General features: G+C 36.8%; 1 pseudogene; it reads right to left on the reverse strand.

Annotated features, from left to right (window-relative positions):
• Positions 1 to 42335: 42335 nt before the first annotated feature.
• On the reverse strand, positions 42336 to 43645 carry LOC140498326 (mitochondrial fission regulator 2 pseudogene; annotated as a pseudogene).
• Between the last annotated feature and the right edge of the window lie 28444 nt (positions 43646 to 72089).

The following is a 72089-nucleotide window of genomic DNA, read 5'->3' on the forward strand; positions in this document are numbered from 1 at the left end:
TATTCTCTTTTGATCCTATCCCTCCTCATGAGTGTTGACCTCAAATTGCACCCTCCTCCCCATGCCCTCCCTTCTATCATCCCCCCACCCTGCTTATCCCCTTATCCTCCACTTTCCTGTATTGTAAGATAGGTTTTCATACCAAAATGAGTGTGCATTTTATTCTTTCCTTTAGTGGAATGTGATGAGAGTAGACTTCATGTTTTTCTCTCACCTCCCCTCTTTATCCCTGCACTAATGAGTCTTTTGCTTGCATCTTTTATGAGAGATAATTTGCCCCATTCCATTTCTCCCTTTCTGCTCTCAATATATTTCTCTCTCACTGCTTGATTTCATTTTTTTTAAGATATGATCCCATCCTCTTCAATTCACTCTGTGCACTCTGTCTCTATGTGTGTGTGCATGTGCATGTGCATGTGTGTGTGTGTATGTAATCCCACGCAGTACCCAGATACTGAAAAGTTTCAAGAGTTACAAATATTGTCTTTCCATGTAGGAATATAAACAGTTCAACTTTAGTAAGTCCCTTATGACTTCTCTTTGCTGTTCACCTTTTCATGGTTCTCTTCATTCTTGTGTTTGAAAGTCAAATTTTCTTTTCAGCTCTGGTCTTTTCATCAAGAATGCTTGAAAATCCTCTATTTCATTGAAAGACCAATTTTTCCCCTGAAGTATTATATTCAGTTTTGCTGGGTAGGTGATTCTTGGTTTTAGTCCTAGTTCCTTTGGCTTCTGGAATATCCTATTCCATGCCCTTCAATCCCTTAATGTAGAGGCTGCTAGATCTTGTGTTATCCTGATTGTATTTCCACAATACTTGAATTGTTTCTTTCTAGCTGCTTTCAATATTTTCTCCTTGACCAGGGACCTCTGGAATTTGGCCACAATGTTCCTAGGAGTTTCTCTTTTTGGATCTCTTTCAGGCGGTGTTCTGCAGATTCCTTGAATATTTATTTTGCCCTCTGGTTCTAGAATCTCAGGGCAGTTTTCCTTGATAATTTCATGAAAGATTATGTCTAGGCTCTTTTTTTGATCATGGCTTTCAGGTAGTCCCATAATTTTTAAATTGTCTCTCCTGATTCTATTTTCCAGGTCAGTTGTTTTTCCAATGAGATATTTCACATGATCTTCCATTTTTTCATTCTTTTGGTTTTGTTTTGTGATTTCTTGCTTTCTCATAATGTCATTAGCCTCCATCTGTGCCATTCTAATTTTGAAAGAACTATTTTCTTCAGTGAGCTTTTGAAACTTCTCTTCCATTTGGCTAATTCTGCTTTTTAATGCCTCCTTCTCCTCATTGACTTTTTGGACCTCTTTTTCCAGTTGAGTTAACCTCTTTTTAAAGGTGTTATTTCCTCAGCATTTTTTTGATTCTCCTTTAGCAAGCTGCTAACTCGCTTTTCAAACTCTTCTATTGCCTGAGTCCAGTTTAAGTTTACTTTGAAGGCCCTGAAGGCAAGGCCTTAATTTCCTATGACAGTAAACCTTTTTTATCCTCATCCTGAAAGTATGGGCAGAGACACCTGTTCACCAAGAAATTAAATTTCTGTGGTCTTATATTTTTTCCCCTTTCTTGGGTATTTTCCCAGTCAGTTACTGGACTTCTGAATCCTTTGTCAAGAGATTAGTCTCAGATGCAAGGCTTCCCTGCGCTTTGGGTGGGGGCAGGACCATCACTCAGGGCTGAGGTTTAGATGAGCTGCTCCCTACCACCAGAGGCTTTAGGCTGAGCTGCCTGAACAATGGATCCAGGTTGCTTCCTGGCCTCTGTAGCTGCCTACAATCTGCTGCTGAGGCCTCTGACATTGCATGAGGCTATTTCTGGAAAAACCTCCATTCCCTCTTGCCCAGTGGGAAAGCCCTACCCCACTGACCTTTGGAGCTTTCTTTGTTGCTTGTGGGTTGAGGTATCTGTGATGTTACCTGCTAGGAACTCTGCCTGGAGGTCTGTTCAGGTCCTGTTACTCCCAGTGCCACATGGCCAGGGCTGTGCTCTGCTCTGTTCAGGGTCCTGTGAGATAGACCTTTCCTGTCAGCCTTCTGGGTTACCTTTGATTGGAAACCTCTTTTACTCTGTTCTTCTGTGGCTTCTGCTGCTCTAGATTTTGTTGAGAGTCATTTTTACAGGTATTTTGTGGATTGTGGAGGAAGCACTAGAGTATATGCATCTTTCTACTCCACCATCTTGTCTCCGCCCCCTGTAGACTATTTAAAAAGAAAAAAACATTTTTGTTTAGGATAGCAAAGTGCTACTTAACTCTTCCAACAAAGTGTTTCCTCTTGTCAATCTCTAAAATATTTTGAGGCTTCATGTAGCCAATACAAAGTTATCTGCATTTAGTTAAATCCAGTGGACCACATGATCTATAAACAATTTTTAAATGATTTCCTGACGACACAAGGTCATAAAATATGATTCTCTTCATTAAATCTTCCAATGAGTCATCTAATTTTCATGTATAGATGAGAAACTCCTTTTTGGAAAAATATCTAAGTCTTTGCCAGAAAAGGAAAATTAATATTTCTGTAATAAATGATAATAATTCCAGTAGGATCCTACATTCTTTACATACTTCAGTCAATTGTGTGAGGATTAACATGTTTTCTATTGAGGAATGTCATCTGTGAAAGTCTCCCTGATCTCTACTAAAAGACTCTTCAAGGACGCTATAAATGCATAAATATATGTGTATGTTTTTCTTATAAAGATATGATCTTTGATCTTATAATAATGGCTAACATTATATACCACTTTAAGGCTTACAGTGAGGCAGGTGCTATTATCACCTCCATTTTACAAATGAGGAAACTGGGCAGACTTTAAAGGTCCTATCCACGATAAGTTTTTGAGACAGAATTTGAACTTAGATGATCCTGACTCCTAGTTCCACACTCTATATACTGAGCCACCTAAGTACCCTACAACATTGCTTATAGCATAGTGTAGAGTTAATATATAAATAAAGTTTATACAATGTACAGTATTCAATGATAAGTAAATTAGGTAAATACAAAGCACAGTTGTATGTGAGAAAGAGCTTGATTTCAAGTAGGATACTTCACTGAAGAATTGTCATACTGCCTTTAAACCATAATTCAGTTTATGCAACTCCATATATATTTTAGCTTTTCAAGAACACATTCATTTGTATGCCACACATGAGGAAGGTATATGAATTCATCAATATATGCTTGGTACAATAATTTTCTGTTATATAGTGCCATAAATGGTTTTCAACACAAGCATTTTAATTGAACTTCCTTTTCTGACTAATTAGTCTCTTTATAACAAAGTGGGAAAGACAACCACCCATCAAAATGAAGAACCATTGTTCATTTTCTCATTATTTACAATGTGTATACTTTTTTATGACAAAATGATGAGTACTAATTGGATAGCAGGAGAATTAAAAAGCAATTTCTTATTAGAATGAGAGTGATGTCTCAGTTTCATAATCGAAAAAGTAAAATCCTGTTGTGAGAATCAGGGTAAAGCAAGACACAAATAAAGGTTGGTTTGTATTTCAATTCAGTGGACAAGAGACGTTATTTTATTCCTAGCATTCTTGAATTTCTACTTAAATTTGTAAACATCCCTTTGGGCTGCCTAATTCAAATTTCAAATGCATCTAAGGAACTATTAGTGTATCCTAGGGCTCATTGAGTTAATGAGTGTTTTTGAAGATTCCTTTAGGGGTTTATGAAGCTATTTATACTTAACCTCCCCACAAAAGCCCAGGTATAAGAACAAGAAGAGAGAAGTACCTTTGACTTCACTCCAGCTCTATTTCTGTTCACAATCTTATTAAGCATATGAATAAGAAATGCTTGCTTTTGTATGATTATACATTTGTTTCATTTATCAGCCTGTATGCCCAAAATATGCCTGCAGATTCTTTTAAACTCGATAGAATTTTGTCTATTGCTGTGAATAATGCTTTACATATAGGCACAGGAATGCCTGCACTGATATTTTCTTCATTTCACAAGTGGAAAGTGTATTAGTTATCACTTGTTATGGTTCAGGAGAAATAATTAACATAAAAGATATAATTTACTCTGTGGTGTCTTGAGTAATTGAATACTCTCCCATCCTGGTTCTCCTCTGTCTGTCTCCATTGCTATCTCTTGATTTTTGTCTTTGTCTCTGTCTTTCCATCTGTCTCTGTCTCTTGTCTCTGTCTCTCTCTGACTTTCTCTTAGATATATAAGCAGAGACACACACAATAAATAAACAAAGTCAAACTTACAACAAAGATTCCCAGTCCTCTAAATATATATTAAAAGGATTCCAGACAGTGTGATAGTCACACCCTTGTGGTTTGGTTAGTTAAAGATAGAAATGGTATAGATTGAGATGTTGATTGACTTCAGTATATTATGTACTATCTAAGTAGTTTGCATCTAAGAAATGCAAGTGAGATGTTGAGGCTTTCAAAGCTCTGGTATCTCACACAAATACCCCAAGGTTCTCTCATTTCACCTACAATGTGAAATATTGCTGTGAGAACAAACATTACGATTCAGGTAATAAACCTTAGGAATACATAGGTAGATTAAGGAATTTGTATAGCATCAATCAATGAATGTTAGAAGGAGAATTTTATTCTGGTTTTCTCCTGACACCATATTCAGAATTCTGCAACCTTGAAATTTTTGCCTTATGGAGGAATAAAGCCAATTATACTTGGGGTTTAGAAGACATAGGCAATAATAATCAGTCTCACAGTTGGAAGGGCCATCCCTAGCCATCGAGTCCAATATGTACCTGACCAAGAATATTCTCTTGAAAATACTGTCAAGTCATGAAATAAATCAGTCATGAGTTGAAGAACTAAAGCATCTTTAAGTGAGGTAACAGAGTAGAAGACCTGCAACCCCAGGAGATGTCTAGTGGATTTCCAAACACCAAGACTCATGCAAAAGCTTCTAACACAATTAGGAGGATATAGGGAGGAGGTAGTAAATGATAAAGGCCTGGTCATGAGACCCCAGGGGCTCTTGGCAATCCAAGTAAGGCATACCACGTCATTCTGGCTGTTTTACCCTTCATGCTATGAATTCTAACATAAGGGGGCAAGGGCACTAGAAACTGAGGTCCAACTAGAGCTGGGGGACCCCACAAGGCAAAATTCCAGGATGAGAGGACTTAGGGTGTAGTTCAACTCAACTTATTTGAGAGTAGATACCTCAAGAGTAGGAATGTAAGGACGTTACTGAAATTCTAACATTACAATGACCATCTAAGGGAGTGGCAAGTAATATTAAATTTGGTATTGACAGTTTCTGTCTTAATTTAACAATTTCCTGTCAACACCTTATAGACTGCTATGCAATAGTTGCTTGAAAACCTTGGGGCATGGGGAACCTATTACCTCCTAAGGCAGCCCATTTCTTTGGGATCCTTCTAAGTCTGACTTAGTTCTTCCTTGTGTTAAGTTGAGATATGCTTCTCTGCAACTTGTTCTACCTTCTGGGACCAATATTATATTAGATTAGATAAAGCATTTATTAAGCCCTATTTATCAAGCCTTAATCTATTAGGCACTTGGCTAAATGTTAGAAATATTTACTAGAAAATGGCCAACTAGGTGAAGATTTTATTTATTTTTTGTTCTGCCAACTCATAAGGGACAGGGAGGAATTTCTATCTGCACTAGTAGATGATGAACCCATAACAATGAAATTACAGATTCAATATAGGCTATGTATGTGTGGTTTTCCAAAAGACTTCCATAATAGTCATGTTTTGAAAGACCAACTATATTTCCCTTCACCCTAACCTGCCCCCATTTATTCTGTTCTCTCTTTTGACCTTGTCCCTCCCCAAAACTGTTTACTCCTAATTACTCCCCCCTCTCATTTGCCTTCCCCTCTATCATCCCCACTCCCCACTTATCCCCTTCTCCCCTACTTTCCTTCAGTGTGAGATACACTTTCATACCAAACTGAGAGTGTATGTTATTCCTTCCTCAAGCCAAATGTGAAGAGAATAAGCTTCACTTTTTCCCTCTCACTTCTACCCTTTTCCCCTTCTTTAAGAAAACTTTTTCTTGCCTCTTTTATGAGAGATAGTTTTCACCATTCCATTTCTCCTTTTCTCCTCCCAATATATTCCTTTCTCAGCCCTTAATTTTTTTCAGATATCATCCCTTCCTATTCCACTCACCCTGTGCCCTCCAAACCGTTCAATCCCTTAATGTAGAAGTTGCTAGATCTTCTGTTATCCTGATTGCATTTTCGCAGTACTCTAATTGTTTCTTTCTAGATGCTTGCAATATTTTCTCCTTAATCTGGGAACTCTGAAATTTGGCTACAATATTCCTAGGAGTTTTTCTTTTGGGACCTCTTTCAGGAGGTGATCTGTGCATTCTTTCCATATTTATTTTACAGTCTTTTTCTAGAATATCCAGGTAATTTTCCTTGATAATTTCATGAAACATGATCTCTAGGCTCTTTCTTTTATCATGGCTTTCAGGCAGTCCCATAATTTTTAAATTCCTTCTCCTGCATCTATTTTATAGATCAGTTGTTGTTCCAATGAGGAATTTCACATTTTCTTCTATTTTTTCATTCTTTTTGGTTTTGTTTTGTAATTTCTTGGTTTCTCATAAAGTCATTAGCTTCCATCTGCTCCATTCTAATTTTTAAAGAACTGTTTTCTTCAGTGAGCTTTTAAACCTCCTTTTACATTTGGCTAATTCTGCTTTTGAAAGCATTCTTCTCCTCATTGGCTTTTTGTACTTCTTTTGTCAAATGAGTTAACCTATTTTTAAAGGTGTTATTTTCTTCAGCATTGTTTTGGGTCTCCTTTAGTAAGCTGCTGACTCACTTTTCATGATTTTCTTGCATCACTCTCATTTCTCTTCCCAATTTGTCCTCTACTTCTCTTACTTGATTTTCAAAATTCTTTTCAAGCTCTACCAAGGCCTGAGACCACTGCAAATTTATTTGGAGTTTCTGGAGGCAGAAGTTTGACTTTTATGTATTCCTCTGGTGGTATGCATTTTTCTTCCTCAACCACAAGGATGGAAGAAAATACCTGTTCAACAAGAAAATAACCTTCCATAGTCATTTTTTTCCCTTTTGTAGGCATTTTTCCAGCCACTTCTCTGATTTTTAAGTCCTTTGTCAAGAGGAGAGTATACTCTAGGGACCTGTAAATTCTCAGTTCTTCCAACATGGCACAATCAAGGGCCTGTGCACTGGTCTGGGAGCAAACAAAAACTACTCTGCCCAGGATCTGTGAGTTGGGTTCTCTCTCCACAACCCCTTCCAACTCCACCATATCAACTCTCCTTCTCACCCCAGGGCCACCACTCAGGGCTTAGAACCAGATCAGCTGCTCAATTCCCATTGGGTCTTTAGGTGGATGACTCCAAAATTAGATGCTGCCCGTGCAGTCACTGCTGCTGGTGGGGCCAAACTGCGTTCCTTTCTCACCCAGGTGAGAGAGCTTTCTCACTGACATTTAAAGCTGTCTTTGGCTTTTTTGGGTTGCTTCCTCTGGGAACCAATTTCTGGCTCTGGGAGATGGCAGGGTGATTGATAATTGCTATCTCTCTCCCATTGTTTACCTTGGTGAGCCCAGAGAATATCTCCCTGGGAAAAACCATGGAAAAGTGGGAGTAGCAGAAGGGGTAAACAGATTCTTAGCCTGTGAGGCTATAAAGATCACTAAGGAGGGTTCCTCTTGCTGTAGCAGAAGGGGACAGTGCAGGATCAAAGTTGTCCCAGACAACTCCATCTCAACACACCAGGAGAAGTTCCTGAGCCTCGTAGGAGGGAAGCCAGCAACTGCCAAGACCAGGACCCCACACAGGCCTCAGCACCAGTGAAATCAGAAACACAGTAGAGCAGACAAGATCACAAACCTCTGAACTTGGCTATGCTCTAGCTCAGCAGAGGAGACCTCCCGCATCCATACCACCCCTGCCCCAAACCTAATGAGCTAGCTCCATGGTAACTGTGGGGGAACTCCAAAAGACCTCCCCTGGCATCTGCTTTCCAACACCAACCAGCTCAGCACCAGGTAAGCCAGAGCATTTTAGCTTCTAGCTGAAAGCATCAGAGGCTACAACACATGAAGCCTGAAGTTTTAGGCATAAGAACTATGGTACAGAGCTCCCTGTGCCACAGACTCAGAGATCTACTTAAAAGCCAGGAAAAATGTTATTATCATGAGTAAGGAGCAAAGTAGAAAAGAGAAGACCATAGACTCTTTCTGTGGGGACAAGGACCAAAACACAAATACCAAAGAAGTCAGCTTTCAGATTATACTCCCACCCGAAAGTTCAGAAGGGAATGTAAGTTGGTCTGAAACACCAAGAGCCTTCTTGGAAGGGCTCAGGAAGGATTTTAACCCCAAATTAGAGAAATAGAAGAAAAACTGATGAATGACTTTAAAACTATGAAAAGAGAAATTACAGAATAATTTAAAAGAAAAATTGAACCAATGGAAAAGGAAGTAAAAACCTAATTGGAGAAAATAACTCCTTAAAGGAACAATTGGACAGATGGAAAAGGAGATGCAAAAGTTAGCTGAAGAAAACAATTTGATAAAAAATATAATTGGACAAGTAGAAGTTAATGAATCTACGAGACATAAAGAATCACTCACACAGAATGTAATGCATGAAAAGATAGAAGAAAATGTAAAATATCTAATTGGAAAAACCAGTGACCTAGAAAATAGATCCAGGACAGAAAATCTAGGGATTATTGGTCTACTAGAAAGCCATGATGAAAAAAAAGAGCCTGGACAATATCATCCAAGAAATCATCAAGAAAAACTGCATAGAAGTCCTACACCCAGAGGGCAAAATAGTCATCAGAAGAATCCCTCATTCACCTCCTTAAAGGGATCTCAAACTAAAAACACCAAGGAATATCGTTGCCAAATTCTAGAACTATCATGTGAAGGAGAAAATACTGCTGGCAGCCAGAAAGAAACAATTCAAATATCAAGGAGCTACACTCAGGATCACACAGGACCTTGCAGCTTCTGCATTAAAAGATCAAAGGAAATGGAATACAATATTCCGTAAGGCAAAGGAACTGGGAATACAACCAAGGATTAATTACCCAGCAAAGTTGAGTATAATATTTCAGGCAAGAAGATGGATATTCAATGAAATAAAAGATTTTCATGATTTCCTGATGAAAAGGCCACAACCTAATGTAAAATTTGATCTTCAAAGACAGGTCTCAAGAGAAACATAAAATGGTAAATGGGAAAAAACACACTTGTTACACAATACGGGCAAACTTTTTACATCCCTATAAGGGAAGATGATACTTGTTAATCTTGAGAACAGTACATTTATTATGAAATGAAAAAGGGATATACATTGATAGAGGGAGTGGATATAAATTAATGTTATGATCACAAATGTGATTTAAGAGTGCAATGAGACTGTAATGGGAGATGTGGAAAAAAAGAAGCAAAAAAAGTGAATTCCATCACAGGAAGAGGCACAAAATTATTTTACAGTAGAGGGAAAGAGGGGAGGTAGATGAGAATTGTCTGAGAGGAACTCTTATCTGATTGGATTCAAGAAGGGTACAACAAACTCAGGTAAGTATAGAAATACAATTAGCTCTATAGGCATTAGGAGGAAAAAGAGGAAAGAAAAAGGAGAGGAGGTTAAAAGGGAGGGAAGAAGTAGAAAGGGAGAAGAGGATGAAAAGGGAGGGGGGCTGAAAGAAGGGAGGGAACACTGAGGGAGGTGATGGACAAAAATTAAAACTCTATTGTGGAGGGAAAGGGCAAAGGGAGAGCTAAAAACAAAAATAAGGGGAAAGGGGATGGAGGGAAAGACAGACAGTAATCATAATTGTGGATGTGAATGGGATGGATTAAAAACTATAATTCAGCAATATGTTGTTTATAAGAAACATTTGAAACAGGGTCATACACAAAAGGTAAAGGTAAAAGGTTGGTACTAGCTAAGAAACAGAAGGGTAGACCAGTGGAATGGGATAGGTACTCAAGACACAGTAGTCAATGAATATAGCAATCTACTGTTTTATAAAATCAAGGACCCTATCTTCTGAGATAAGAACTCACAGTTTGACAAAAATTACTAGGAAAACTGGATAACAGTATGGTGGAAATTAGGCATAGATCAATGTATGACACCAAACAAAAGAATAAAGTACATGGGTACATGTTCTAGGTATAAAGATTGATACTAAAAACAAATTAGTGGAGCAGGGAATAGTATATTTATTACATTTATGGAGAATGGAAGAATTTTTAGCTAAACAAGAGATAGAAAACATTGTGAAGTGAAAATGGATAATTTTGATTACATTACATTGAAAAGTTTTTGCACAAACAAACCAAATGCAATCAAGATTAGGAGGGAAGTAAAAAACTGAGAAATTTTTGCAACTAGTGTCTGTGATAAAGCCCTCTGTTCTAAAATATATAGAGAACTGAATGAAATGTACAAGAATGCAAGTCATTGTCCAAGTGGTAAATGGTTAAAAGATATGAACAGGCAGTTTTCAGACGAAGAAATTAAAACTATCTATAGTCTTATTAAAAAATGCTCTAAATCACCATTGATTAGGGAGATGCAAATCAAAACAATTCTGAGATACCACATCACACCTATCAGATTGACTAACATGACAAAATAGGGTGATGATAAATGTTGCAGAAGATGTGGGAGATTTGGAACACTAATTCATTGTTGGTAGAGCTGTGAGCTGATCGAACCATTCTGGAGAGCAATTTGGAACTATGCCCAAAGGGTTACAAAGATGTGCATACCATTTGACCCAGCAATATCGCTTCTAGGATTATATCCCCAAGACATCATAAAAATGGGAAAGGGTCCTGCATGTACCAAATTATACATAGCAGCTCTCTTTGAGGTGACCAAAAACTGGAAATCAAAGGTGATACCCATCAACTGGGGATTGGCTAAAAAAATTGTGTTATATGAATGTAATGGAATACTATTGTGCTATAAGAAATGATGAACAGGAAGACTTCAGAGAGGCCTGGAAAGACTTATATGAACTGATTCTGATTGAAAGGAGCAGAACCAGGGGAATTTTGTACAAAGCAATAACCACAGTGTGGGAAGATTTTTTTCTGCTAGACTTAGTGCTTCACAGCAATGCAAGAACTTAAAAAATTCCCAGTGGTCTCTTAAGGAAAAATGCCTTGCACATCCAGAGAAAGAACTATGGAATTCTCTTACACAATGTGGCAGATCTTGTTCTTTTTTATTATGTTTTGGTTTGTTTTATGATTTCTCCCATTCATTTTAATTCTTTTATGCAACATGACTAAAGTGAAAATGTATTTAATGGGGATGTATGTGTAGAACCTATATAAAATTGTATGCCATCTCAGGGGGGGGAAAGGGAGCTAGGGTGGAAGTTGGGGGAATGAGGGGAAACAGTTTAAGTTATATGGAAGTGATTGTAGAACACTGAAAACAAATTTTGAATAAAAGACTAAAAAACAAAAAGGAATCTGGGAACTGCAGCAGCTGCTGGTGGTGCTCTGGTTCTGTCCTTACTGGCTGCCTGACCAAGTCTGGGCTGCACTCTGCTCCAAACCTGGTGCAGTAGGCCTTTTCTTTCATCTTCCCAGGCTGTCTTGGGTTGAAAATGTCTTTCACTCTGTCGTTTTATGGTTTCTGCTGCTCTAGAATTTGTTTAGAGCCATTTTTTACAGGTATTTTGTGGGGTATGTGTGAGAGTTTTTACTGGTCTGTCTTTCTTCTCCACTATCTTGGCTCTGCCCCCCTGGAAATATTTACAAACAAAAAGACAGTCCCTGCTCTCAGGGAGCTTACAGTTTAAAAAAAGCAAGACAACATCATGTGAAATGGAGCAAAAAGAGAAAAGGAGAAAGGCACATGAGTGCCTTTAAGTGCCATAAGTCGAACATGTCCAGAAAGTCAGGTCAAAGTTAGAAGTGCATACAGATGGCATGGATTCTTCCTCACATGGAGGTTCATGGAGGGACTCATTAGTTGGAGCAGAGGGCTCAGGGTGATAGTGTTTGCAGTTTGAGAAGGCATCTGTCCTGGCAGTAGAAAATAAACAGATGCAGATGCAGAATATGTCTATTTTGTCTTCAACACCATGGCTTTCATAAGGATGGAATGTGGTGGGAACATCTCATATTGGATAGATTTGTTTTAAGTGTTTGAAATTGCCTCCAGGGTTTAATTAACTCAAAGGAATAAGTCAACCTATTGATGCAGCTTCTTGGTTGGATACGAAAAGTCATCAGTAGCTTTAGCTGAACTTGAAGGCCACCAAGACTGTCTCAAAGGCATGGGAATTGCCTCCGAATTCAGCTGAATTAACAACACAGTTTCCCTCTGAATATCATTGTTGTTCTATTATATCTTGGCAAATTTCTTTTTGTTATCTATCACACGTCTTAAAAATATTATCTCTCATTTCAAGGTTGAACCTAAGATACCAGATCAGCCTGGTGAGCCCTAGCTTGATACATGTTCTAATTTCCATTCCAATATGGGATGGGCAAACCAATCACTGTGATGTGTATTTTAACTTTTCAAACTAGGAGAACCCTAGTAACAGGAAATTTATGAAGCAGCCACATCTCCTCCTATACTTAGCTAGAAAGAGTATAACTCTGAGATAAGTCCACAATGACTCATTCACATATTGCCCGAGTATACCATCAAGCTATTGCCTGAAGTGGTGGGGAGGAGAGATGGTATCTCAGTCTACAATTATAAGATTTTGAACCATCTAAGGAACCAGTGCTAACTAGCTCAGAACTAGTATAAAAATGTAGCACTTTGTTGTGATCACTTGTTGAGTGAGGCAAACCGGTAGAAGCACACTTTTCAAAGATGGAATGAGGGCATTTAATCCAACCCATAACCAAAAAAAAATATTTCTTCTACAATATTTGTGATAATTCCTCTTAAAGCTTTGCTTAATGAACATAAGTAAGGTTGTCTCCATTAATACTCAAAGTAGCCCATTTCAGTTCAGAATTTAATGGTTAGGAAATCTTCCTTTCATCACACCTACATCTATATTTTTACAGCTTCAGAACATTTGACTTCTGGACTCTAAAACAGTAGTTCTTCCCTGTCCTTCATCTTTTGCTGTTCTGAGATTACCCTTTTTTTGGATTTACTGTTTCTGGGTTCGGAATATCTTTTCCTACCTATCCTCAAGAATTGTTTTCTTGGTAGCCACTCTATCTTGGTCAGATATAGTAGATTTGATCCACCAGTAGGAAGTATATTCTACCTAAATCTAAGGTTTCCTGAATATTTTTATTTCTTTTTAAATTCAGCACAATTTGCTGGTTACTCTTTTGTATTCTAGAGAAGAGAAATGTTTTTAAACCAAATTGCTCTGATCCCAGACTGACTCACTTCCTGCCTGATAATTAACTGATCATATCATAGAGTGGAAGTCCTTAATATTATGTCTATGAACTTTTTTTAAAAAGGTTAATTGTATCTAGTTATATTTGGTTTCCTTTGTAATTCTGTGTAATTTTTTCTGATGTGTTTAAATTATTATTCTGAGAGTAGGTCCATAAGCCTCAACAGAAAGTGGTACAATGAAAGTTCATAGGAAGTGAATGTCACTTCTGGCTGGTAAGATAAGGAAAATGCAGTACTGGAGAGAGGTTAGTACTATATATGTAGATTTGGAAGTGCATCTCTTGGGAAACTTCTTTTCTCATATGTGTGATACAAACCACAAGAGAAGCTAAGATTGGTTCTTAATATTATGTGGGTCCATACTAAACTAGCCTCCTCAAAAATAATCTAAATAAAGAAATCATTGGTCATAAACCCCAACTGCTTAATTAATTTTAATAGTTAGATAATATAGCTTATCCAGAGCAAAGACATTTAATGCCATGACAAAGTACCAAAAAGTAACAATAGAACAATTTGCCCATAACCTAAGGTCATACTTTCCAACGAATATGCAGAATTTAAAGAATGGAAATACAAAGGGAATACTTGTGAAAAGACATATATTTAGGAAATGTATGTGGTCAAGGCACACAAAAAGAGGACCAAAGCATATTTATAATACTTCAGGGCCACCAATATCTTCTGATGACAGAATGATACTGCTGGAGTATCCCAGGAGAATAATTTCCTGCCTTTCTTCCATGTAATGTGCTCGCTCTCTCTCTCTCTCTCTCTCTCTCTCTCTCTCTCTCTCTCTCTCTCTCTCTCTCTCTCTCTGTGTATATGTATATGTATGTGTAAGGGAGGGGTAGAGATATCAGAGGCTTAGGCTTTAGCTCTCTTGAGTAAAAACTTTGGACTATCTCCAGTATCAGACTAAGCAAAAAGAGAAATCCTTAGATACTTTTTCCTCAGTTGAAGAGTTTATAATTTCTTAGGATCTTAGCTGTAATTGATGTTGACTTTCCAAAAGGAGAAGTTAGTCTTTAGGGATCAAACTTTCTGAAACATAGGACAATCAATCAGCTCTACTAAAGTAACAATTATTTTGTTATTGTTTTTGGTATTTTTCTGAATGTTTTTAATGAACTTTTCTGATTATCACAGACAGTTCTCTGCCTCAAACCCTATTTGATTTGCCATTTAGGAAGTCTTATAATGACTACTTAGTTTATGACTGATAAAATTCATTTCTTTCCATTTATTTTATTTACTTCCTTTAATAACAGACTATGATAGAAGGTAATATTGACTTAGGGTCAAGTAGGTGGTACAGTGGATAGAATGCTAGGCCTAGTGTCAGGAATATTCATCATTGTGAATTCAGATCCAGCCTCAAATGTTTACTAGCCGTGTGACTCTGGGCAAGTCACGTAATCTTATTTACCTCAGTTCTTCATCTGTAAAATAAGCTGGAGAAGTAAATAGGAAATCAAGCTAGTATCAATGCAGGAAAACCCAAATGGAATTATGAAGAGCTGGACATGACTAAAATGCTAAATGAACAAACATATAAATGCCTCTATAATATATTAAGGTTTATAGAGCATATACATATGCATATGTACACATTGGAATCTAATATGCTTATAAGTACTTTATCATCTTCATGCTTCAGGAAATAAGTAGTTTACAATGATCTATCATGTACCAGGCATTAGGCTAAAAACATTATAAAAAGTGCTGATCTTCACAACTGTGAAAGGATTGGTGATTCTTTTTTTATCACATTTTAACAAAACCATAAAGAAAAGACTATGGAGAGAATATTGCAAATAACTCAATTGTAAGAACACATATTATTCTTCCTTCATAAAAAGCTTACTCTGAGACTTCTTTGTGGCAGTGAGGTAAATCTAGGTTCCCGAAGACTGGCTTACTAGGCCATAAGCTACAGAAGCTCCTATCCAAACCAGAAAATGTTCAAATGTGAACCTGGTGACAGATTGTTTTCTTATTTCAGGTCAAGTGTGGGGAGGTTTGCCAACAGAAGGTTGATGACTAAGGGCTAACTTTTTAGTTATAAAAAATCTGAGGCTATTGTGATTTGTGTTATGTGATACACTATGTACATGTTGACAGACATCATGATCTAGGGCAGAGGTAGGGAACCTGTGACCTTCTAGGTCCTCAGATCTGGCCCTTTGACTGACTCCAAATTTCATAGAACTAACTTTTTTTTTTTTATCAAGGTAATATGTGGCCTTGAGGTTGCTGATTCCCCACCCTGGGTCTAGGGAAAAGCATATCAAACTGGTTTCAAGAAGACATGAGCTGAATTTTTACCAAAGACACTTATTAGCCATTTAATCCTGGAAAGTCATTTAATATCTATATTGAAAATGTGTAGGTTGTATTTTTATGTACCTTTCAGCTCTAAATAAATGATACTATGAAACTGAAGCCATGAATACTAAAAATATATCAAGCCACAGGGCACAGTATCCATACCTCAATAAAACTGTCTCTGTAGATAGGCTTGTTGGATAGCCATTAGGTCTCAAACCTATCAGTGAGTTAGGGTAATATCAGTGGATGAACAGTCCTGAAAAGGCTCAGCAAAAGGTAACATGGTCACACCTGTGTTTAAGGAAAAATGATCTGAGCAGCTAAATAGAGTATAGGCTGGGGAGGAGAGAGATTAGCAGCAAGCAGACTTACTGTTACACTAGGCCAGGTGTGAAGTGATATGGAGCTGTACCAGGGTGGTGACAATATCAAAAGAGAAAAGGGAGCATACTTATGAGTTTCTACAAAGGTTAAATCCACCTAACTGCTCCTTCTCAATCTCCTTTGATGGATGTTGTAATAGTAATCACCCCAACACAGAAAAGGGGCCTGTTGTCACAGGTTCTTAGATCTGCATTCATAAAAGGAAAGCAACTTTCGAGAGTTTGACAATCACTTTAATCAAGCACATGTATCATTTCTTTAACCAAGTCCATATATCATTCACCTACTTCAAAGGAATCAGCACCCTGAACTTCAAGGAAAATACAGAGAAATCAAAGACCAACAGACATGATTCCTCTGCCTGAATTCAACAGACAGATCCAACTGTCTGACCATAGTTACCAGACAAGGAAGCACCAACATCTGGATTTCCCAAGCAGGGGGGCTCCTTTAGTGATTTCCCAGAGTCCTCCTCTGACCAAACAAACATTTCCAGTCAGTAAGCCCCAAGGCAAAACCTCAACTCAGAGGGCATCACAACCTTTGAGAACCAGTATCTCATTAACCAAAGGCTTGGGCCTTCCCACTAATCTTCCCTAAACAAGCTCCCCTTAATGGGCAAGCCCATTAATGGGTAGGGAAGATCTTTAATCACATTAAAATAATTAACAATACAAATACATATACTGTTTCTAGTTAAAGAAATTCTTGTTTCCATACTTCACTCCTTGTAAAGACTCTTGATTAATAAAGGCAAGATTCAATCAGAGGCCCTTGATTATACTAAAACAAAAGCAGCAAAATTTCCTATTTTGCTTGCCATTACACTCCACCCTTTCAGGATCCTTGGCCTTACAATCTAAATGGCCATGGATCCTGGAATAAAGAGAGGCATTGTACTTCTTGATTATACTAAAACAAAAACAGCAAAAGATCCTACTTTGCTTTTTCTTACAGATGTTCCTCAATGTCATACCTCACTTTGCCTAAGGTTCTATCCTGGGTCCTCTTAAAGAGAAGGGGCTCTGTACTATTTCATTTGGGAGCTCCATCAGTTTTCATGAATTAAATTATCTTTTTAATGAAGATAATTCTTTGTTCTATTTATATTCAGCCCTGACCTCCCTTTCAACCCCTAGTCTCATATTTCTAATTGCTTATTGGATTATCTCAAACTGGATATCCCATTGTTACCTTAAATTCAATATATCCAAAACTGAACTAATCTTTTTGATAATGGAGATAACATCTGTATATCTCTTAGCACATTCTTATATCCCTTTCCATCCCTTCCTGCCACTCTTTTCACCTTATCCCCTCCAAATTTCTCTATTTCTTTTGAAGGTACCACCAGCCTCCCAGATAGCCAAGCTTATAACTTAGTGAGTAATTTCAGCTCCTTTCTCACCACCCATATGTAGTCTTTTGCCAAGGTCTCTTTCCTTGATAAAATCTCACATAAGGCCCCTACTCTTTTGTGACACTATCACTAGACTGATACAAGCTCTCATTCCCTTATTCCTGGACTATTGCAGTGGCCTGCTGGTTGAGCTATCTAAAACCAAAATCAAACACCATATCCATTAGGAATATACTGGAACCTTTTCCAGAAAAAATGGCAAGAAAGTCAAGATGCTCATACTCCCCAAATTATTTGATATAGCCCTAGAAATATTGTGTGTATTCATTCTTTATTGCAGAAGACCATACCATCAGAGAAATAATGGCATGACTTGCACTTGACTCTGTTTTGAGAGAGGGAGGTCTGTGCAGTTCACCAGCTTCACTTCTCCTCCAGAGCCATCTGAATATATTGACCAGATATTCATCAGGATGACTGAAAATGACCCAGGTTGAGGCAATTGGGATTAAGTGATTTGCCCAAGGTCACAGGGCTAGTGAGTGTCAAGTGTCCGAGATGAGATTTGAAGTCAAGTCTCCCTGACTCCTGCACTGGTGCTCTATCCACTGCACCACCTAGCTGCCCCTGAAAGAAAGTACCTGTTCACCAAGAAAGTAACCTTCTATTGTCTTATTTTTTCTCCTTTTTCTGACATTTTTTCCAGTTACTTGACTTTTGATTCCTTAGTCAAGAGGAGGGTATACTCTGGGGACCTGTAAGTTCTCAGTTCCTCCAAGGTGGCACAGTCAAGGGAGAGAAGTTTACTCCTCTACTGGCCTGCACACTGTTCTGGAAACAACCAAAAACTTTTCTTCTCAGAATCTGCAAGTATAATTCCCTTATTGCAGCTGCCTCCAGCTCCACCACACCAGTCCACTATATCAGTGTTCCTCTTCACCCCAGGGCTGCCACTCAGGGCTCAGATTCCGATCAGTTGTTCAATTCCCCCAGGTGTTTTAGGGAGAAAACTCCCAGGGTCCAGCTCAGGATTAAGATTTAGATCAGCTGCTCAATTCCCCCAGGGGCACGAGGTGGAGGGCTCCAAGAATGGACGCTGCCTTTGAAGTGATTGCTGCTGGTGGTCAAGACCACTATCCCCTCTCCTGGGTAAAGAAGCCCTCCCACTGACCTTTGAAGCTGTCTGTGGCATTTGTGGGCTGAGGAATCTGGGAGCTGCTGCTGCTGGTGGCTCCCTGAAACCTGTTCTGGGTCCTGCCCTTCCCACACCATGCAGTCCATGCTGGGCTGTGCTCTGCTCCAAGCCTGGTGAAATAGACCCTTCCTGTCAATCTTCCAGGCTGTCTTGGGCTAGAAATCTCCTTCACCCTGTCGTTTTGTGACTTCTGCTGTTCTAGAATTTGTTTAGAGTCATTTTTTGCAGGTATTTTATGGGCTATGTGGGGAAGTTTCTATGGGTTCACCTTTCCATTCTGCCATCCTGGCTCTGCCCCTGGGCTTCTATCAGGCTTTAAGTATATCATCATAACAAAAGTACAAAAAATGATAGTTCCTTTCCTCATTTCCTGTTCCTTCTATTTCTTTTCCTTGTCTTACCACTATAACAAGTTTTGCAGTATGATATTCAATACTAATGATGACAATTGACATCCCTGCTTCACCCCTTGATCTAATGGGAAAGAATTCTAGTGTATCTTCATTACAAAAATGATTGCTGTTGATTTTAAATTGATACTACTTAACATTTTAAGATAAACTCCATTTATTTTTATACTTTCAAGTGTTTTTAACAGAAATGAATGCTGTAGTATGATAAAAGATAAACAAAAACAAAAATTCCTATCTCTAGAAAGATTTTTTTTAAATTTCATTTATTAAGTATTTGGTCAATTATGCATTCCTCATATAAATTCAACCAGGTCACCAGGTAATCTTCTTGCTAGTAGTTTATTTAAAAATTTTTGCATCAATATTCAATAAGAAAATTGGTCTATAGTTTTATTTCTCTGCTTTTTCTCTCCCGGTTTTGCTATCAAAAACATATTTCTGTCATGGGAGAATTTATTAGGACTCCCTTACTTAGTTTTCCAAATAGTTTACATAGTATTGGAATTACTTGTTCTTTAAGTATTTGGCAGAATTAAGTTGTAAATCCATCTGAATCTGGAAATTTTTTTCTTAGGCAGTTCATTTTTGTCTTTTTCATTTTTTTTTCCAAAGATAAGGTTGCTTAAATATTCTATATCCTCTTCAGTTTGTTAACTCAGCACAATTTGCATTTTTGTAAATATTCATCCATTTCATTTAGATTATCACTTATAATTGCATGAAGTTGAAAAAAATAGCTTCCAAATTTTTTTTTTAATTTTATAATCTTGGATTATACCAGGAATGGGGAACCTGTGACCTTGAGGCCATGTGTGGGTATTGTTTAGATCTCTAACCCTCAGATGTCCAGAGCAAAACAAAGCAAATCAAAGACAAGTGAGTAAGGAATGTAATAGCAGACTAATTTCAGGATGTGGAAAATGCTTGCAAGCAAAGTCCACCTTCTGAAGAAGGGGAGCTTACTTACTTGCTTACAGCACAGGTAGGGTTTTTAAGCATGAAAACCACAAAGGACTGAACCACAACACAATCATTCTTGGGTCTTGTGTAAATAGTTCCTATGAAAGACCCACTCATGCAGGCATTTTGGGGGTGCTCTTAGATTCTGTGGGAACAATTATAGCCTTAAAAATTTTGAAGCAATTTTTTTGTTAATTTATTGTTTTCAATTTTCTACAATCACTTCCATATGTCTTTGATTTTCTCGCCCTCCCTCTCCCCTCACTCCCCAAGCATGAAATCTTTTATAGGTTTTACACATACATTTGTATTAATCACATTTTCACATTAGTAATCTTCCATAGAAGAATTAAAATAAATGGGAGAAATCATGAGAAAACACATACCAGAACAAAACATAACAGAAAAGAAAATGTTTTGCTTCATTCTGCATTCTGATTGCATAGTTCTTTCTCTGGATGTGGTTGACATTTGCCTCAAGAGTCCTTTGGGAATATTTTAGGCCTGCGCATTGCTGTGAAGTGACATCAACCAGAAATAGTCCTCACACACTGTAGGTATTATTGTGTACAATATTCTGCTCATTTTATTCAGTTCATATAAGTACTTCTAGGCCTCTCTGAAGTTCTCCTGTCCATTATTTCTTATAGAACAATAGTATTCCATTACATTCATATAACATAGCTTGTTCAGGCATTCCCCCATTGATGGGCATTTCAACAATTTCCATTTCTTGGCCATCAAAAAAAAAGAGCTGCTATAAATATTTTTGAACATGTGGGACCTTTCCCTATTTTTATGATCTCTTTGGGATATAGTCCAAGAAGTGAAATCACTGAATCACAGGGTATGCACGTTTTTATAGCCCTTTGGGCATAGTTCCAAATTGCTCTCCAGAATGGTTGGATCAGCTCACAGCTCCACTAAGAATGAATTAGTGTTCCAACTCTCCCACATCTTCTCCAGCATTTATCATTTTCCTATTTATCATGTTAGCCAATCTAATAGGTGTGATGTGGTACCTCAGAATTGTTTTGATTTGCATCTTTCTAATCAATAGCGAATTAGAGTGATTTTTTTTTCATATAACTATAAATAGCTTTAATTTCTTCCTCTGAAAACTGCCTCTCCATATCCTTTGACAATTTATCAGTTGGGGAATGACTTGTATTTTTTTTAAATTCCAATCAATTCTATATCAATTTAAGAAATGAGACCTTTATCACAGACACTAGTTGCAGAAATTCTTTCTTAGTTTTGTGCTTCCCTCCTAGTCTTGGTTGCGTTGGGTTTGTGTGAAAACTTTTCAGTTTAACATAATCAAAAATTTCCATTTTGTACTTCTCTATCTTGTGTTTGGTCAAAAATTTCTCCATTCTCCATAATTCTGACAAATACACTATTCCTTGATACCCCAATTTGTTTATAATATCGGCCTATATACACACATCATGTATCCATTTGGACTTCATTATTGTGTATGGTGTCAGGCATTGTTCTAAGCCCAGTTTCTGCCACGCTGTTAGCCAGTTTGACCAGCAGTTTTTGTCAAACAGTGAGTTCTTCTCCGAGAAGCTGGGTTTCTTGGGTTTATCAAACAATAGACTGCTATACTCATTGACTACTGTGTCTTGAGTACCTAATGTATTCCACTGGTCTACCCTTCTATTTCTTAGCCAGTAACAAGGTGTTTTGATGATTGCTGCTTTATAATACAATTTGAGATCTAGTAGGGCTAGGCCACCCTAGCATTTCTTTTTATTAATTCCCTTGATATTCTGGACTCTTTGCCTCTTCTAGAGAAATTTTTATATTATTTTTTCTAGCTCTTGAAATTATTTTGGTAATTTCATTGGTATGACCCTGAATAAGTAAATTAATTTAGGTAAAAGTCATTTTTTTTATATTAGTTCAGCCTACCCGTGAGCAACTGATGTTTTTCCACTTATTTATTTTATTTGTGTGAAAAGTGTTTTGTAATTGTGTTCATATAGTCCCTGAATTTGTTTTGTCAGGTAGCCTGCCAGATATTTCATACTGTCTACCACAGTGCTAAGTGAGATTTCTCTTTCTATCTCTTGCTGTTGGACTTTGTGTGGGTTTATTTTGTAATCTGCAATTTTGTCAAAGTTGTTTATCATTTCAAGTAGTTTTTTAATTGATTCTCTAGAATTCTTAAGTAATTAAACCTGTCATCTGAAAATTATGATAACTTAATTTCTTCATTGCCTATCTAATTCCTTCAATTTATTTTTCTTCTCTTTTTGCTAAAGCTAACATTTCTAGTACCATATTGAATAACAATGATGGTAATGGACATACTTGTTTCACCTTTGATCTTATTGGAAATGCATCTAGCTTATCCCCATTGCATATAATGCTTGCTGATGGTTTTAGGTAGATACTACTTATTACTTTAAGGAAGGCTCCATTTATTCCTATGAGATACAGTGTTTTTGAATAGGAATGGGTATTGTATTTTGGTAAAAGCTTTTTTCTGCATCTACTGAGATAATCATATGGTTTCTGTTAGTTTTGTTGTAGATATGATGAATAATACTGATAATTTTCCTAATATTGAACCAGCCCTGCATTTCTGCTATAAATACTACCTGATCATAATGTATTATTCTTGTGATACTTTGCTGTATTCTTTTTGCTAATATCTTATTTAAAATATTTGTGTCTATATTCGTTAAAGAAATTGGTCTATAATTTTCATTCTCTGTTTTAGCTCTTCTTGATTTAGGTATCAGAACTATATTTGTTTCATAAAAAATTTGATAAGACTCCTTCTTCACCAATATTCCCAAATACTTTATATTGTATTGGAATTAGGTGCTCTTTAAATGTTTGATAGAATGCACTTGTAAATCCTTCTGGTTCTGGTGATTTTTTCCTAGGGAGTTCACTGATGGCTTGTTCATTTTTTTTTCTGAAATCGGGTAATTTAAGTATTTAACTTCCTCTTCTGTTAATCTTGGCAGTTTATATAATTTTTTTAATATTCATCCATCTTACTTAGATTGTCAAATATATGGGCATACAGTTGGGTGAAGCAATTTTTAATTATTTTGTTAATTGCCTTCTCATTGGAGGTGAGTTCCCCCATTTCTTTTTTGATATTGATAATTTGGTTTTCTTATTTTTTTAATCAAATTGACCACAAGTTTATCAGTTTTATGGGTTTTTTCCATAAAACAGACTCTTAGTTTTATTTATTTGTTCACTAGTTTTCCTCATTTCAATTTTATTCATCTCTCCTTTGGTTTTCAAAATTTCTAATTTGGTATTTATTTAGGGATTTTCAATTTGTTCTTTTTTGAGCTTTTTCAGCTGCATGCCCAATTTATTGATCTCCTCTTTCTCTATTTTATTCATGGAGGCATTCAATGACATAAAACTTACCCTAAGAATTGCTTATGCAGCATCCTGCAGGTTTTTTTAAGTTGTCTCATTATTGTCATTTTCTTGAGTGAAGTTGTTGATTATTTCTATGATTTGTTGTTTAACCCACTCATTCTTTAGGATTAGATTATTTAGTTTCCAATTAATTTTTGGTTTATCTTTCCATGACCTTGTATTACATATAATTTTTATTGCCTTATAATCTGAGAAAGATGCATTCACTATCTCTGCCTTTCTGCACTGGATTGTGAGACTTTTATGCCCCCGTATATGGTAAATTTTTGAACATGTGTCATTTACCACTGAGAAAAAGGTATGTTCCTTTTTATCCTCATTCAGTTTTCTCCAGCAATGTATCATATCTACCTTTTCTAGAGTTGTATTCACCTCCTTCACTTCTTTCTTATTTTGAGATTAGATATATCAAGTTCAGAGAGAGGGAAGTTGAGATCCCCCACTATTTTTTCCTGTAACTCCCTTAATTTCTCCTCTAAGAATTTAGATGGTATACCACTTGGTGCATATATGTTTAGTGATGATATTGTTTCACTGTCTATGGTGACTTTCAACAGGATAGTTTCCTTCCTCATCTCTTTTGATTAGATATTTTTCTGCTTTTGCTTTGTCTGAGATTAGGATTGCTGCCCTTGTTTTCTTTTTTTCACATCAGCTGAAACACAGTATATTCTCCTCCAATTTTTTACCTTTACCCTGTGTGTATCCCCCATTTCAAATGTGTTTCTTGTAAACAACATATTGTTGGATCATGGCTTTTAATTCAATCTGCTATCCAGTTCAGTTTTATGGGAGAGCATCCCATTCACATTCAGAGTTATGATTACTATCCGTATATTTCTCTCCATTCTATTCCCCCCCCCCAATTTATGCTTTTAGTTCTCCCTTCTTACTTCCCCTTCACAATAGAGTTTTAATTTGTGACCACTGCCTCCCTCAGTCTTCCTTCCCTCCTATCAACTGTCATCTCTTTCCCCCCTTTTACCTTACTATTTCCCCCCTCCCTTTTAGCATCCCCTCCCTTTTCTTTCCCCCTTTCATACTGCCTATATGACAAGTTAGATGTCTATACTTAAGTGAGTTTGTTTTTCCCTCCTTGAACCTGATCAGAAGAGAATAAATCTTAAACAGTGCTCTTCTCCCTCCCCTCTACCCCTCTACTATAATATGCTTTTGTTCCTCTTCCTGTGATGCAAGTTACTTTTTTCTGCCTCCTCCTTTTATAATCTCCTGTTACAATCCCTTCTTACCCTTAAATCACATTTTTATCATCATATCAGTTAATTTATACCCACTCCCTCTATCTATGTATATCCCTTTTAAATATCATAATAAATATACAATTCTCAAGATTAAGAGGTATCATTTTCCCTTATGGGGATGTAAAGAGTTTGCCCATATTGAATAACAAGTTTTTTTTTTTCCATCTGTTTACCTTTTTATGCCTCTCTTGTGACTTGTATTTGAAGATCAAATTTTCTATTGAGCTCTGAACTTTTCATCAGGATGGTCTGCAAATCCCTTATTTTGTTGAATTTCCATCTCCTTGCCTGAAATACTATGTTCAATTTTGCTGGATCTTTGGTTGTAGCCCAAGCTCCTTTGCCTAATGGAATATCATATTCCAGTCCCTCTGATCTTTTAATGTAGAAGTTGCAAGGTCCTGTGTGATTCTGACTGTAGTTTCTTTAATTTGAATTGTTTCTTTCTGGCTGATTGCAGGATTTTCTCCTTCACTTGATAGTTCTAGAATTTGGCAACAATATTGTTTGACATTTTTATTTTGAGATCGCTTTCAGGAGGTTCTCAGTGGCTTCTTTCGATAACTATTTTGCCCTCTGGATGAAGGACCTCTGGGAAGTTTTCCTGGATGATTTCTTGAAGGATATTGTACTGGCTATTTTTTTATCATTGTTTTCCAGTAGACCAATAATTCTTAGAATTTCTCTCCTGCATCTATTTTCCAGGTCACTTGTTTTTCCAATGAGATATTTTGCATTTTCTTCTATTTTTTCATTCTTTAGTTTTACTTGACTGATACTTGATGTCTCATAGAGTCTTACCTCCTACTTTCCCAATTCTAATTATTAACCAATTATTTTCTTCAGGTAACATTTGCACCTCATTTTCCATTTGTCCAATTGTTTCTTTTAGGGAATTATTTTCTCCAGTTAGATTTTGTGCTTCCTTTTCCATTTGTCCAATTTTCCCTTTTAAGAAGCTGTTCTCTTCAGCGAATTTTTTGTCATATTTTTAAAACTATTGGCCAATTGTTCTTCCACCTCTCTAATTTAGCTTTTAAAATTCTTGGGCTCTTCCAACAATGTTCTTTGGGCTGGAGACCAGCTCATTTTTCCCTTCTGAAGTTTCAGATGGGAGTACAGTCTCAATGCAGATCTCTTCTCTTATTATGTTTTGTTCTTTATCTCCATAGTAAGATTCTGTTTTTTTCTTTTCTGGTTTCCTTCTTGCTCATGATGATTGTCTTTTTCCTGACTTTTTAAGTGGATCTCTGTTTCTGGGGCACAAGCGGCTCTGTGCTATGGTTCTTGTGCTGAGAACTTGAGGCTTTGTGTGTTGTGGCCTCTGGTTCTTTCAGTTAGAAGCTAGAATGCTGCAGTTTACCTGGTGCTGAGCTGACTGGTGTACCAAGGCCAAAGTCAGGTGAAGTCTTTCTGAGTTTCCCTGGAATTACCCTGGAGCTCTATTAGTGAGGTGTGGGGGAGAGGTGATCTGGCTTCAGGAGGTCTCTCCTGAGCTAATTCACAGGCAGGTTCAGTGGTTGGTGAACCCCTGTCTGTGCTAATGTCTTCTCTATTCCCGCACCTGTGATAAGGCACATCTGGGGTCCTGGTATTGGTGCATATGTGCTCTACTCCCCTGCGCCCAGGATTTTCTTCTGGTTTGCTAAGGTGGGGCTATCTGGGACAGCTCCAGTCCTGCACCATTCCCCTTCAGCCACACTAAGAGGGTCTCTCCTTAGTGATTTTCCTAGCCTCTCAAGCTAAGAGACTGTTTACATCTTTGACTGATCCCACTATTCCTGGATTTTTCCTGGGGAAATATTCTCCGAATTTTTCAAGTTAAATAAAGGGAGGGTATGAGCACTTGAAGATCACTCTGCAATCTTGGTTCCCAGAAATTCAGATAGATGACTTACAGACATTTAATCTGTGGGTTTATAGTCTCAGGAGGAGCTGCTACTCTTACCAGGGGTCCTGAAGTTTTCTCTCACTCAGTTCCACTGGACTCCTGTCCTGGGCTGATATGTTTGAGAATTTGCACTACTGCTTCTGCATCAGTCCATCCTGGTGGTTCCTGCTGGTACACCCTGTGTGCTGTGCACTCCCCTGGCCCCATGTAACATATCCTTCCTGTTGACCTTCCAGGCTGTCCTGGACTGGAAATCTGCCACACTCTGTCTTCTAGTGGACTCTGCCACTCTAAAATTTTTTCAGATTCTCTTTTTAGAAGTATCTGGAGGAATTTGTGGTAGAACTTAGTAAGCACTTGCTCTCACTGTGCCATCTTGGTTCTGCCCCTCCCCCCACCAATTTCTGATAAAAATCTTATCTTACAAATATAGAGAGAAATGAGTCAAATTTATTTTTAAAAAAAGAGCCCTTCCCCAATTGACAAATGATCAAAAAATATGAACAGTTTTCAGATGAAGTAATCAAAGATATTTATTCTTTGCTACCATAAAAAGAGCTGAAATATATATTCTTCCATTTATAGATCCTTTTCATTTTTCTTTGATCTCTTTTGGATAAAAACCCTAATGGTGGCATTGTTGGATCTAAAGGTACGCACAATTTTATTGACCTCTGGACATAATTCTAAATTATTCTTCAGAATTTTTTGACTAGGTCACAACTCTACTAACAGCACATTAGTGTCTCTATTTTTTTTCACAACCCCTGCAGCATATTCTTTTTCTGTTGTACTAGCCAGTCTGATCAGTATGAAGGGGAAGCTCAAAGGTGTTTTAATTCACCTTTCTCTAATCAATAGTGATCTAGAGTATTTTTTCACATGATTATAGATACTTAGATTTCTTCTTCTGAAAACTGCCTATTAACAACCCTTGACCATTTATCAATAGGGAATGTTGCATTTTTTAAAATTTCACTCAGTTCCTAATAAATTGGAGAAATGCTATCTTTATAGAGAAAAATTGCTATTTTTATGTTATTTCATTGTATATGCTACTTTTTAGCAAAAAGAAAATGGTCTTTCTGATTATCTATTTAATTATATCTATTTTTGCTTTTGCTGTTTCTGAGGTCATGATTACTACCTCTCCCCTTTTGATTGCAACTGAAGCATAATAAATTCTTTCCACCCCTTTCTCTTCACTCTGTGTGTATATGTGTCTTTACATTTCAAATGTTTGTCTAGTACACAACATATGGTGAATTCTGATATTTAATTCATTGTGTTATCTGCTTACATGTTACGGGTCAGCACTTTCCATGCACATAAACAGTTGTGATTATTAAACGTTCATTTCTCCCCATCTTATTTTCTTCTGTCCAGCTACTCTCTCTTTTTTATCCTGTCCCTCCTCAAATGTCAACTTTGTTTTTGACTGTCACTTAATTTTCCCTCCTTTTTGCCATCTCTCCATTTCTTCTATCCACTTCCCCTCCTATTTCCCTATTGGAAAAAATAGATTTCCATACCCAGCTAAGTGCATGCATATATTCTGTACTTTTTGAACCAATTCCAGTGATAGGTTCAAGCATGTCCCAGCATACTCCCATGTTTCCCTCCCCTCTTCCTTCCAGGTCTCTTTTATGTGGGAAAATTTTCCTCATTCTACTTCTCCCTTCTTCTTCCCATAGCATCCTTTTTTTCACTCTTACATTTTTTTAGATTGTACTAAAATAATTGATTCATACTCATGTCCTCAGTCTATGTAAACTTCTTCTAACTACCTTAATAATGATAATGTTAAGTGTCACAAATATCATCTTCCCATGTAGAAATACAAACAATTTTAACTTTATTGAGTCCCTTATGGTAATTCTTTCATGTTCACCTTTTTATGCTTTACTTGAGTCTTCTATTTAAATGTCATGTTGTTCCTGTTGTTGTTGTTGTTGAGTTCTGATCTTTCCATTGGGAAGGCTTGAAAGTGTTTCACCAATTCCATATGAGAAACTGCTATGAAGATTCATATATATATACACTTTAAGTATAAAATCACAAGTTATAATAAGCATTCTTCACTTAAAACTGAACCAGTATAACATTTATTCTGTGCACTAAGACCAGACAAAACAACACTATGGAAATACAGGAAAGCAAAGTTCAACAGGGAAATAAAAAAAATTTACACACATTATTGCCCCAGGAGCAAGGCCATCTCAATACACTTTCACAACTAGGAGGCTCCTTGACAACAGCTACTTAAAAAAGGTCTTAAGCAAAGTGTTCTTTCTGTGGCAGTTCCCCCTCCAGGAAGTTTCCCTTCATTGGGTTCTACTCCTCAACAGTAAGTTCTCACTGTTTAGTGATTTCCTGCTGCTCAGTGAATCCCTGGTGCTGCTATTATTTTTATATTTCATATACTTCTATTTCATCTATTTAAGAAACATTTAACATTTCAAATATTACTTGAAATATGCTTTCTAGGATCTTTTTTATTATGACTTTCACTCCAATTATTCTTAAATTATCTCTCCTGGATCCATTTTCTATGTCAGTTGTTTTTCCAATGAGATAGTTGATATTTTCTTTAATTTTTTAATGATTTTGATTTTGTTGTTTTCTTGATGTCTTGTGGAGTGTTCATTTGTCCTTTTCTATTTTTTAAGGGATCACTTTTCTCAGTAAGATTTTTCTATCTCTTTTTTAAACTTGGCCAGCTCTCATTTATAAGATGTTCTATTCTTCAGTGAATTTTTGTGCCACGTTTTCCATGTTATTCTTCTTTGAAAGCAGTCCTTTTCATCAAGATTTTTTTGCCTTTTTTTAACCAAGCTGTTAATTATCTTTTCATATTTTCATACCACTCTCACCTCTTTTCCAATTTTTTTCACTACCATTCTTCTCTTTCTTTAGCTCTGCCAGGAATTCTTAATGGGCATGTGTCCAATTATAATTTTTCTTTGATGTTTTGCTCTGAGCTATTTTATGTTGCTGTCTTCTGAGTTTGTGTCTTTGTCTTCCTACCAATGTAGCATCTTTTATGGTCAGATGTTTTATTTGTTGTTTGCTCACTTTTCCAACATATTTCTTGATTTTGAACTTTATGTTAAACTTTATGAACATTATGTTCCTGGGTGGAGGCACTGTCACAAACTTCAGGCTTCTTCTTGTTGTTGTTTCCAGAGATACTTCTGGAAATCTGTACGCTTTTTGAACTTTTAAGGTATTGTGCTTTGTGAAGAGTCATGTTTCCTGATCTCTCAGTCTCTGGTTTGATCTTTACCCAGAAAAGTCCCATTTTCACTTCAACCACAAATGCTAGCACTCCTCTCAGCCCTCAAACTGTGATCTGGGACCCTACTCACCTACTTTCCTTCAGCCACAAGTACTAATGCTCTTTTTGAATTCTGACTCTGAACAGTGGTAAATGTAACAGGGCCTTGTACCCAGTGCTAGATCAAGGTCCTTCATCATCTCTTTCTAACCTACTGTCCAACACCCTTATCATTTATGGGCATAAAGCTTTTGAAGATGCTGCTGTCACTGTTGTCGCCTCACTTTTGGTGCTTCTATTTCTTTTATTTTAAATGTATGGAATAAAACAAGCATTTCCATAACATAGTACAATGAAAAGACAATTGCACATGAAACTTGAAATCTGCTATGCACAACTTGCTATTCCCTGCAAACACACAGCAAAATTATCATGTAAATTACATTTTTTCTCTTTTTCCTTCATTCCCATGCTGTGCTAGAGATGATTATCATTAGACATGTGTATGTCTTGTTCTCTGTTTGCCTGTGTGTGTATCTGTGTATGTTATGTATATATGTAAAATATTACAACCCCACAAGTCAGTTTTAAGTACTGTCTGTGGTCATTCCTCTCTTAGTCTATAGATTCTTCTTCTAGTTCTGAAGCATTGGCATTTTTTCTTGCTCATTTTCCCTGCTTCTACTCTCCATTCCAGATATAGACTTTTTGGTTTTTAGCTTCCTTCAGGGCTTTGTTGGAAGAAATGTCTACATATAACCTTCAGGTTTAAACTGGTTTCTTGAGGTTACCTCCCTAAATATCTTCACAAGCTTTCACACTTTTTCCTTATTTTATTTATTCTCTTAAATTACAGTTAACATTTATATATCATTCTTAATCTTTTCAAAACTCTTTATTTATTGATCTCTTTTGATACTCATCAAAACTGTGAATTTGGTTCTGTTTTAATCCTTATTTTCCTGAAAAGGAAACTGAGGTTTTAAAAGACTACATAATCCAACATCTTACACTGTATATCAAGGTAAGGTCAAAGTGAGTACATGATTTAGACATAAAAGGTGATGCCATAAGCAAATTAGAAGAGGAATTAATAGTCTTCCTTTCCTATCTATGGACAATGGAAGAATTTATGACCAAAGAGGAGATAAAGACCACTATCAAATGTAAAATGGTTGATTTTTATTATATTAAATTAAAAAAGGTTTTGCACACAGCAACTGCAGAACTAAGTCAAATTTATAAGAATACAAGCCATTCCCCAGGTAATAAATGGTCAAAGGATATGAACAAGCAGTTTTCAAATAAAGAAAATAAAGCTATCTGTAGACATATGAAAAACACTCTCTAAGTCTGATTAGAGAAATGCCAATTAAAACAACTCTGAGGTACCACCTCAAACATATCAGATTGATTAACATGACAAAGAAGGAGTACTTAGACTTTGATCAGATGTGAAAGATGTCAAGGTTATCCTCTGCATCTGGGTCACTGTCAGGCAGCTTTACTTTTGCCCTGCCACTGGACTTCAATGACTTTGGAAAAGAGAGTGAGGCTGATGACTTTGTGCAACTCTGTCTCACTTAAATCCAATTCATACATGCATCAAGACATCTCCCATTATGTCACTTGAAAGTGAACAAAAACAACATCTTAGCCTAGGAAGAACTAATTTCCCTCCTTCAACAATTTTTAAAACACATAAGAATCGGGGGCGGAGCCAAGACGGCAGAGTAGAAAGACGCACATACACATAGCTCCGAACCCACAACCCATAGAATGGCTACAGGGAAGTAACTCACGGCGAATTCTGCACCCAGAGACCACGGAATATTGGAGCAAGGGAGATTTCTGTTCCGGAGAGACCTGCAAACCTCTCGCGGGGGGTCCTTTGCACTGTGGACTGGGCGCCGGGACTGGGAGCTGAGGGCAGCCCTGCCGCGGCAGCGGCACCGAGAGGAAAAGATCCGAGTGGGCTTCAGGGATGGGATCTCCAGCAGCCACGCGGGTCCCTCCACCCACAGAGGGACCTGCAAACCTCTCGCAAAAGGTCCTCGTGCTGCAGACGCGGAGCCCAGCCCAGACCTGCCACAGCCGTGGCACCAAGAGATACAGATCCGAGCAAGCTTCAGGGACGGGATCTCCAGGGGCCACACAAGTCCCTCCACCCACAGGTGACGGGGGTCGGTGAGAGGGTCTCTTTGGAGGGGTTGAGAGGGGAGTGGGGTGCCCCCATAAGTCAGCCCCCCACCCCCCAGGAGGTAGAAGCTGAGAGGCGGCTGCAGACCAGGGCTCCCCAAGCAGGCGGGAGCCTGGATCCATTGTGGAAGGTCTGTGCATAAACCCCCTGAGGGAACTGAGCCTGAGAGGCGGCCCTGCCCAGAACCTGACCACCTGAACTTGATCTCACACTGAATAGCAGCCCTGCCCCCGCCAAAAGCCCTAAGGCTGGAAGCAGCATTTGAATCTCAGACGCCAAACTCTGGCTGGGAGGATCAGGAGGCGAGGTGGGTGTGAGGAGAATATTCAGAAGTCAAGTCACTGGCTGGGAAAATGCCCAGAAAAGGGAAAAGAAATAAAACTATTGAAGGCTACTTTATCGGAGAGAAAAAAACACTTCCTCCCCTCCTTTCTGATGGGGAGGAACAATGCTTGCCATAAGGCAAAGACACAGAAATCGAGGATTATGTGTCCCAGCCCACCCAATGGGCTCGGGCCATGGAAGAGCTCAAGAGGAATTTTGAAAATCAAGTTAGAGAGGTGGAGGAAAGACTGGTAAGGGAAATGAGAGGGATGAGGGAGAAGCATGAAAAACAGATCAGCTCCCTGCTAAAGGAGAACCAAAAAAATCTTGAAGAAATTGGCACCTTGAGAACTAGCCTAACTCAGCTGGCAAGGGAGGTGCAAGGGGCCAATGAGGAGAAGAATGCTTTCAAAAGCAGAATTAACCAAATGGAAAAGGAGATTCAAAAGCTCACTGAAGAAAATAGACCTTTCAAATCTAGAATGATACAGATGGACGCTTTGGACTTTTCGAGAAAGACAGATATCTCAGAACATACCGCGCAGATTCAAAAAATGGAAGATAAGGGGAAATATCTTATTGGAAAAACAACTGACCTGGAAAATAGAATCAGGAGAGACAATGTAAAAATTCTGGGACTACCTGAAAACCATGATCAAAAGAAGAGCCTAGACATCATCTTCCATGAAATTATCAAGGAAAACTGCCCTGAGATTCTAGAACCAGAAGGCAAAATAAATATTCAAGGAATCCGCAGAACACTGCATGAAAGAGATCCAAAAAGAGAAACCCCTAGGAGCATTGTGGCCAAACTCCAGAATTCCCAGGTGAAAGAGAAAATATTGCAAGCAGCTAGAAAGAAACAATTCAAGTATTGTGGAAATACAATCAGGATAACACAAGATCTAGCAGCCTCTACATTAAGGGATAGAAGGGCATGGAATAGAATATTCCAGAAGTCAAAGGAACTAGGACTAAAACCAAGAATCACCTACCCAGCAAAACTGAGTATAATACTTCAGGGGAAAAATTGGTCTTTCAATGAAATAGAAGATTTTCAAATTTTCTTGATGAAAAGACCAAAGCTGAAAAGAAAATTTGACTTTCAAACACAAGAATGAAGAGAAGCATGAAAAGGTGAACAGCAAAGAGAAGTCATAAGGGACTTACTAAAGCTGAACTGTTTACATTCCTACATGGAAAGACAATATTTGTAACTCTTGAAACATTTCAGTATCTGGGTACTGGGTGGGATTACACACACACACACATGCACACACGCCCACACACATAGAGACAGAGTGCACAGAGTGAATTGAAGAGGATGGGATCATATCTTTAAAAAAAATGAAATCAAGCAGTGAGAGAGAAATATATTGGGAGGGGAAAGGGAGAAATGGAATGGAGCAAATTATCTCTCATAAAAGAGGCAAGCAAAAGACTCATTAGTGGAGGGATAAAGAGGGGAGGTGAGAGCAAAACATGAAGTCTACTCTCATCACATTCCACTAAAGGAAAGAATAAAATGCACACTCATTTTGGTAGGAAAACCTATCTCACAATACAGGAAAGTGGGGGATAAGGGGACAAGCAGGGTGGGATGGGATGATAGAAGGGAGGGCATGGGGAGGAGAGTGCAATTCGAGGTCGACACTCATGGGGAGGGATAGGATCAAAAGAGAATAGAAGTAATGGGGGACAGGATAGGATGGAGGGAAATATAGTTAGTCCTATACAACACAACTATTATGGAAGTCATTTGCAAAACTACACAGATTTGGCCTATATTGAAATGCTTGCCTTCCAAAGGGAAGGGGTGGAGAGGGAGGGAGGTAAAGAAGTTGGAACTCAAAGTGTTAGGATCAACTGTTGAGTAATGTTCTTGCCACTAGGAAATAAGAAATACAGGTAAAGGGGTATAGAAAGCTATCTGGCCCTACAGGACAAAAGAGAAGACGGAGACAAGGGCAGAGAGGGATGATAGAAGAGATAGCAGATTGGTGATAGGGGCAATTAGAATGCTTGGTGTTTGGGGGGGGCGGGATAAAAGGGGAGAAAATTTGTAACCCAAAATTTTGTGAAAATGAATGTTAAAAGTTAAATAAATAAATTTAATTTAAAAAAAACACATAAGAATCCTATACTTATATTTTTACCAAACCACAGATTCACAGAATTAGAATTTCATTCTTTCAAATTATACTTGAAGTAGAATCTCCTTTAGAACATCACTTTTGCATCCCACTAATTTTCAAAGCAGCCTATTTAACTTGTGAATAGCTCTCATTTCTGTTACATGTGCTTAGTAAATATTTGTCAAATTATAGTAGCTGATTTGTCACGGTTAAGTTTTATCTTGTTAGATTCAGCACAATATTCTAGTCTATCAAGTACTTCTTGTATTTTTACTTACATCCAGAATGTTACCAATTTCTGTCACTTTATTGTCTCAGAAGTTTAATAAGTATACTATATATTCCAATTTCTGTGTCATTTACGAAAAATTACTAAAACCCCAGCACAGATCTTGAGTGAACTCCATTGGAGCCTGCCTTCCAAAGTAAAATAGCCCCAACAATGACCAACCTTTGGGAATAGCCACCCAACCAATTCTTTATCCATTTAAGTCTAAGATTTTGTGGACTGTTTTCCACAAGAACAACTTGAGACACTGTTTAATGCTATGCTAATATGTTTTATATAATTCATTCATGTAATCTTCTGGTTTAATAACCCTGCCCTCTTTTAAAAAAAAAAAAAGATTGTCTGACACAATTAAGTCTGAATGAAGTTCTCCCGGTTTTTTGGGATCACAAATTTCTTTGCTAAATGTTCAGCAAGTATTCATGTGATATATATTTTAGAATGTTGCCAAAGAGAGAAATAGAGTTTATTGGCCAATGTGTAATGTGGAGATTTCAGTCTCTTGTACATCTTGAAAATCAAGACATTTGTTCTTCTTCAGTCTCTGTTCCCCAAAACCTTTCAAATATCATTGATAGTGGATGAGCAATTCCATCTACAAATGCTTTCAATATCCTAAAATCTGACTGATTTGGGATATATAATTTGAACTTATAAAAGGTGTCTGTAAGCCAAGCAAATATCTTTCTATTTAACTTGGTTATAAACTTTTTGTTGGTCTTTTAAAATTCTGTCCCTCACTACCACTGTTGGGGAAGTTGTGACCTGATCCAATCATTCTAGAAAGCAACTTGGAACTATTCACAAAGGGTAATCACACAGTACATACCTTTTGATCCATAATGAATAAAAGAGGGGCAAAGGACCTATTTATAGAAAATAATCATGGCAGCTATTTTTTTGGTTGCAAAGAATTGGAAATTGAGGAGATGCTCATCAATTAGGGAATAGCTGAACAAATTGTGGTATATGATTCTAATGGAATACTTTTGTGCTATAAGAAATGATAAACATGCAAATTTTAGAAAAACCTGGAAAGACTTACAAACTGATGCAAGGTGAAGCAAACAGAACCAGGAGAATATTAAACAGAATATCAACAATTTTACATGATTATCAACTGTGATTCCTTACCTATTCTCGATAAGATAATAATCCAAGAAAATTTCCAAAGACTCATGATAAAAATTGCTATCCATATCCAAAGAAAAAACTAATGGCATTCAAATGTAGATCAAAGCATATAATTTTTCACTTTCTCTGTGTGTATGTGGTTTTTTTTTTGTTTGTTTCTTATTTCACAACATGAATAATATGGAAATGCGTTTTACAGAATTGTACATATATAACCTATATAAAATTACTATTTTATGCAGGGAGGGTAAGAGGGAGGGAGAAAATTTTAGATTCATTTCTTTAAATGAATGCTTAAAATTATCTTTACACGTAATTGAAGAAAATATTATTTAAAAATAGAATTATATCCTTTTCTGGTCATAGATTATTCTACTTGACAGAGAAAACAAAGGGAAAAGTAAGTTTTAGCCAGTTTTATCTTATTTCTTTTTTTCTCAGTCAAGACATTCCATCTCCTTTCCATTCACCAACGCCACTCTCATTCATGCCTGAAACATTCTCGCTTCTCAGAGAATCAGTCTGTTCTTCTAGACTGAGTTCAAGCAGGAGGGAGAGCCAAAATGGTGGAATAAAAGCAAGGACTCACTTGAGTTTTCCCACAAATTTCTTCAGATACCTGTAAGGGGTGAATCTGAGCAGATTTTGTAGTGTCAGAAACCACAAAGAGACAGAGAGTTGCAGATTTCCAGTCCAAGACAACCTGGGGGGCAGGGTCAGCAGGAAGGATCTATTGCACCAGGCTGTGATAGGAGTGCAGAGCTTGAGGGCTGCCACAGTGCAGGCTTGGCTGTAGCAGAGATGGAGCAGACCACAGCTGACTGAACCACTTGTCACAGTGCTGATTCCCAGACCTCTGAGCACAGGACCAGGTTCTGTTGAAAGTGGGTAAGAGAAAGTCACAGTCCTGTGTAGGGCCTGTGGCAGTGGGATCAGTTACTGCTGAGGATATCAGTACACAGATCAAATGTTTGAAAGTCATTTACTTAAAGGGAGTCAAGATGGTGGAGTAAACAATAAATGCTCTCAACCTCCACTTTTTGACCTTGAAAAACCTAGAGAATATTGTCCCAGGAAGAATCCTGGAATACTAGAGCTAGTCAAAAGGGCACAGCAGCCCTTTAGCTCAGTAGGGAATTAACCTCTTGCTGTGGATGAAGTGAATCAGTACTGGATGGGAGGCAGCCCAGCAAACCATCAACAAGCCACACTTCACTGGACCAGTGGGGGATCCTGAGCCTCTGGGTGGTGGAGCCATCAAGTACCAACATTAGGACCCCAGGTTGTGCCTTTGTACAACCAAGACAACTGATAGACACCAGTGTAAACAGGCTGGTGCCAGCAACTGAGTCTACCTGTGCTCTAGCAAAACTCTGGGGGAAGAGGAAACCTCCAGTAGCTAGACCACCCCTTGCCCACATTTTATGTAGCAAGCTTCAGCTTCTAGCATGAGAAGCAAAGGACAGAGCCCCCTGTACCCTGAAGCAGAGATCTACTTTAAAACCCAGGAAAAAGGCCATCACAATGGGCAAAAAGCAAATTACAAAAGCAGAAACCATAGAGTTTTGCTATGCAGACAGGGAAGACCAAAATATGAATTCACAAGGGGACAGCATCGACATTTTACCCACATCTGAAACCCCAAAAGGGAATTTGAACTGGTCTCAAGTTCAAAAAGCATTCTTGGAAGAGCTTGAAAAGAATGTTGAAAGTGAAATTAGAGAGGTAGAAGAAAAATTGAACAATTCTTTAAAAAAAAAATGACAAAATGGAAAAAAAAATGCTGACAAAAAGAATTCCTTAAAAAGTACAATTGATCAAATGGTTAAGGAGGTACAACACCTAAATGGAGAAAATAACTCCCTACAATTAAAATTGGCCAAATAGATAAGGATATAAAAAAGCTAACTGAAGAAAACAAATGGTTAAAAATTAGAATTGGACAAGTAGAAGGTAATGACTATATGAGGCATCAAGGATCAATCAAAAAATCTAAAAAATGAAAAAATAGAAGAATACTAAAATATCTCATCAGAAAAACAACTGACCTGGAAAATAGATTCAGGAGAGATAATCTAAGAATTATTTGTCTCCTAGAAAGGTATGATCAAAAGAAAAGTCTGGGTGGTAACTTCCAAGAAATCATGAAGAAAATGAGGTCCTTGGACCAGAGAGTAAAATAGTCATTGAAAGAATCCACTCATCACCTCCTTAAAGAGATCCCAAATTGAAAGCACCAAGGAATATTGTGGCCAAATTCCAGAATTATCAGCTCAAAGAGAAAATATTGTAAACAGTCAAAAAGAAACAATTCAAATTTCATGGAACTGCAGTTTCACACGGAACCTTGCACCTTCTAAATTAAAAGATCAAAGGAATTGTAATATGATTTTCCATAAGGCAAAGGATCTTGGACTACAACCAAGGATCATCTATGCAGCAAAATTGATCATAATCTTTCAGGCAAGAAGATGGATATTCAATGAAATAAGGGACTTCAAGACCTTCCTGATGAAAAGGCCAGAGCTCAATAGAAAATATGACCTTCAAATACAAGACTCAAGACAGACCTTCATCTAAGTCATCTTCTGAAAGGCCCACTATCCTAAACATTTTGAGACCTTGTATCTGATAACTGAAATGATCAATATACTCACTCCAATAGCTCAATTCTGTTCCCCTCTTCCCATTTATATAATATAAAGCATTCCTGCTCTGTGGAAATGGAGAACTAAAGCTGATTACTATCACCTTTACATATTTCCAATATCCAGAGATCCTCCATTTTCATTTTTCAACACTCTATCATTATCTCAATGCCTTGCTCTTTTAGCTATAGTTTTATTGAGTATATTTTTGTGCTGATAAATTAGGACATCTATTGTCTCAAATCTTACCTAGCTCTTAATCACTGAATGGGCATCACTTCAGAGAAACTGAGGTCTGGGAAAGACCTTAACTTAGAAAGACCAAAGTCATTCACTTCATCCTAGCTCATTTACCAGTCATCTTGACTTTTGTTTTGCCCCTGGACTTTAATGACTCTGGAGGAGAGATGACTCTGTCCAGCTCTGCCTCACTTAAATCCAGTTAACAAGCAAGTTGAGACGTCATTTATCTTCTTTAAGGAATGAAGGATGAGCAACAAAAACAACAACCACCTTAGAGGGCCAATTTGCAAAGCTTTTCATCATCTCTACTTTTCTGTTCCCTGGATCCTTTCCAAGTTATCTAGCTCTCATTTGAGTCTGTGTAGGAGGAATGGGAGTACAGTGGCAGGAGTGGGGAGGAGGAGAAAGGAGAGATAGTAATTTGAACATCAAACTTTGCAAAGGCCTGCCTACTGCTATTGTATGATTCATGGTTCTTCGATACTCTTGTGTGTTTGTTTGTTTGTTTGTTTGTTTTAAACAGTTTACCTTTCTACTCATCATGTGGAAAAAAACAATCAACCTAGAAATATTATGAAATAAGAAATGAGGAGTGGAAGGAGAGGACAACCACGGTAAGGTGTATTAAATGATACAGCATGAAGTAAGGAAAATCATAAAAAGCAATGTGTGTGATGACCACAACAATATAACCAAAAAGAACAGAAATAAAATGAAGCTAATGCTCTATAACATGATTGATCTTGGTCCTGAAGCCAAGATAGGGAAATGCATCACATTCTTTTCATTGTTAATGTGTGTGTGTGCGTGTGTGTGTATTTGTTCATCGTGCCAAAGACCATGCCATCAGAGAAATAATGACATTACTTGTACTTGATTCTGTTTTGAGTGAGGGAGGGCTGTGCAGGTCACCAGCCTCACTTTTCCTCCAGAGTCATCTGAATCCAGTGACCAGATATTCATCAGGATGACTGGAGATGACCCAGGACGAAGCAATTAGGGTTAATTGTGCTCAAGATCACACAGCTAGTGAGTGTCATATATCTGAAGAGAGATTTGAACTCAGGTCTTCCTGACTCCTGCACTGATGATTTATCCATTGCACCACCTAGCTGCTACTACTCATTGTTGATGTGGTGGCACTATGGATATGGAATGTTGTATACTTTTTTAGATCTGGTCAATTTCAGTTGGTTTTGCTTAAATTTCTTCTCCCCAATGCTTAAAAAAGGATTTTTGTATGTAGTTGTCTTTCTTAGTAGAATGTACTCTCATTGTGAGTAAAGATTGCTTCATTACCAGTATTTGTATTCCAGAAGTTAGCACAGCACCTGAAATATAGCAAACATTTGACAAAAATAAAAAAAAAGATTGAGTTCGAGCTCCATCTTTTTTATGAAACCTTTCCAGATCAGCCTGTACCAATAGTATCCTTCCTCTCTCAATAACTCTCAAATTTAACCATTTATTTATTTGGGTATGTCCTCTTCATATTTATTCTGTATATATATATGTATATATATGTATATACCAACACAAATATGAAAGAGAAGTGAATACACACATGTGCTTATTTTCTCTTTTGTTAGAATACAATCTCCTTAAGATTAAGGATTGTATCAGTCTTTGTATTTGAACCCCTTACACTCTACCACAATGCTGGCATTTAGCACATAAATTTGTTGATTTATTGATTGAGTCCTACTCTTATTTTTTTATTTCTTTGCCCTCCTTCTCTAAATATAACAATGAACAGCAATAATCAAATTTCTTTTTTATTATATTTGTCTGTCCTAGACAATCTCAACTTATTCTAAGAAACAGCACTCCTGACACAAGTCTTACAGAAATGTGCCCCACCTATTTTTTTATTTAAGGTCAAGCTAAGGCACAGCAGCATTATACTTTATTTATTGTTGCAATGATTATCATTTATGTTTCTGGAATAATAAAAGTATATATGTTACATTATGTTATAGTAATAATAATCTTCCAAACCTTTCTTTACCACCCTCTGGGTGTGAGTAATAGAACATTATGGACAGAATGAAGCTGTATTCACCTGAAAGGCAACTGGGTGGCACATAGGTCAATTATTTAACAAAAATTCATTAAGCCCTCACTGTTTGTCAGGAATAGTGTTAAGTCCTGAAGATACAAAGAAAGACAATACAAAATAATAATTAATTTAAATATCTGTCCGTGAGGAGTTTACATTCTACTAGGGAGGCAATATGCAAATAACCAGAGACATACAAAATACAATGGGAGTAGATGGAAGTCAACCTTAGAAGGGGAAAGCTCTGCCTTTTGTGGGGACTGGGAAAGGTCTCCTACCAAAGGTGGCATTTGGTCTGAATCTTAAAGCAAAAGGGAGATTTGAATAGGTTGAGGTGAGGAGGGAGAGCACACATTGGCAAGTACACACATATACACACACAGACACACAGACACACACACACGCACATACTTTTATGTATTACAAATATCACCTCATTTGTTCTTCCTAACAGCCTTGTGAGTTGTGTGATATTATTATACCTATTTACAGATGAGGACACTGAATCAAATGAGTATAAGTGACTTTTCTAGCATTAAATAGCTAGAAAGTATCTGAGGCTGGATTTGAATTTATGTCTTCCTCATTCTAGTGCTCTAACTACTGAATCACCTATAAAAATAATCAAGGAAAAGTTTAAATACATTTAGAATAATTAACAATAATTTATATTTGTTCAGAGGGGTTGTAGCTTATTAAAAGCAAGTTTTATTTCTGTCAGATCTTCCGTAGGTCTGAGAACAGAAATGTTGATGAAGAAGATGCCTCTGTTGTAGACTTGATCCTTTACCTTCAGAAAGTCTCTGGAGATACTGAAATCATTAAGAGATCTAAATAACACAATGAATTGAAGTGTCCTGTGTTAATTATAACAATTAATCCAAGAGGATCAAAGCTCATTATGAACTTGGAGATGACCTTTAAGCAAAATAAAGGTTTCAGATGCCCAGTAGCCATGTTACAATGAAAAGTTCAAGCATAGACTTCTAAAAAAAATTCCATGCATTCTTTACCTTTAGATTGTTCTCTGACCATACCAGCAAGCCTGGCTTACTTATTGTAAATGCTTCAATTATTTCCTCAAAATGTGTATCACCTTGTTTTTTTTATAATATATGTTTCCTGTCATTCATCCACCTTCTTAACCTTGCTGACCCTAGCTTGCGTGAAATACCTATCATTTCATCTTTTGCCTGACTTTGCAAGTCCATTTTACCACAGCATTGAAGGCATCCCATTAAATTTGCTGGGTGTAAATAGATTCCATATTACTTTTTTCTCTCTCTTACTTTCTTTTTTTTTTTGTTTGTTTGTTTTTTTTTGTTTTGTTTTTTTTGGAACTCAAAATTTTTTTTTTAATATTAAAAAGATTGTTTTAACATGTAATTGGAGGAAAAAATGAAATATAAATAAAAAGATTTACAAGATCTGATGCAGAATGAAGCAGAGGCAACAAATATACATAAAACATTATAATAAAATAGAAGAAGCAAAACAATCAAAAGTGAATGCTCCAAAGTTAAAAAGCATAAGCATGGTCCCAAAAAAGAAATATGCCACTCATCTACAGAGATGGGAAGTCACAGTTGTGGCACACTGCATATATTATCAGACATCTTAATATACTGATTCGTTTTGCTTTTTTTTCCCCTCTTCTTCCACTTTTTAAACAATTATTTTTTATATGTCTCTGACAGAAGGAGCAGAAGGGATACTGGGAGAAAATCGTTCAATAGCACGCAGCTTGACTTTATCCATATCTTTCAGAACATTCATCATGCTGGGAACATCTTTGGTTCTCTGGTTTTCTGCACATTTGCTAGAGTCTTATTTGCAACATGGTGCTCTTTTCTTGAACTGCCTGAATCACTGATATTAGATCCTGATAGAGGAGGTAGAGAAGGTGGAAGAGGTGGAGGAGGGGGTGGATGAACCACTGAAGTTGAAAAACATTCTGGTACAGGGGAAGGTGAAGAAGTCATTGGTGGTAGTGGTCCCAAATTATCAGGCATATCATAAGATTTCGAGGAATCAAAAGTAGACCTGTTTTCTGTTTCTTGCATTCCAACAATTGCAGCAATCTGGGAACGAAGAATAGATAGCTCATCTTCAAGGGCAGCTATTTTTTTAATTGCTGCTTCAGTAACAGGAAGATCATTTATTTGCTTTCTTTGTCTTGAAACAGGAATTAAAGATGGAGGCATTAGATTGAAAAATTCATCTTTGTCCTCATAATTTTTCCATATACAATTTCTAAATTTGGCATATCTGACTTCATCATTTGCCACACACAGGATATCAGCAAATGATGGAACCATGGGGGTCAGAGCAGATCCATATTGATCATAGTCTAAGGAGTTCAAGTATTGGAATTGCTCAAAATTAGGCCTTGGACAAGGTTCTAAAGGAAGAATTTTCCCAATGCTACGAACAATACTTCGAGTTGATCCATATTCCTTATTTTCCCAAATTGCTGAAATAGCGGACCATAACTGGTACAAATCAGCTCTTGAAAAGAGATTTGAAGGTAAACGGGTCACTATAACTCGAACAATACTTCGACCATTTGCATGAGCTTCCCATATTGGTGTAAACTGTTCTATGGGGATGCCAAAATATTCCAAGAGCTGCCTGAGCAGATTCAACATGAGAGACATTGACACTCTTCCTCCGCTCGGGCCCTCGAGAGGCCGCCGGGATCCGGGGGCTCGCACTCGCGTCAACCGTCCAGCTTCAAGTCCGTCCTCCGACCCCTCTTACTTTCTTTTTAATAAAAAATAGCATTCATTTCTAACATCTCTTATAAAAATCATAATAGAGTTCTAAATATCCCAAGAGGAAAAATGAAAATATAAAATATTGTGTTTATATTTTTAAAAAGAAAACATAAAGCCTGAAGAAATAGAATTTTTCTAAGTGTAATCATGTTGGTACTTAGAAATACTTCTGTATATTTGATTTTAATGCTCTTATTTTAGCTGTTTGAAAGAAATGTCCCAGCACCATCATCATTTGAAATTATTCATTTTTTAACTTAACTGGAGTAGACCTTCTTGTTCTCTATATGTATCTATGGAATAATTTAATTATGTTACCATTCACAAAAGTAACGGTGAATATCTTTTCAAATTGAATTCTAGTAAGGAAATAGATAAAAGGAGGAGGAGGAGAAGAAGAAGAAGAAGAAGAAGAAGAAGAAGAAGAAGAAGAAGAAGAAGAAGAAGAAGAAGAAGGAGAAGGAGAAGAAGGAGGAGAAGAAGGAGAAGAAGAAGAAGAAGAAGGAGAAGGAGAAGGAGAAGGAGGAGAAGAGGAGGAGGAGGAGAACTGGAAGGAGAGAAATTTTAAAAGAAACTATTAAACAGCTAAATTTGCTAAATGGATATCCATTTTTCATTAAGATTTATATAATAACAGAATAGGCATTGGATGCCTTTTGAGGGTAATTTCTATAATTCTATAAATAACAAGATAATTCCTTTTTTTTAAAGTCATCATTGTTATTCCATAGATGCTGAATGTTTCAACCAGAACTTATCAGAAGTGTGTTTAGAAAGTTGTGAGCCAGGGATATTATGATCTCATGACTTTAGTTTGTATTCTAAATGCTTAGTAAAGTTCCCATTAGCAGCTATCTCTGACAGGTAAACTGATATTTGAAAAAGGCACACAGGACCATATGAATGTATGAAATGTAAGATTTCTGGTAACAGCAGTTAGGTACCTTCCGATAACATCTGGCAATGATTATCTCTAATAAGAGATAGTGCAGCCCCAAATCCCTAAAGACCACATTTGGAATGTGATATGGAAGGAGCAAGTTGGTCCACAGTAGGAGCTTATGGAAGGTAGACCTTTGATTCAGAGTTGTGATTTAGGATGTCAGCAATAGGATCTTAAGTCATGCAGAGATATAACTACTCAGGACAGATACACAGACCTTTCACTTTCTCATCTCTCCCTATTTCTCAGTGTAGCAATCTCTTGCCTCTAGAAACAGAAAAGGTATATGTGGTAGGTGGTGACCTCTCAGCCCAGGAATGCTTTGAAGCTGCATATTAGAAATATAAGAATCAATTCAGGCCTTTCTGTGTGGATACATACAACAGAATACTATATAACACTTATTTTTTCCTCCATTGAGTACTAGAAGTATTCTTCCATTCAATTCCAGATCCCTACCTAGGATTTTTGAAGGAATAAACTGAGATAATTTGAATGATTTCACCCATTTGGCCTCAGCAAGACTTACAAAGTTTAAAGGGACCATTGGAAGCATATGAAATGCTATGGAAAATCTTGACCAGAGGTTCTTAACCTTTTTTATGTTATGGACCCCTTTGGCATTCTGATATATCCTATGGATTCCTTCGCAGAATTAAATACATAGAATGAAGTTCGTAGGATTACAAAGGAAGTCAGTTTAATTGAAATAGTGAAGAATCTCTGACTGGACCCATGGAATGTCCTGGGCTTGATGAGAAGTTCAGTAAGCAGGTGCTTGAAGAAAGAAGGCCTTAAAGATTTTCATTGTTGTGTCTAGTTTGGTATGTGGGATTGAACTTGAATTTAGGGGATAAGCTTATGATTTCTGGGCTAGCTTCAGAGAAATCAGAGGTCAGTAGATCTGTAATTCAGGGGAGAAACTGACATCAAATTAGAAGTAGATGTAAGAGAAATAATTTTCCCTGGTGCAGATAAAGGATCATTCCCTGTAACTAGATGGCTTCTGATTAGGAAACTTCTGGATGAGAATTGAAAAAAGGCCCAAAGCCAACTGATAGAGCATTGAAAGAAGAATGATATTACCCAAGATCATGAGTGAATGAGAACAAATGTATAACTGAACCATTTATTAAGCATTTATTACATACAGTACACTGTGTTAAACGCTGGGGAGACAAATACAAAAGTAGGACAGTTGCTCCTCTCAAAGAGCTCACATTTTAATGGGTGACCCAAAACATGCAAAATTCAACAGCAAGTTACGTAGAAATGTCCTATAGTCTTTACGGTGAAACAGCAAAACTTATAGCAATACTTCTTTAATTTCATTTCTAATGACAAAATTATATCAGTTTTTAATGCTGAACCATTTGACAAAGCCAAGTACATTGGTGACAAAACTTTGCTTTTCTGATTCCCCAGTAAACGTGGATGTGAGCACATGCAGGAGTGGTTACCAGGCTGCATCTCCACAGAAGTTGCTTCTCTGATTGATGGCTATGAGGGCTACTTGAGGAACAGGGCTGATAGTCTAGGCAGTGCTTGCATTTGCAGGGTTACAAGACTTACTTGCCTGGTCGTGGAAGTGGATCAACAGTTGTAACTGGTGGTAACAAGGAAGCTGGCTCCCTTTCCCACAATTATATTTCCCCACAATACTTGCTAGGTCTGGACTGGAAACAAGAGTAGTAACTTGTTGGTCATTGCTATTCCAAAAGATTCTTGGGTTCCAGGTCTTTAGCTGTCTCCCTCAGGGCATAAAGGCAAATGGTAGTTAAAGTGGTGATGGTGGTAATATCAACTTACCTGGAATACCCCATCTCTCCATTCAGGGTGCCCTGCTATGTCAGTTGGATTGACTTTCTTGCCCTTTGCATGAAAGTCAGGCATTTATACAGAATGGTTTACAGTTGTTGTGGATGACCCCTTCTCCCTAGTTATTGCTTTCCCAAATGGTGGTGAGGATTGGTGGTGAGGTGTCTCTGATGGAGACAGAGTTGATAGTCTTCTCTATCATCTCGGGGCTTGTGTGTTCATCTGGATCATGGATGAAGAAGCACATTGACAATTGGTGTCAGGAATCTATTGCCTCCTTGATATGTTGTTAGCTTTAGGGAAGTATTCAAGTGAAAAGCAACATTCTACAGATAGCTGGTACATGGAGAATATGGATAATAAATTACCAGAGGCAGTCCTCCTGAGTCATTGGAGTCAAGGTAGGAATATATGAACATAGGAGAGATAGAGGAGAGAGATAGAGAAACAGAGACATAGAGATACAGAGTCAGAGAAGCAGAGACAGATAGAGAAACAGAGAGACAGAGAGGAGAGAATTTTATTAGATGTGTTACTAGTTGTTGGGTGAGACTTTAAATAATTGAGGCCTACAGGGAAAACTGATCATAAGAATGCATTATTTTCCTAGAGTTCTATCATGAATTCCAAATCTTTTAGGGACATCTAGGTATTCAGTGAACATAGCTCTAAATATGTAGTCAGAAAGAGTTGAATTTGAATTCTACATCAGACAGATGCTTACAGCTGTGTGACGAGGCAAATCACTTAACATCTCTATGCCTCAGTTTTCTCATCTGTAAAATCACTTCCCAAGGATGTACTAAGGATTAAATTAAATAAAATATTTAAAGTACCTTGTAAACCTCAAAGATCTATTTAAATGATAATTATTGTTGTTTTTATTTTTTATTTGACCTCTAAAAGTATTTCTTTGACCTCTGATTATTTCTTGACTTGTGAAACATTGTGCTTGCAAGAGCTGTTGATGATGGCCAACAATTGGATCAGATAATGAACTTCCCAATTTGCTTTGGGAGAGATAGGAAACAAGAAGTGTTAGGTAGTACTTGGATAACTTGCACCATATGAGATACTTGCACAGGTTGAAAGTAAGCCCAGATTTTTAGGACTGTGTATGTGAAGAATGAGTAATTTCATCATAGAGTGCATTCTTTCCATCAAAGTGGTTGACAGATACTCTTGTATAATTACAGACTAAACTTAACTAGGATGAAGTGACCACAGTGGTCACCAAAATGACACCATCTGTATGTGATTAACAGGTAGAAACAACTGAGCTTAGTATCAGTTAAAATAATTAAAATAGAAACCTACCAGTTAGCATGCCTTTTCTTCTTTAGCAGTCGCAGTTCATATGTGCTCCTTCTATGCTGGCTCTATTTGCTCCCTTTTCCAACAGCAACCAATTCAACAAAGTGAGTGATTTCTGATATCTTTACCCTCAACTATAGAGTGTTTTCTAAGCTTTCTCTCCTCAAACAACTTTCTGTACCAATAACAGTTTTCTCCCCAGTATTTCTTTGTTCTTTCAACTTAATTTTCTCAAAAATTTAATTTTCTGGCATCTTTTAGGCTGATTTTCCTGGGGCACGATGGATACTGCTTGCATTGTTGCTAGAATGATGAGTTTATGTTCCTGGATTTAGGAGATTTTCAAAAGTTGTTGCACCTGCAAATTTCTCAGGTCAACCTGGTAATAAGCCTCTCTAAGTCATCTACAATGAGGCTTAGAAAAGAGTACTCCCCTTCTAGTACTGTGCTGTGACACAGTGGATAGAGTGTGAGCCTGGAGCCAGAAAGACTCATCTTCCTGAGTTAAAATTCAGCCTCAAACACTTACTAGCTGTGCAATTCTGCGCAAATCATTTAATTCTTTTTGCCACAGTTTCCTCATCTGTAAAATGAGCTGGAGAAGGAAATGACAAATCACCCTAGTATGTTTGCAAGAAAATCCCAATGCCAAAAAACCCCACAAAGAGTCAGAAACAACTGAAAAATGACTAAATGACAGCAGCAAAACAATATTACCAAAAATTATTTAACTTCCTACAGCTGAGAGAGTCCTTAAAGAGGACCTAGTTCAACCCACTTAAATGCCGAGCACAGAGGATTGGGATCCTATGCTTTTCCAACAAAGGAAAAGTATTTATATAATTGTTTTTTATTTAACTTTATTGGAGAGAATCTAGGATAAGGGTTCTTTTGAAGGCACGGTTCAGGTGTATAGTCCTATATGTCAACTATTTAGTCATTGCTGACTCCCTGTTTGGAGTTATCTTGGCAAAGATACTGGAATTGTTTGCCATTTTCTTTTCCAGGTCATTTTACAGATGAGGAAACTGAGGCAATCAGAGTTAAGTGACTGGCCCAGGATCACAGAGTAAATGTGTGAAGCCAAATTTAAACTCAGGTTAGACACTCTATGCACTGCACCACCTAACTGCCCTGTCTGTATATCCACTAGGCTCATGCTAACTCTTTTCCCTCCCCTTATCTTTCCAGTCTTTTAATACCCCAATATCCAGATCACTGGAGGCAGCTGATGGTACAAAGCATAGATTGTTGGGTCTGGGGTGAGGAGATGAATTAAAAGATCAAAGAAACAAGTCATAAGTCTGTTTGCCTCAGTTTTCTCAACTGTAAAATGGGAATGATAATAATGCCCACCAACAGGATTGTTGTGAAGATCAAATGAAATAATGTTTGGAAAAAGTGATTAGAACAGTGTCCAGTGCATAGTAAGTGCTATATAATTACTTATTCCTCCCGTTCTTCCCATTGGGCTGTGAGCCAATTGATAAGGGGCTATATTTTGTTTTTCTTTATATATACAACACTTAGCAGAGTATTCAGCACATGGTGCTAAACTCCCTGGTCATTACCAAGCACAAGGCATTAAAAAAAAAAAAAAACTATCAGGAACCAGGAAGCCTGTAAACCTGTAAACCTGTAAATTTGGCCCACTTTCATGATCAATCAAACATTTATTAATAAATTACCATAGACCAGGAACTATATTAAATACCATGAATAAAAACAAAAACTAAATAATTCTCTGTAGCACCAACACGACTTTCACAGAACCTATGAATGCTTTGAATATGCCAGCATAGATCTGAATAGCAAAATATAACAGACTCTTCACATGGAAGACAAAACCAAAGCATTTATTCAGACACCAGAAAGCCAAATCCATCATAGCAACAAAGAAATCTATACACAATAACAATGCCAGGGCTACTACCATCCCCAAGCCTTCCCTCTGTTAGGCTTCACACAAACCAGCTCCTTTAAACCAATTACAGATAAGCTCTTCAACTCATGCTTGTTGCTGCTCCAGCTGCCTGCTTTCTTTCTCTCTCCCTCAGTTCTGACTGATCTGACCAACTTGTTCTCAGCTATTCTCCAGCTCTGCCTCTTCCTGTTGCATCTCTCCTGCTCCACCCCTTCCTGTTCCATCTGTTCAGCAAACTTCTCCCACCACAGACTCCGTGTGACTCAAACTCATGTGATTTAGACTTCCATGTGACTTAAGCAGGTCACATAGGACTATTAATGGATAAGTAAGATCTTCCCATTCCATTAAAAATAATTTAATTCCATTAAAAATGCATAAACAATACATCCCCAACCTCAATGATCTTACAATAGTCTTACAATGATCTTACAATCATCACAAATACAGAAAAGCTAATAGAAAACATTCACTAAGTAATTTGGAGTTCATAAGATTAGGATTAGTTTCCCTCAAAAGGTGGTATTCGAGCTCCTTTAGTGAAGGAGAATGAAATAAGAATGGTTGACCAGAATACTGTAATAATAACTTAAGAGAAAAAAAGAATATCTAGGGCAAGTATTCTTAACCTGGATTCTAAACTTGAACTTCAGCAGTTTATTGTGGGGAGATTTGTTTTGGGGGAGTACAGACAAGATGGTGAAGTACAGACAACAGTACAATTGAATTCTCCAAACGTTTCCCTTCAAACAATTTTAAAATAACTCCTCAAATCAAATTGGGAGCAGCAGAGCCAATGGAAGTTCAGAGTGAGACTTTTTTCAATTTAAGACAAGTTAACTGGTCAGTAGGAGGGTCCTATGACACCAGAGTGGAGGCTGACCCAGATCACAGCAACGGAACCAGAGACTTGGAGATAGGAAAATAGCAGTGGCAGCTTTGGAAGCTCTCAGTCCATAGATGGTAAGGGGAATGGGCAACTTGTCAGAATGATATTTACAGAAGATCTTTTGCTGGAACTGGGTGTAGCGGTAGTGCTTGGCAGCTCTATTGTCTATAAGCAGTTCTGAGTCAAAGTTCCAAGACAGAGAGGAGATCATGTGGTCAATCACAAGGGTATCATAGCTCTGGACTCAGTTCCAAGGTAAAAAGTAGCACTAGTACTTGTGCCTACCATAGAGCAGGGGACCTAGTCAAAGTACAAGAGGCCAAGAGCAGTGCTAATACTGGTGGCTACTAGGATATAAGGTCACTCTCTGGGTAAAGACCATAATGCATATCAGGAAAACAGTGCCCACACCTACTTTGGAAGAACCAAAAACCTACAGATACTGTGAGGTAGCTCTGAAAAGAGCAAAAAGAATGGCCTGAAGCTTGAAATACTGCCTCTTGAACCCCAGAAGCAGAGCAAAAACTTAAAATAAAGCTAAAAGTCAAGAAGTAGGCTTGAAAAATGAGGGGAAAACAAAAAAAATTATCAAAAACAAACTACTATGGTGTCACTGAAGAACAAGACACAAACCCAGAAGAAGGCAATGTCAAAGTAATTACAAGCAAAGACTCAAAGAAAAATGTCAATTAGTCACAAGTCCAAAAACCATTGCTGGAAGAGCTCAACAATAATTTTAAAAATCAAATAAGAGGTAGAGGAAAAATTGGGAAAAGAAATTAGAGTTATGTCAGAAAAATATTTCAAAAGTCAACAGCTTGGTAAAAGAGGCCCAAAAAATACTGAGGAAAACATTTTTAAAATAGTATTAGACAAATGATAAAAGAGGCATAAAAATCTTCTAAAGAGAAGAGCTCCTTAAAGGACAGTGTTGACCAAATAGAAAAAAAGATAAAAAGGTCACTGAAGGAAACAATCCTTTAAAAATTAGAAGCAGGCAAATGTAAGTTAATGACTCCATGAGACATCAAAAACAACAACAACAACAACACAAAGAAAAACAAAACCCAAAATCAAAAGAATGCAGAAAATAAAAGAAATATGAACTATCACGTTTTGAAAAAATGTCCTGGAAAAGAGATCAAGGAGAAATATTTTAAGAATATTGAACTACTTGAACATCATGAATGAAAAAAAAAGATCCGGTACATCACATTTCAAGCAATTATCAAGGAAACCTATCCTTATATACCAGAACCAGAAGGTAAAATAGAAATTGAAAGTATCCATTAATCACCTCCTGAAAGAGATTCTAAATGAAAATTTCCAGAAATATTGTAACTGAATTCTGGGACTCTCAGATCAATAAAAAAATATTGCAAGCAGTCAGAAAGAAAGAATTCAAACACCATGGAAACACAGTTAGGATCACACAAGATTTATCATCTTTGACATTAGAGGACAGGAGGGTTTGCAACATGATATTCTACAAGGGAAAGGAACTAGGATTATAACCAAGAATCACCTAAACAGCAAGATAGGTTACAATCCTTTGTAGGGGAATGTATATTTGATGAAATAGAAAATTTTCAAGCATTCCTGATGGAAAGACCATAACTGAATAGAAATTTTGACTGTCAAATACAAGTCACAAGAAGCATAAAACGACCAAGATGAAGGGAAGGTTAACATGTTTACATTCCTACATGGGACAATGATATCTGTAATTCCTAAGAATATTATCCTTATTAGGGCACAGAGAAGTATACATAGAAAGAGAGCATGGGTGTGAGTCACTTATTTGGGCATGAGCTCCAAAAAAGAAATAGAGTTGGACAGAGAAAGAGAGATGCACTGGGAAAGGGGGAAGGAAGAGGTAAAATGGTGAAAATTTTCTCACATAAAATAGGTACATAAAGAAGACCTTTTATAGTGCAAAGGTGATGTAGGACCATTCTTAATGGAATTAGTTAACAGAGAGAAGAAAGAACACACACACACACACACACACACACACACACACTCAGGTGGATAGAGAAATCTATCTTCCACAACAGGGATAGAAGAAGGAGGGAAGAAATTTTTTTTTTGGGGGGGGGGTGAAATGAAAAGTGTAGGGTGGATTAAGGTAGACAATGGTCAGAAGCAAAACAGACATTTGAGGAGAGACATGATAAAAAGAGAAAGGGAAGGATAAACAGAAGAAAATAGGATGAAGGGAAATGCGCAGTTATTAATCATAACTTCATATGAATGAGGATAGCTCACTCAAAATGAAAAAGAAAGATAGCAGAGTGGATTAGAAACTAAAAATCCAACAATATATTCTTTACAAGAGACACACATATAACTAAAATAAGGGATTTGAGCTGAATCTATGATACTTCAGCTGAAGTGAAAAAGGAGAAAAATAGCCATCATTCTCTCAGACAAAGCAAAACTAGACCTAATTAAAAGAAATGATCAGAAAAAGTACATTTTGCTAAAAACGTACAATAGAAAATGAGGTAATATCAAAAAAATAGAGCAAGTTTCTCTAATGAAAAACTTTATTTATCTAACTAATATATGCATAATTGTGTCAAATTTCTAATAAGAGTCATTACACGACTGACAGTACCAAAGAAATGAACAGGCTATTTTCAGAAGAAATCAAAGCTTTCTATAGTCATAAAAAATTCTCCAAATCCCTATTAATTAGAGAAATATGAATTAAAACAATTCTCAGCTACCGCTGCATGCTGATGACAAATCACAAATTCTGGAGGAAATGAGGGAAAATAGGGACATGAATAAACTCTTGGTAGAATGGTGAACTGGTTCAATTATTCTGGTGAACAATTTGAAACCATGCCTCAAACTTTGCATATGCCTTGACTCAGCAATACTACTACTGAGTCTGGGCTCCCTGGAAATAAAAGAAAAAAGAAAAGGACCTGTATGTGCAAAAGTATGGATAGCCACTCTTTTTATGCTGGCAAAAAATTGGAAATTGAGAGATGCTCATCACTTGGAAATGGCTAAACAAGTTTTGTCATAAGATTGTGTTGTGTTAATACCAATGAAAATAATCTTAGAAAATATGAGAAGATTGATATGAACTGAGATAAAGTAAAGTGGCCAAAACCAGATCATTGTACACAGTAATAGAAATGTCATAATGTTGACCAGCTTTCAAAGATTTGCCTACTCTGACCAATACAATAGTACAAGAAAATTCCAAAGAACTGATAATGAAAAAAATGGTGAACTGGACTATGAGTGTAAGTTAAAATATGATCTTAAGTTAAAATATGATTTTTACATTTTCTTTTTCTCAACATTTTTTTACCATAGGTGGTAGAGGGCTAGAAAAGAGGGAGAGAATTTAAAGCTCAAATTATAAAAAAGAATGCTAAAAATAAATAACCTATTTTAAAAATATATTGTAACTGTTTTAATATAATTAATTTCCTTTTAATTTTGTATATTTTATTTATATAAAAGCACTATTCGGAGAAGGGGCCCATAGGATTCATCAGAATACTAAAGGAATACCTGACACAAAGAAGAAGTTAAGAACCTCTAAATAGGAACGGTGCTCAACAATATCAAATACCACTGATAGGTCCAGAAAGGGCATTGAGAAAGACCATCATATTTGGCATTTAAGAGATCATAACTCTTGCAATCAGAGAGAGAGACAGAGACAGAAAGATAGAGACAGAGAACTGAATAAGAGGTGAGAAAATGGAAGCAAAGAATTCACAAAGCTTTATTCTAGTAGTCTAATTGTGAAAAGAGGTGGAAAGATATAAGATAGCAGTTTAAAGTTACAGTACAATCAGGTTGAGATTTTCTTTTTAAAGGATTTATGAGACCTAGGGGCATATTTGAAAGCAGAAGGGAAGGTTTTTGCACAAACAAACCCAATCCAACCAAGATTAGGAGAGAAGCAAAAAATTGGGAAATAATTTTTACAACCAGTATCTCTGATAAAGATCTCATTTCTAAAACATATAGAGAACTGAGTTAAATTTATCCTTTTATCTTTTTTATGTCCTTGTTTTTTATTTGTTTTCAGTGTTCTTCTTCCATATATCTTAGACTTTTCCCCACCCTCTTCCTCCCCTTCTATCTCCCTTTTCCCTCCCTGAGACGAAATACAATTTTATATAGGTTCTACACATACATTCCCATTAAATACATTTTCATCTTGGTCATGTTGCATAGAAAAATTAAAATGAATGGGAGAAATCATAGAACAAACCAAAACATAATACAAAAGAAAATGCTCTGCTTCATTCTGTGATCAAATTCCATAGTTCATTCTCTGGATGTGGAAGACATTTTGCCCTAAGAGAACACTGGGAATTTTTTAAGTCCTTGCGTTGCAATGAAGCACTGCCTACCAGAAAAATTCCTCACACACTGTGGTTGTTGCTGTGTACAAAGTTCTCCTGGTTCTGCTCCTTTTACTCAGAATCAGTTCATATAAGTCTTTCCAGGGCTCTCTGAAGTCTTGTTTATTATTTCTCACAGGACAATAGTATTCCATTACATTCATATACCACAATTTATTCAGTGATTCCCCAATTGACGGGTATCTCCTTGATTTCCAGTTTTTGGCCACCACAAAGAGAGCTGCTATAAATGTTTTTGTACATGTGGGAAACTTTCCCATTCCTATTTCCCATTTCTTGGGGATGTAGTCCTAGAAGGGGTATTGCTGGGTCAAAGGGTATGCACATTTTTGTAGTTCTTTGGGCATACTTCCAAATTGCTCTCGAGAATGGTTGGATCAGCTCACAGCTCCACCAACAATGAATTAGTGTTCCAACTCTGCCACATCTTGAACATTTATCATCTTCCTGTTTTGTCATGTTAGCCAATCTGATAGGTGACATGTGGCATCTCAGAGCTGTTATGATTTTCATTTCTCTAATCAATAGTAATCTAGAGGATTTTTTCATAAGACTACAGGTAGCTTTAATTTCTTCCTCAGAAAACTGCCTGTTCATATCCTTTGACCATTTACCACTTGGGCAATGTCTTGCATTCTTATATATTTCATTCAGTTCTCTATATATTTTAGAAAAGAGGCCTTTATCACAGACACTAATTGCAAAAATTTCTCAGTTTTTTACTTCCCTCCTAATCTTGGTTACATTAGGTTTGTTTGTGCAAAAACTTTTCAATATAATATAATAAAAATTATCTATTTTGTACTTCATAATGTTTTTTATCTCTAAGTCAAAAATTCTTCCCTTCTCCATAGATCTGAAAAATACACTATTCTTTGCTCCACTAATTTGTTTGTAGTATCAGTCTTTATACCTTGATCAAGTAAGTCATGTCCCTGTTAATAAATGTTCAAAGAATATGAACAGGTAGTTTTCAGAGGAAGAAATTAAAGCTATCTAGGGTCATATGAAAAAGTGATATAAATAATTATTGATTAGAGAAAAGCAAAGCAAAACAACTCTGAATTACCACATCACACCTTGACTAACATGACGAAAGAGGAAAATGATAAATACTGGATTAGATGTGAGAAAATTGAAACACTAATACATTGTTAGTGGAGTTGTGAACTAATCCAAACCATTCAGAAGAGCAATTTGGAATTATGCTTAAAAAACTATAAAACTGGGGGAGAGGAGAAATGGGAAGTAATTTTGGAACTCATATTCTTATGGAAGTGAATGTTGAAAACTAAAGTAAATATATAATTTTTTTTTAAAAAAGTAGTAAGGAAAGAACATTCCAAGACCAATGCAGATGGATCTATCCTAATATCTCACTGACCCAGCCTGGCTGATATGTAGAGAAAAATAAGCACTTATTATGATTGTCAACTAAGTTATCTTTTTTTTAATTAATAGAGCATGCTATTATATAGAGACTAGAAAAAGGTAAACTCAAGAATTTTTTTTCCTGGGCTCTTAGTGGCATTTTTGCTTCCCAAAGGTGGTAATCATGATATGAATGTTCATATCCAACCACAGGGATATTCTAGAAATCAATAATGGCTTGTTTCTCAGTATTGAAGTAGGAATCTTGTGGGTATTCAATAAATACTGCATGTCAAATCAACATTTCAATCATAAAGCTAAGCAGATAAGCTTCTGGGGAGGTTCATCTAATCATTTTCCTGCTTTTCTGCCCATTTAGTGAAGTCTACAGATTTATTCTTTTCTCTGTGAGAACATACTCAACTATAATTAATGGGATATCAATAATATTAAGTGAACATATAGTTAAGGGACAGCCTTTCTCTAGGAAGTAGATGTTAAAAGTAAGCTTGTATAGACAAGAGAAACTAACCACATTTATACTACAATTCACAGTAGCCATGTTCAGTGAAATTTCTGGTACCACAACTGTGTTTTATATCACTGATTTTCAAGTTCAATCTTGTGAAAGAAAGAAGAATTGAAAACTATTTGTTTAGTCTTTCCTGTTAGAAGAAATTTTAGATGAGGGCTGATTTTAACGTGTAATGCAAATAAAACTATCTTGATTAAGTGATAACAAAAATTATGTCCTTCTAACCCATTTATCTACCATATTGTAAAAAAAAAATGCAATATCACTTAAAAAGTGTATATTTTTCAGTAAGATATAAATTGTTTATTCAAATTCATGGGGTTCCAGACATGGGAAAGTTCTTAGAGATCATATAACACAATTGTCTAATTTGGCAGATTTGGAAACAGTCCCGAGAGGATGAAAACCTTTTAAGTTGTGGAGTAAGAGTGCATTTCAGTTCAGTCCTTGTTTTTCTGAGCCCAGATTCCTGAATTTCACTAGACTTCTAGTAATCACTAGTTATCTTTTTTTTTTTTACTTCCTTTCAAATTATTTTTCCCACTATATTTTCTCTCCAATTTTGTTGTTCTCATTACTTCTTTTGCTTCTAGATGGCCTTATCCTTTGCTCCTATCTCCCCAGATCCAACACTTGTCATTCATGGAACTAAAAATGGAGAGAACCCTCTAATATCATGGATACATAACAGAAATGGTCTAAGTTTTACTTAAGGAAAAGTGACAGTCCTGGGTTATAGGACTCTTTTCCCTGTCAATTTTAGGCCATGCTGAAGAAGACATCCTGCTATGTAAGAATGAGGCAGTAGTTGGGAGTCATCACAATAGGTTATGAGGGAGATAACTTTTCGGAGGCTTCCATGAAAATAATTAAAGCCACAAATTAAAGGGAAAGGTCCTGAATACAAAAAGAAAGCTAACAGAAGAATCCAAAGCTATGTTAGTATTAACTAACATCACGATTTTACAAAAGACTGGAAATTGAGAAAACCCATGGCTTTAGTTACACATCTTATTGATGGTGCAACCTTCAAAACTGTGTGACAGTCATCCACTTCGGGCTGTGAAATACAAGTTATATCATAACTAGATTCTAAGTAGTATTTGGAATGTCTCAACAAAATTTCTTACTGTTTTGATGCAAATATCCTTTATTTATCCTGCCATAGCACTCAACACAAGGTGTTAATTCTTGAAGATTCACCCACCAGATAATAAGTGTTAGCATCATTATAAGACAAATCAGTATATCAGAATATTCTGCTTATATAAAACAGCTGGATATAGTTTCCTGGAAACATTTCAAAATGTATACCCAATAAAATATAAAACCATAATTTGTAACATCAATTTGAATAACATAAAACTAGTGACTTTGCTATATGGTATCAATATACTGCAAAAACCAGTGCCATGCCAGGAAACTGAATCACTTCTATGTGAACTGTTTTAGGAACATTATGAGGATCACCTGGCAAGATAAGGTACCAGATACTGAAGTCCTTTCTCAAGCTCAACTGCCAAGTATTCAAACTATGCTTCAGAGAGCATAACTCCCACAGACTGGCCACGTTGCTTGAATGCAAAATGTACGCTTGCCAAAAAGACTATTTTATGGAGAACTTGCATGGGGCAGGCGATCACATGGTAGCCAGAAGAAACGATACAAGGACACTCTCAAGGTCTCTCTCAAGAACTTTGGATTTGACTGTGCAACATGGGATAGACTGGCACAGGACGGTTCAGCATGGCGTCCCCACATAAGAGAAAGTGCTGTACTCTTTGAGCAAAGCAGAATTGAGACAGCACAAAGTAAATGCAGGATGGGCAAATTTGGGATGTCCACCCCAAATATTCATATGGACTATTTGTGCCCAACCTGTGGTAGAGCATTCCGAGCTCATATTGGTCTCATCAGCCACAGTCATACACAGTGATATTTTACTTTACAATGGCGATGTCATTTTGGTCCTCTTTGAAGATGAAGGACAACAACCAACCAACCAACTGCAAAAACAGTCTCTTGTAAATCACTGACCTCTTATACAAGGATATGGAAGCAGTAAGGACTCCTCCTTGAATGTGGACATTTATTCAGTTTCAAATCTTTTAACTATACTATCAACTAGTACACATCTATCTCTAGCACTTCTGTGAGAACAGCATGAGCCAGTTTTTAAGATTCTTTGTTAAAATCTAAATAAACTCTATCTATGGCATTATTTAATACACATTTTTATTAACCCTCTAACTCAAGGAAATAAAGTCAGTCCAGCAAGACCAATTCTTGATAAAGGTAGGATTGCATGATGAGCACTATCCAGTCCTTTAAAAATTGCTGTTATTCAGCCATGTCTAACTCTTCATGACCCCATTTGGAGTTTTCTTGGCAAGAATAATGGAATGGTTTGCCATTTTTTTCTACAGCTCATTTTATGGGTGAGGAACTGTTGCAAATAGGGTCACATAGCTAGTATGTATCTGAGACTAAGTCTGAACTCATGAAAGAGTCTTCTTGATACTCAGACCACTGTATATACAAAAGAATACAATACAAATGTATGAATACAAAAAGAAATGAATACATTCTCTCCATTGTGATACCTAACTACTCCCTCTTTAATAAAACATTATCTATTATTTCTAGTAATATAAGTAGAGTTTGAATTTTCTTTTTTATAAAATCAGGTCAAAATTTGTGAAGACCTTCTGCGTTTCAGTGCAACTCTTGCTTTTCATAGTCTTGCAGAAATTACCAATAATGAAGCAACAATCATATCTACCAGTTCTTTCTAGGTGACATTTCATCGAAGGGTGCTAAATGTTTATTTTTTTTTATTCTTTACTTATCTTGGGCATAAACTTCCCATTCATCCATTTTGTTGTTGTTTTTGTTAAGTTTTTTCTAGTCTAACAAATATTCTCCTTTGCAATGAAAAAAATAGAAAAATTAAAATTTAGTAGCTCTGTTTTCTTTTAATTTTCTACTATTGTCCTTATCATCCCTAGTTATGATTCTGTGCATCCTTTGATCTCTTCTCCTCTCCAATGTAACTTTAAAACATCTTTGTCTTCTTTAGCCTTTTTAATCTCATGGTTAATCAGTTCTTTTTATCTCTAAGTTGAAGAATAGGAGAGAAAAAGGAAACATAGCTTTAAAAAGACATATACAACAGGTAGTTATTAGATATCTCTATTGTACATAATAGAATACTTCGTGCTGGAGAAAAATACTTCCAAATAAGAGGACACAATAGTCATTTAAATTTAATATTTTCATTCATTATTTCAATCAATCTTTAATTCAAGAGACATCTATTACTGAGCTGCTATTATTTGTTAGTTGAGATAGAAAGTTTAAAATATTCATGCTCTTATCTTCATGGAGCAATCTAGCAGAAAATGAGGATTAAGTAAGTAGTGTAAATTGAAGGTTCATTTTCAATGGATGAAAAATCTGAGAATCAAAGAAATTAAGTAACTTACCCAATGCGCACAGCTGTACGGCATAGCCAGATATTGAACCAAAACCTTAGAATACAGATATCCTGTCAATGTATTCTTCTACTCTCCTGAGAGGGCATGAGTTTAGAGCTGAAAGAGAACTTAGGGAATTATCAGGTCAAGTTCCTTCATTTTACAGAAAAGAAAGCTGAGACCCAGAAACATTAAGCGACTTATTTTTATACTTACAAAATGATTATTATATAGGTTCAGATAGTTTATAAGAGCAGTCTTGGGGGAAAACATCCTAGTGACCAAAGAGAGGCAAGTTACAAAGTCCAAATCTAGCAGATAATTGCTTCTCATGAGGAAGGTAGGTAGCACTGTAATAGGACTAGAGTCAAGAAGACCAGAGTTCAAATTTGGCCTCTGATATTTACTAGCTGTGTAACAATGGGTTAGTCAGGTAACTTTTTTTAATTTCATTTTTCACTTTTAATACAGTTTATATCACATAAAACAATTCCAACTTTTGGTCAGGTGACATTTCTTTTAAAGTATTTACAATATAGGCCAAAAAAAAGTATTTTTTTAAAACATTAACCAACTGAGACACAATATTTATATATGCTAACTTCACAAGTTCTTGACTTAATTGTCTCCACAATATTACTAAGAATTAAAGAACCCAATTTATTATTGTTGGTCTAAAGTCCTAAGCCTAGTAGCTTAATTTTAGACTTAATATAAGATGTTCCCCTACCAACAATCTATAATTTAATAGATTGGGTATTTAGCTTACAAACCTTTAAACTTTAGGAAATTGCCACTAAGACTAGGGACATTGCAGGGAAACAATATCTCCCCAACTTCACGTCAGTTCCATGTAGGAGTAGATTGTTCACTTGCATTTACTCAGGCTTTAAGTCTGCCAGGTGTCAGTGGGGAAATTGAGTCAGGAGAATCCTACCTCAGCCCGGGCTAAACAGCCCCTCTCGCACCCTTCCCATGACATCACCTTTTTCAGTCTATACCAACATCTCTCAGGCTTACTGGCATCATAGATTGGAGGCTCAGACTGCCTTTCTTGCAGTCCATACCTAGAGTTAGACTCAGAAGAACAGTCACTTAATAGTCTCATAGCATCTTAAAATAGCAAGTTCCAATAACCAGGTTTCAAATATGACTATAATTTCACTTTGGCTAAGGAACATGTTTTGAGGCAAGTCTTAAGTGGCTTACATTCCTTTCTATACCTGTTCTAGTTCCTGCTTAAATAACAATCATAAAATCAAATTTACCATTAAAACCTTAACTTTTCCATCAATGTCCGATTTTACCCAAGGTTACCTTCCTCTAGGAAATTTAGACTAAAATTCTTTTCCCCAAATTAGAGATGTCTTTGATTTATTCTCAATAATTAATTCAGTCAATTGTTTTAATACTAATTGCTTTTATATAACTTTGTAACATGTCCAATTTTTCTCCCCATCTCTCCCTTTCTCCCACCCCCTAATACTTTGGATTCTGATAACCCCTTCCCTCAATGTACCCTTCCTTCTATCACACCCCACCCTTTCCCTATCCCCATCTTCTCTTTTTTCTTGTAGGGCAAGACAAATTTCTATCAAGACAAATTTCTATACCCCATTACCTGTGTTTCTTATTTCCCAGTTATGTGCAATAATAATTCTCAACATTCGTCTCTAATACTTTGAATTCCAGCTTCTCTCCCTCTCTCCCCATCCCCACTGAGAAGGCAAGTAATTCAATACAGATTAAATATGTGTTATTTTGCAAAAGATTTCCATAAGAATGATGTTGTATAATACTAATTATATTGCGCTCTATTGTACTCTAGCCCTCCTTTTTTTCTATTCCCTCATTTGACCTTGTCCCTTCCCAAAAGTGTTTATTTCTAGTTACTCTCTTCTCCCATTTGCCCTCCCATCATTCCCCTCACCCTCCCCTACTTCCCTGTAGTGTAAGATTTATTTTCATACCAAATTTAGTGAGCATATTATTCCATCCTTCAGTCATATGTGGAGAGAGTAGCTTCACTTTTCTCCTCTCCCTTCTTCCTTTTCTCCTCCATTGAACAAGATTTTTCTTTATCTCTTTTATGAGCTATAACCCACCCCATTCCATTTCTCCCTTTCTCCTCCTAGTATTTTCCTCCCTCACCCTTTAATTTTTATTTTATTTTGTGTGTGTATGTGGATATCATCTCTTCTGATTCAATACAACCTGTACTCTCTGTCTATATATGTGTATGCATGTGTGTGTGTGTATACGTAGGAATGTAAACATTTCAGCTTTAGAAAGTCTTTTACAATTTCTCTTTCCTGTTTACCTTTTCATACTTCTCTTGATTCTTGCATTTGAAAGTCAAATTTTCTATACAATTCTGGTCTTTTCATCAATATGAATGCTTCAAAATCTTCCATATCATTCAATGATCATTTATTCCCTTGAAGTATTATACTTAATTTTGATGAGTAGGTGATTCTTGGTTTTAATTCTTTGACTTCTGGAATATCCCATTCCAAACCCTTTGATCCCTTAATGTTGAAGCTGCCAGATCCTGTATTATCCTGATTGTATCTCCACAACACTCAAATTGTTTCTTTCTAGCAAATTGTTTCTTTCTAGCTGCTTGCAGTATTTTCTCCTTGATCTGGGAACTCTGAAATTTGGCCACAGTATTCCTAGGAATTTCTCTCTTAGGGTCTCTTTCAGGAGCTGATTGTGGGTTCCTTCAATATTTATTTTTCTCTCTGGTTCTAGAATATCAGGACAGTTTTCCTCGATAATTTCATGGAAGATAATGTCTAGGCTCTTTTTTTTGATCATGGCTTTCAGGTAGTCCCATAATTTTTAAATTGTTTCTCTTTCATCTATTTTCCAGATCAGTTGTTTTTCCAGTGAGATGTTTCACATTGTCTTCTATTTTTTCAAACTTTTGGTTTTGTTTTTTAACTGCTTGGTTTATCTCATGGTCATTCATTTCCCTGAACTCAATTCTCTCTTTCAGAGAACTATTTTGTTCAGTGAGTTTTTGAAACTTCTCCTCCATTGATCTAATTCTGCTTCTCTTCATTGGCTTTTTGGACCTCTTTTTCCAATTGAGTTAGCCTCTTTTTAAAGGTGTTATTTTCCTCAGCTTAGCAAGCTGCTAACTCGCTTTTCAAACTCTTCCATTGCCTGAGTCCAATTTAAGTTACCTTTGGAGGCCCTGGAAGCAGAGGCCTTGACTTCCTCTGACAAATATACTTTGTTCTTCTTCATCTGAAAGAATGGGAAGTAACCATCTATGATCTTATTTTTTCCCCTTTTGGGGGCCTTTTCCCAGCCAGTTACTTGACTTCTGAGTTTCCTCTCCACAATCACCTTGCCTCCAGTTTCACCAAGCCAGTACTGGTGCCTGAGATTCAGATGAGCTGCTCCAATTCCCCCAGGGGCTTTGGGTGGGGGCAGGGGTGCTATTCAGTGTGAGATTAATATCAACTGATCAGGTGGGGGCAGGGCCACCACAAAGGGCTCAGTTCCCTCTGGGGCTTTACAATGAGGCCTTCAATGATGGATGCGGGCTGCTACCTGCCTTGGGAGCCCTGTCCACTGCTGCTACTGCTGTTGCCACCTGTGGAGGCCTGAGTTATGGGGACACCCTGCTCCCTTCTCTTTCAGCTGAAAAAACCCTCTCACTGACCTTTAGCACCTGTGGGTTGAGGGATCTGCTCTGCTCCTGGAGATTCTGTCCCTGAAGCCTGCTAGGTCTTGGTCCTCCTGGTGCCACATGGCCAAGGTTGGGCTGGGCTCTGCTGCTCATCTGGTGTGACAGACCTTTCCTGTTGGTCTTTCAGGTCACTCTGGACTAGAAATCTTCTCTTCTCCGTTGTTCTGTGGCTTCTGCTGCTCTAGAATTTGTTGAGAGTCCTTCTTTACAGGTATTTTATGGGCTCTGGGGGAAGAGCTAGTGTATATTCATCTTTCTACTCCACCATCTTTCAATTAACTTTTTGCTTGCCTCAATTTTCTCATCAGTAAAATGAGTATAATAATACCACCTACTTCAAAGGATTGTTTTCAGGGACAAATGAGATTATATCTGTAAAGTACATAGCACGGTGTCTGGTTTGTAGTAGATGCTTAGTAAATTGTGTTTTCTTCCTTTTTCCTTCTTTACTTTCCACACTTAATATCAGTTAATTGAACTGGGTGGATCTACTATTTTTATGCCCAAGAGTAGTTGACTCCTCTAGTAGCACTAGACTCTAGGAATATACATTTAGGAGTTAACTAAAGCATTTTATCACCTATCATCTCTGAAACACAGGCAACACAAACTCCTAAGAATGACGCTTCTAGTGACAGACAAACTTTTCCAACCATATGGTACCAAAAGCATCACAATGACGCAAATCCAATTCAAACAAAATTAGTCTTTTCAACACTTTAAATAGTTAGAAGCTAAAATCTACCACAGGAGTTCAGCATCTCTAGTTCAGTGTGTCATCTTTCTAGCACCCACTCAAAAGCCAGTTTGAGCTATAAAAGAAATGAAATATTTCTAGCAAATCTTCAAGGTAGAATGTGTCTTTATTGAATTTCTGAATAAAGTTAACTTACTAACATTATGATAGATAGTGAGTTAAGTTCTGGTCGAGTTTAGTACTTAATTTCTTAGAATGACTTGATTGTTGATAAGGTGAAAATTGTGAGATCAGAAGGGTTCTTAAGAGGTCCTCCAAATATAATATTTTCATTTTATAGCTTCTGCAATGAGCAGATTCAAGAGTTGAAACCCTGCCCTCCTCAATCTACCATCTTCTACAGATTCACCAAAATTATCTTCCTAAAGTAGAAGCGTATGTCACTCCCTTAAAATATTCAGTGGTTTTCTTTTGCCAGTAGAACAAAATACAAAGTCCTCAACCTTGCATTTTGATCCCTTCAGTCTTCCTACAGAATACTCTCCCAGAGATATCCTATTGTTTCTCTTCATACACTTTACTTTGCAGTCAAACTGGACTATTTGCTGTTTCCTAAACTCAGGATTCCATGTCCTAGGTTAGTGCCTTGGCATGTGCTAGCCCCCCAGGCCTGTAAAGCATTCCCTCTTCATCACGTTTTCTTTGAATTCCTCACTTCTTTCAGGGTTCAGTTAATATACATCTCCTACAGTAAGCCTTTCTTGACCTATCCTTAGATAATTCCACTTGTCTTTAACTTATCATGTATCTACTTATCTGTTAACATGCTGTGTCTCCCCACAGAATATAAGCAAACTCTCTGAGACTGAATTTTTCATTTGATCTTTTTATACTAAGTGCTTCGTACAATTCCTTGAACATAGCCAGTACTTAAAAAAACTCTTTGCAGAGTGAATATAAATTAATGATTCTCAGAAGAAGAATTTAAGACAACGAACAATTGTGATATATTGCTGAAAATCATAAGAGAAATAAAAATCAAAATGATTCTAAGCTTTCATCTCACACCCTACAGATCGTAAGAGACAATAAAGCAGAAATGCAAGAAAGTCTGAGGTAGAATTTGAAATCAGGTCTTGGCTTCAAGTTTAGTCTGATACAAACATAGTGCCAATATAGTTGATACAGGAGAATATAGAGTTAGGTATTATAATTATACAGTCAAAGGTTAACTATTTTTTCTTTGTGGGGTCTATAAGAATCAACATTTATACATGTTTTAAGATTGATGTATGCAAATTTAGGACCAATTATTAGCATTGAAGTGGCAACATAGTGTAGTAGAAAAAATAATGGGTGCCCTCGTGGGACCCAGATTCAAATTAAGCTTCCTAGCACTTACTATGGTCAAGTTATTTGACTATCCTAGTCTCAATTTCTTCATCTGTAAAATAGGAATAAACACATTTGTAGTATCGCTTAACAATACAACAACTTTCAAAAGAGATAACTTATGAAAAACATTTTATAAATATTAATGGTCTATAAATATCAGTTATTATTAACATGGTACAACACGTTTTCAAATGTTTCTTCCAAAGTAAGAATGACATTTACTGGTCTGTCTATACTTTCTCACCTGCCCTGCCTGGTGACTAACAGACTGTTTTCCAAATCTCTTTCCAAGTTTAAGAACTATAATCTGTATTTGTTGATAAGAATGACATCATCTTGTCTATAAAAGGATCATATCAGTATGAACAGAATGATAAAACAAATGACAATATAGACATGGAATGAAAGCCAGACCTCCTTTAAACCTTAAGACCTGCCATTATTAACTACTTTGTAGTGGGAACATATATCATGAAACAAATGTGTAAATTCCTTAAAGTTCTTTCTCAATGATTGTCATGTGTTTTAATTTAACACTATTACCTACATGCAAGGATTTTCCTGTGATCAGATCATAAGGAGGTAAGAAATATCAAATTAAGCACAGAAATGATAAAAAGCCAAATTTGCTGCTTCTTCTCTCTCTATAGTCTCACAAATAATCCCAATGACTATTGCTATCAAAAGATTATACAACTAAAGCTAAAAGAGACTTTAGAAAGTCATATAATCCAAATCTGTCACTGTATAGATAGTTAAATTGAATCTCAAAGAGGTGAAGTAACATTCCCAGGGTCTCACAAGTCGTGAAGAGCAAAGCAGAGATCAAGTTTGCTGAAAGGAATAACAGGAAAGAATTGTTCTGAGCAATACGGAAGAGAGGATCAAAAATGTTGCTGCCACCAATTTTATTGAAGGGAATAAGCATCTAGCTCTCAGAAATATCTGGAAAGACTTGCATATGCATCTGATGCAAAGCAAAATGTGCTGTGTACAAATAGCAATATTGTAAGATGATCAGCTGTGAACTTAGCTATTCTCAGGAATACAATAATTCAAGATGATCTCTGAAGGAATTATGGTGAAAAATGTTATCTATTCCCAGACTGAATACAGATTGAGCATATTTTTTTTCTTTTACTTTACTTTTCTTGAGGGTTTTTTTTTGTCTGTGTTTACTTTCACAACATGACTACTATGGAAATATGATTTGTATGACTACACATGCACCACCTATGTTGAATTTCTTGCATCTGAATGAGGGGTGTGAGAAGGGAGAAAGGACAGTATCTGGAGTGAAAATTTTCAAAAGCAAATGCTAAAAATTGCTTTTACATGTAATTAAGAAAATAAAATACTAAATAATTTTAAATAAATTTATTTATTTTCAGTTTTCAACATTCACTTCCACAAGATTTTGAATTTCAAATTTTCTCTGCATCTCTCCCTTACCCCTACCCCAGGACAGCATGTTTTCTGATTACCTCTTCATCCAATCTTCCCTTCCTTCCATCATCCCCCCTTCTCTTATCCTCTTCCCTTCTATTTTCCTGTAGGGCATGATAGATTTCTATATCCCATTCCCTATATATCTTATTTCCCAGTTGCTTATAAAAACAATTTTTAACATTCACTTTTAAAGCACTGAATTCCACATTCTCTCCCTTCCCCCCTCTCCACCAACCCTCATTGAGAAGGCAAGCAATTTGATATGGACTATACATCATGTAAAACACTTCCATAACAGTCATGTTGTGAAAGACTATATTCTACTCTATCCTATCCTGCCCTCCATTTATTCTATTCTCTTCTTTGACCTGTCCCTCCACAAACGTGTTTGCTTCTGATTACCCCTTCCCCCAGTCTGCTCTTTTCTTATACCCACTCTCTTATCATTCGTCCACTTTCCAGTAGGGTAAAATAGATTTCCATACCCAATTATGTGTGTATGTTATTCTCTCCTTAAGCCAAATCCAGTGAGAGTAAGGCTCACTCATTCCCTCTCATCTTCCTCCTCTTCCCCTCCATTATAAAAGCTCTTTCTTGCCTCTTTCACAAGACATGATTTATTACATTCTGCTTCTCCATTTCTCTTTCTCCAAGCTCATTGCTTTCAACATTTCATTTTAAGTCTCAGATATTATCCCTTCTTATTCATCTCACCCAGGGTGCTCTCTCTCTCTCTCTCTCTCTCTCTCTCTCTCTCTCTCTCTCTCTCTCTCTCTCTCTCTCTCTCTCTCTTCTCTCTCTCTCTCTCTCATATATATATATATATATATATATATATATATATATATATATATATATATATATATATATATATATATATATATATATATACACATACACACACACACACACACACAAATTTTCCTTCCAACTACCCTAATAATGAGAAAGGTCATATGACTTACAAATATCATCTTTCCATGTAGAAACATGAAGAGTTCAACTTCAATAAGTCCCTTATGGTTTCTCCTTTCATCTTTTCGTGCTTCTCTTGAATCTTGTATTTGAAAATCAAATTTTCTATTCATCTCTGGTCTTTTCACCATCTCTGGTCTTTTCAAAAAGAATGCTGTGAAGTCCTCTATTTCATTGAAGTTCCATTTTTCTCCCTGAAGTATTATATGCAGTTTTACTGGGTATGTGATTCTTGATTTTAATCCAACCTCCTTTGACCTCTGGAATATCATATTCTAAGCCCTCTGATTACTTACGGTAGAAGCTGCTAGATCTTATGTTATCCTGATGGTGTTTTCATAATACTTGAATTGTTTTATTCTGTCTCCTTGTAATGTTTTCTTCTTGATGTGGGAATTCTGGGATTTGGCTACAATATTCCTAGGAATTTTCTCTTTGGCATCTCTTTCAGGAAGTGATCAATGGATTCTTTCCATTTCTATTTTGTCTTCTGATTCTAGAATATCAGGGCAATTTTCCTTTATAATTTCTTTTTTTTAAATTAATTTTATTTATTTTCAGTGTTCCACAATCACTACCATATAACTTAGATTTCTTTTTCCCTCCCTCCCCCCTACCTTCCCCCTCTGTTCTCAAGACGGCATACAATTTTACATAGGTTCTACACATACATTTCTATTAAGTACATTTTCACCACAGTTGTGCTGAATAAAAGAATTGAAATGAATGGGAGAAGTCATAAAACAAATCAAAACTTAATGCAAAAGAAAATGATCTGCTACATTATGCAATTGGATTCCATAGTTCTTCCACTGGATGTGGAAAACATTTTGCCTTAAAAGACCATTGAGAATTTTTGTAAGTCCTTGCATTGCAACGAAGTTCCAAGTCTACCAGAAAAACTCTCACACACTGTGGTCATTGCTGTGCACAAAGTTCTCCTGGTTCTGCTCCTTTCACTCAGCATCAGGTCATATAAGTCTTTCCAGGCCTTTCTGAAGTCTTCCTGTTCATCATTTCTCCTTGATTATTTCCTGAAAGATGGTGTCTAGGCTCTTTTTTCTATCATGTCTTTCAGGTAGTCCAATATATTTTAAATTATCTCTCCTGGATCTATTTTCCAGGTCAGTTGTTTTTCCAATTAGATATTTCACATTGTCTTCTATTTTTCATTCTTTTGGCTTTGTTTTATAATTTCTTGATTTCTCATAAATAAATTAGCTTCCATTTGCTCCGTTCTAAGTTAAGAAATTATTTTCTTCAGTGAGCTTCTGGACCTCCTTTTCCATTTGGTCCATTCTGTTTTTTAAGACATTCTTCTCATTTTCTTTTTGGACCTATTTTTCCATTTGGTTTAGTCTATTTTTAAAAGTGTTATTTTCTTCAGCATTTGTTTTTGGTGTCTCCTTTAACAAACTGTTGACAAATTTTTCGTGATTTTCTTGCATCACTCTCATCTCCCTTTTCAATTTTTCCTCTACTTCTTTTACTTGATTTTCAAAATCCTTTTTGAGTTTTTCCATGACCTGAGAACAATTCAGACCTTTCTTGGTGGCTTTGAACACAAGAGCTTTGACTTTGCTATCTTCTTCTGGTTGTGTTTTTCAATCTTCCTTGTCACCATGGATATAAATAAATACTTTTTCAAGAAAAAAGTAAAATTCGATAGTCCGATTTTCCCTCATTTGCTTATTTTCCCAGGCAATTACTTAACTTCTGAGCTTGTTATTAAGTGGAGGGTGTACTGCCCCAATTTTCAGAGGGTCTGTGTAGCTGTTTTCAGTGATATTTCTAGGTACCTGTAAATTTTCAGTTCTTCCAAAGCAGTATGATCGAAGGAGAGGTGTTCACTCCTTTTATAGCCTATGCTCTCATCTGTCAGCAACCACAAGCACTCTTTTCTGCCTTGGAACTGTGAGATGATTCCCTCTCCACTGCTGCCACAAACTCCACTCTGCCAGTGCTCCTCCTCACCCCAGGAGCACTACCCAGAACTATGACCCAGATCAGTTGCTCAATTCCCCCACCGTCTGTAGCCCAAGAACTCCAGAAGCAGCTGTTGCTGAGGCAGTGGCTGCCACCACCCTGGCACTGGAGCTTGGTTTGGACCTGGGGCTGGGACTGGAACAAGCTCTTCAATCACCCAGGTGAGCGAACTTTTCTACTGAACTTTGAAGCTGTCTTTGGTGTTTGTGGGTTGAGAAGTCTAGAAACCGCTAGTGATTCAGTGCCCTGAGGCCTGCTCCAGTCCTATCTGTGCCAGCATGGCCCTTGCAAGGACTGGTGTGATAAACTGTTCCTGTTGACTTTCCAGGTTTTTCTGGGCTGGAAATTTGCTTCAGTCTGTCATTTTGTGACTTCTTTTGCTGTAGAATTTGTTTAGAGTCATTTTCACAGACATTCTGAGGTGGAGAGAGTTCAAACGGGTCCCTGCTTCCACTCTGCCATCTTGCCTCTGCCCCCTAAGTAATTTTCAAATGCTCAAAACAGCATCTAGTAGGTATATATTATAAGCAAAGCAATGTACTAGGCCCTGTGGGATATGAAAGTGGAAAAGATATTCCTCTCAAGGTTACTTTCTATTAAAGCAGAGAACTCTGAAACCACCAGCTTACAATGAGCCAAAAAATTACCAGTAATGAAATCTACCCTTCATTATCTTCTTGCTTTGAAAGGATATTGATTTTAATTTTTATCTCTAGAATAATAATCTATTGTTAGTGTAGGCTAGCATATGCATAAACCCTGAAAATCTTAAAAATTGAGTTAGTGGAACCCTGACAATAGTTTAACTGTCCTATGTCCTACAGATGATTAGTAATACATATTTCTTTCTTGGATATTCTTTACAGGTATATACATGTGCATATATAAACCAAAGTATTGGCTTATTAGTAAGAATTTCTAAATGTTGCTTTTGTTTATAAACACATTCATTAGACATGCCTGCCTCTGGTAAAAAGACTTTAAAATTCAAGAAATACAAAGTCACGAATGATACAGAACATTCTAAGTTACTGTGTTAAATTTTAATGATCTTGTGTATCCTTTTTTTGTCCCAAGTGTGTGATTTCATTGACATTGGAATTTCTCAAATGATAAAACTATCTATGGCAATTGACACCCACAAATCTGTTACAATTTATAATCTTAGAAATTTGCCTCAGGTCCCACAGCCAGTATATAACTGAAACAGAATTTGAACCCAGTCTTTTTGTTATAGATGATAGATCTCTATTCCCTTGATGAGGGATTCTTAACCACTTTTTTTCATCATGAACCCTTCTGAAAGTCTGGCAAAGTCTATGGACTCCATATAATATTATTTATATAATATTTATACTATAATGTCATTTATATTAAATTTAAATGAGTAAAATAAAATACATAGCATTCTTAACACAATTAAATATAGTTATCAAAATAATTTTAAAATACCAACAATCTCTGCACTATACTATGCCAAGCATTCAATCTCAGAGG

The sequence above is a fragment of the Notamacropus eugenii genome, chromosome 4 (assembly GCF_028372415.1).
Source record: "Notamacropus eugenii isolate mMacEug1 chromosome 4, mMacEug1.pri_v2, whole genome shotgun sequence".
Classification (NCBI taxonomy): domain Eukaryota; kingdom Metazoa; phylum Chordata; class Mammalia; order Diprotodontia; family Macropodidae; genus Notamacropus; species Notamacropus eugenii.